The 72,089-nt window shown below is 34.7% G+C and overlaps 5 protein-coding genes and 1 long non-coding RNA gene across 24 annotated transcripts; 2 read left to right on the plus strand and 4 right to left on the minus strand.

The window, feature by feature from the left end:
- Window positions 1-16,211: 16,211 nt before the first annotated feature.
- On the plus strand, window positions 16,212-16,949 carry LOC136070756 (leucine-rich repeat extensin-like protein 3). The gene has a single exon (XM_065781140.1). It carries the CDS (start codon window positions 16,212-16,214, stop codon window positions 16,947-16,949), a length of 738 nt encoding a protein of 245 aa, XP_065637212.1.
- Window positions 16,935-24,094, plus strand: LOC112033298 (protein PAF1 homolog). The gene is made up of 12 exons (XM_024066079.2): window positions 16,935-18,670; window positions 19,371-19,439; window positions 21,010-21,117; window positions 21,209-21,389; window positions 21,476-21,552; window positions 21,650-21,769; window positions 22,156-22,261; window positions 22,839-22,919; window positions 23,049-23,117; window positions 23,204-23,275; window positions 23,376-23,519; window positions 23,606-24,094. Exons 1-12 carry the CDS (start codon window positions 17,610-17,612, stop codon window positions 23,747-23,749), a joined length of 2,232 nt encoding a protein of 743 aa, XP_023921847.2. The 5' UTR covers window positions 16,935-17,609; the 3' UTR covers window positions 23,750-24,094.
- A 4,203-nt stretch (window positions 24,095-28,297) lies between these two features.
- On the minus strand, window positions 28,298-43,244 carry LOC112033301 (MMS19 nucleotide excision repair protein homolog). Of its 4 annotated transcripts, none has more exons than XM_024066084.2 (20): window positions 43,050-43,244; window positions 41,960-42,022; window positions 41,805-41,859; window positions 41,055-41,152; window positions 38,253-38,411; window positions 38,063-38,122; window positions 37,106-37,294; window positions 36,960-37,013; window positions 34,947-35,033; window positions 34,134-34,842; window positions 33,399-33,778; window positions 32,991-33,064; window positions 32,382-32,481; window positions 31,314-32,206; window positions 30,480-30,555; window positions 30,258-30,369; window positions 30,024-30,100; window positions 29,327-29,407; window positions 28,805-28,884; window positions 28,298-28,675 (listed from the first exon to the last, which is right to left on the minus strand). In XM_024066084.2, the coding sequence occupies exons 1-20, from the start codon at window positions 43,119-43,121 to the stop codon at window positions 28,642-28,644; spliced, it is 3,453 nt and encodes a 1,150-aa protein (XP_023921852.1). In that variant the 5' UTR covers window positions 43,122-43,244; the 3' UTR covers window positions 28,298-28,641. The 4 variants fall into 4 exon arrangements, with proteins under 4 accessions (XP_023921852.1, XP_065637191.1, XP_023921851.1 ...); XM_065781119.1 differs by having other exon boundaries at window positions 33,399-33,676; window positions 41,960-42,055; XM_024066083.2 differs by having other exon boundaries at window positions 41,960-42,055.
- A 1,019-nt stretch (window positions 43,245-44,263) lies between these two features.
- On the minus strand, window positions 44,264-54,174 carry LOC112033293 (putative disease resistance protein RGA3). Of its 16 annotated transcripts, none has more exons than XM_065781130.1 (14): window positions 50,592-54,174; window positions 50,306-50,461; window positions 49,631-49,735; window positions 49,299-49,521; window positions 48,957-49,132; window positions 47,870-48,074; window positions 47,724-47,774; window positions 47,174-47,539; window positions 47,005-47,091; window positions 46,521-46,643; window positions 45,848-46,052; window positions 45,702-45,752; window positions 45,166-45,534; window positions 44,264-45,076 (listed from the first exon to the last, which is right to left on the minus strand). In XM_065781130.1, the coding sequence occupies exon 1, from the start codon at window positions 54,056-54,058 to the stop codon at window positions 50,843-50,845; it is 3,216 nt and encodes a 1,071-aa protein (XP_065637202.1). In that variant the 5' UTR covers window positions 54,059-54,174; the 3' UTR covers window positions 44,264-45,076; window positions 45,166-45,534; window positions 45,702-45,752; window positions 45,848-46,052; window positions 46,521-46,643; window positions 47,005-47,091; window positions 47,174-47,539; window positions 47,724-47,774; window positions 47,870-48,074; window positions 48,957-49,132; window positions 49,299-49,521; window positions 49,631-49,735; window positions 50,306-50,461; window positions 50,592-50,842. The 16 variants fall into 16 exon arrangements, with proteins under 16 accessions (XP_065637202.1, XP_065637200.1, XP_065637199.1 ...); XM_065781128.1 differs by having other exon boundaries at window positions 47,174-47,550; XM_065781127.1 differs by having other exon boundaries at window positions 47,174-47,565.
- A 4,339-nt stretch (window positions 54,175-58,513) lies between these two features.
- On the minus strand, window positions 58,514-59,460 carry LOC112033291 (uncharacterized). Its single transcript, XR_002885192.2, has 3 exons — window positions 59,334-59,460; window positions 59,103-59,222; window positions 58,514-58,994 (listed from the first exon to the last, which is right to left on the minus strand). It is a non-coding gene; the product is annotated as an uncharacterized LOC112033291 (long non-coding RNA).
- A 6,116-nt stretch (window positions 59,461-65,576) lies between these two features.
- On the minus strand, window positions 65,577-70,472 carry LOC112033300 (uncharacterized). Its single transcript, XM_065781142.1, has 6 exons — window positions 70,091-70,472; window positions 67,866-67,976; window positions 67,490-67,780; window positions 67,140-67,250; window positions 66,109-67,054; window positions 65,577-66,022 (listed from the first exon to the last, which is right to left on the minus strand). The coding sequence occupies exons 1-6, from the start codon at window positions 70,331-70,333 to the stop codon at window positions 65,787-65,789; spliced, it is 1,938 nt and encodes a 645-aa protein (XP_065637214.1). The 5' UTR covers window positions 70,334-70,472; the 3' UTR covers window positions 65,577-65,786.
- Window positions 70,473-72,089: the final 1,617 nt, after the last annotated feature.

Consider the following 72,089-nt stretch of genomic DNA (forward strand, 5'->3'; position numbering starts at 1 on the left):
ATCACTAACATCAGTAAATTTTCTTGAGCCAGATTTTATCTGTCTCAATCCAATAAGTGAAAATGTCGACAATAACAATTGAATTCAGCCGAACAAAGCATTTTCCAAATAACTGTAAGATTTTGGTGAATTTTCTTTCTAACAATTGCTTTAACAAAGCCACATCTTTTTTACATACATAAGAGAAAATGTGATCTGTGACATATGTTGCTGCAAGTCTTAATAGAACCTATCCTACGCTATTACCACCAATCCAATGATCAAGACCTAAGACTTTTTCTTTAGGCTGAAAGTAACAGACAAAAGCCAATGCAAATTTAAATTCATATGAGCAATTCAAAAGAGAAATGTAAATTTTTTATAGGATTCAGTAGTGTGTCATCACTAGCCTGCTGCTTTTGCTGATAATTTTGTATCCTTACAAATTTGTATTTCATTTGCAAGCATGAGATTGATCATTGTCCAGGGTGGGATTCTTGTCAACATAGGAGATAATGATACGAAAAAAGAATCGCACTCTATGCCAGGTATAGAGAACACTAACATATTCTGATCCACTTGACTCACCCAAACCCCCTCAGCTTTTTCAACTCTTTTAACAAAGTAGTAGATGTGACCACCCATTTGCAAAAGAAAATGTAAGATAGAGGGACAGCGAATTGTTAAATGTTTCTTTCTCACTCATCTCACTTGTGATGTGTGTGGCAAAGGAATAAAGGGGATGTGGGGGTACATGAAAATGACCACTTCCCTGCAAGGTAAGTTCTTTTGTCAATCATTGGTGGGATTTTTTTTCCTCTCCTAATTAGTTTTATTATTTTCCTTTTTTGGTCACTCTATGATTCTCTCATTCTTGGTGTACGTGGTTTATCATAATTATTCTCCACCCATCAAATCTACCACTGCAACCAAAATTTTTCATGTTTTATAATAACTTTGCGGGAAAAAGAAGAAAAACAAGAACACGTATAAATCCGGTACAATAGAAATATATAGAATAAAGCTAAACTAAGATATAAATATTGGACACACTCAATAAATGACCTTTATTTGCGAACCTTCTTCACCTTTTTCTTTCTTTTCGAAGAGTTCATTTGGGAGAGATTGTTGATTAATGTGTGGTGTTGCATGCTTAATATCCACGCTTTGTGACTAGATAAAGGTCCTATTCATGCTTAGTGATTAGGTGATTAAGTTAATCTTTACAGTCATATTCCAGCATGGTTTTCAATTTTCTGAAAGAAATTATCACATCTGAGATAATTTTAATTAATCTCATATAGGAGAGAAATGTTTAGTTGCTGGGATTGATTTAAAGGGAAGTACTTGTAAAAGTCCTGTTTTTTTTGTTAACCATTTGTTTGTTTATAAAATCATTAAGAGCCACTTTCAAATGCCTTAATGTACCTTTCGCTTAAAAAGAATAGGCTAAAACTCAAAATTCACCACAACTACAGATCTCAGCCTATAGCCGCGTTTAAAAAAACGCAGCGATAGGCCTGTTGGACCTATAGTCACGGTGAATAAGCCGCGCATGTAAACACAACTATAGAAAACACAGCTATAGACCAAATGGGGCTATAGCCGCGTTTTTAGGGTCTATAGCCGCTTATATAACTATAGTCCTCGTTTTTTGTAGTGCCTCTAAGTTTCACATTTTTCTCATTTCAGTCCTCTAAATTTGAATTCATTCATTTTAACCCTCTAAGTTTTATAACTCCTCAATTCAGTCATTCGTTAACCTGACATCCATTATTGCCATTTAGCACCCCCTTCCTCCCACCCCCTACCCCACCCAAAACAACATTTTGGCATTAATTTAATATTTATTTCTTAATTTTAAAAAACCCATAAATTAAAAGAACCATCATCCCTAACTATATTTGAAGAAGAAGAAGAAAAAAAAAAAAAAAAAAACCCCACCCACAAAATCAAATCCCTAATTCAATAGTTTGAGAGAAATTGAGAGATCGAGAGGCCGGAGAAGGAGAGCAAGAGTTTACTAAACTTACCCAAAGGTGTATTGGCTAGAGCCAAGTACAACTCCCGGATTGAAGCCGCTAAGTGAATCTCCTAGAGTTGAGCCACCAAAAACATCTCTCTCTCTCTCTCTCTCTCTCTCTCTCTCTCTCTCTCTCTCTCTCTCTCTCTCTCTCTCTCTCTCTCTCAATTATTGGGTTCGAATATTGATTTTGGTAGATGGGGTTTCTATTTCATTTCTTCAGATGAGGAAGACATTGTTTGGTTCTTTTAAGTTTTAATTTATGGTTTTTTTTTTAATTAAGAAATACATGTTATATTAAATATTAAAATATGGATAATATATATATATATATATATTTATTTATTTATTTAAATAAGCCCAAAATGACATTGTTTTAGGAGCTTTAACAGCGGCAATGGATGACAAATTAACAGAAGACTGAATTAAGAAGTTTTAAAACTTAGAGGACTGAAATAAACGAATGGAAACTTAAACGACTGAAATGATAAGTTGTGAAACTAAATAGTGAATTTGCATTTTGGCCAAAAGAATATCTTTAATCAGTATATATACTTGTAAGATATACTGTTAATATAAGTGAATATTATTAGGAAGTCATTATATCATGAATATCTTAATCATAGTGGAAAAAATTAATCACGGCAACCATTGATGTGATTAGTTCTATTTTTTTTTTTTTTTTGGACTTTAATAATGTTGATTTGTTAGATCCCATAATGTCAAGTTATTAATTAATCAAATTATGGACATCTTTTCAGAGGAGTGAACAAGACATTATGTTGTGCAAATAAAATAAATGGTAGCAAAAAGATAACACAATTAATATGGTCCTGTAGAGGAAACCAATGGAACAAACCATTCCACAATAAAAATTATTGGGTTGAACTATAGTTTTAAGAGTTGAAGTATAATTCTAAGCCACATATCCAATCAATTGTCATTTGTATCCGGAAATTTGGGAACAGTCAAACATAGGAAAAAGTTAAGCCAATATTCCAGGAAAAAATTATCACGGCGCCATTGCAAGGGAAATTGATACAAGAAAATAATGAGCATTTCCAATAAATAATAACAATAACCTAAAATGGATAATTCTCTTGTTTTTATGATATATCACCCAATTCCAACTCGATTTTTGCCCATGGACAGTCAAATTGAACGAAATATATATATATATATATATATATATATGAAGAGCACTGAATGATCAAATTACTAACAAAAATGAAGCAAGATCACTACGAATACATAATCAAACATCAATTCCAAATAAATAAATAAATAAATAAATAAGAAGGCCAAAATAAAAATAATTCCAAACTTTAAAGTTTAAAGTGCACTTTAGCCTAATTATTATATTAAAAAAAACATATAATGAAAAATACATGTGACGTGGATATTATTTTTTATTTTTAGAAGAACGTGGATAATAATTCATCAAATTACTTTGTAACGAGAAGGAGAAGGAAGAGGAGGAAGCTATCCTTCAAAAGTTAAAATCGGTTTGAAAGAAAATCTTGTCTTTATTTTTTACTTGAAGAGGCGGGCTTTATTTACTTATTGAAAAACAAACACACCACAAAGCCAGCTATAAAATGACTACAATAGGACTCCAACGAAACTGACACATGAAATTCTTGTCCGATTTGATGGGCCAGGGTCTGGACTAGGGTTTAATAATTGTGGCATGCACTTTGTCTCATTGGACTAGGTTTCTTGAACAAGGCTTCTTGTGAGATTTGCTGGAAAGGATTGGCCTTACAATGCATGAATGCATTGAATGGGCAATCAATTGAGAATTTTAGATGGACCTAGGTTTAATAATTGTGGCATGCACTTTGTCTCATTGGACTAGGTTTCTTGAACAAGGCTTCTTGTGAGATTTGCTGGAAAGGATTGGCCTTACAATGCATGAATGCATTGAATGGGCAATCAATTGAGAATTTTAGATGGACCTTCTTTGACCTTTGGAAAAAGATTGGCAATGGTTGTAGACGTAAATGAAATGTGTATTTGTCATGTGCATTACACATGATATAAACATATATCATGTTTCTATTATTAATTCTAAGTTTGTAGTTAAAATTTGTAACCTTTTTAATGGTTTTTTTTTTTTTTTTGCTAGCAGTTGGCCTATGGGCCACGACATAGAAAATATTGATATGGATCTTTTCACAATATAAGAATCAGCTCAATGGGCCAAAATGTTTGTAGCAGAAAATGAAATGTGTATTTGTTATGTTGCAACTTGCATGTGCATTGCACATGAACTCATGTACGGGAATACACGTTATTTTCTTATTATTAGTTCCAAATTTGTAGCTAAAATTCATGCTAGGCCTTTTTATGGCATTTTGTTTTTCTCTTTTGCTAGGGTTGGCCTACGGGCCATGGCATAAAAAAAATGTTGATATGGATCTTTCAACACTATAAGAATCAGCCCAATGGGCCAAAATTTGGGCTACAACATACAAAAGCTTTATACCTACAATAAAACTGTGGGCTTGGGCTTTGATATAGGTGTAAAGCTTTATGGGCCTTAAAAGCATATAAATAAAAATATCTAAAAAATAATTTTATTTTCTAATAAAATATAGTTATATAAGGCTTAAAAAGAAGGACTATCTGCCGTAAGGTGCTTCAGTGCACTACTCTCATGTCATTGAAAAGAAATATATACTTCAAATTAACTAATAATTCTTATAGTAAGTGCATATTGCTACCGTTTGTAAAATGACTTATTTCTTTAGTTAGGTCACGTATAACTTTACCAATTTTTTTTTTTAAACACGCTATATTTGTATCGAACGTTTTTGTTAAACAAGATAAACCGATCAAAAGAAGTTGTCTTAAATATAAATATATATATATATATATATATACTAATTAAACTAGAAAAGTTTGAAAGTCATTCCTTAATTATTATAGGGGGTGAAAGACCAGCATTGTGTATTGGGCCTGGAAGCCTAACATTGTGTATTGGGCTTGGGGCCCCTTTTTTGGGTTGAGGTATGTCCAAAGAGGAGAAAATGATTGAGAATGATTCTAAATGGGAGAAATATATCTAAAAATGATCGAGGAGGGCAGGCCGAAGAGATCATCAACAAGCCGAAAAGCGTATTCTCTTCGGATATAAAGAGTCTCGATCAAGCAAGTACCTGGGAGGTTCAAGTGATCTTCTTGACAATTCCAATGATAAGGATAAGCTCTAGGCATGTCTGAGGATGATAAGAACGGAGAAATATCTAAAGGAAAAAGCTGCTACCACCGTGTTTAATGCACTGCAGCAACTTTTCTGGCCGCATTTATGTGGAGAAGACATGTCTTAAATATAAATATATATATATATATATATATACTAATTAAACTAGAAAAGTTTGAAAGTCATTCCTTAATTATTATAGGGGGTGAAAGACCAGCATTGTGTATTGGGCCTGGAAGCCTAACATTGTGTATTGGGCTTGGGGCCCCTTTTTTGGGTTGAGGTATGTCCAAAGAGGAGAAAATGATTGAGAATGATTCTAAATGGGAGAAATATATCTAAAAATGATCGAGGAGGGCAGGCCGAAGAGATCATCAACAAGCCGAAAAGCGTATTCTCTTCGGATATAAAGAGTCTCGATCAAGCAAGTACCTGGGAGGTTCAAGTGATCTTCTTGACAATTCCAATGATAAGGATAAGCTCTAGGCATGTCTGAGGATGATAAGAACGGAGAAATATCTAAAGGAAAAAGCTGCTACCACCGTGTTTAATGCACTGCAGCAACTTTTCTGGCCGCATTTATGTGGAGAAGACCCTTGAACAGTACAACTTCAACTACCAACACTCTTGGAGAACTAAAGAAGATACCTGATGTGACATGTACTCAAGTGATTGCTTGAATGAAAAACAAGTGTATGATGAAGATGGTTTAGAAGAAGGCTATATAAATGAGAAAAGTCTCTAAAGAAGGCAGGAGACAAAGATTTAACTGTAGTTCTAAGAATTGTATTTACTATTCAATCAATAATATACCTCTTTGGACATCAATATTTTTAGTTGTTAAGTGCGTTTTTATGTTAGCCCATCCCTGAATATCATAGTTAATAGTTGCTAAATTCATAACTAGCCCAGCTCTTTCACCCACTCTCTACAAATTCATTGTTTTGAGCTTGGGTTACAAATCCTGACCTTACAATTACCTTTTACCACTAGGTCATTACGATAATGGAATTCTGTTGATGATCTTATTATTATTATTATTATTATTTTTTTTTTTTTTGTCTTCAATGCACATGTAATCCTCTAATACATAAGAAGTTAGACCCAAGGTAGTTTGGGGAGCCTAGTCTAAAATTAGTGCCAATAGGTCATTCTTTGGGCGTTACAATTGCATTTTCTCCCTAAGTAATGAAATAACATTATAAGAGCATCCACACCAGCTCGTGTAAATTTATCATTTATTTTACACGAAAAAAGCTACTTTTTATATTTTACACATCTATTTTTACAAAACACCCACATCAGTTCATCTATTATACACTACATTTTATATAAATAATATTTTTATATTCTTTTTTTAATATTATTTTACCTACCCGTTTCTTTTTCCAATACCTCCTTTTCTTTCTTCTTTCTTTCTTTTTCCTTATCTCTACCGTTTCCCCTTTCTTTTCTTCCTCTTCTTTCTTCTTCTTTCTCTCACGGTCAAAACCCATAAGCACTAGAGCAAGAACTCCATCAACACCACAGCCATCACAAGCACCACAACGCCTCTCCAATCCACCGATCTTCGTCAACCCAGAAGCACCATCACAAGGCTCCATCAACGCCGATCTCCGTCAACCCAGATGCACCATCACAAGCCTCCATCAACGCCAATCTCCGCCAACCCAGATGCACCATCACAAGCCTCCATCAATGCCGATCTCCATCAACCCATAAGTAAGACCCATACCCACAACCAGATCAAGCATGACCAGATCAGGCAAGACCCATACCCACGACCAGATCAGGCAAGACACATACTCACGAGCTTCGATCAGGCGAGACCCATGAGCTCCGATCGTTCCAGTCAAGCACCGATCGTTCCGATAAGTGCCAATCTCTCTTTGTTGTTTGTCCATTTTGGTTTGTTTGTGTGTGGGTGTGTTTGTGTATCTCTATGTTTTTTTTTCTCTGATCAAGTGTATCTCTGTGTTGATTTTGGGTTAATTTTCAGTTGATTTTGGTTAATACTCTAGGCTGGTAGCGCTAGGTTTGGTGGTTATTCTGGCGCGTTGGGTGGTTATACTGTACAATGATAATATTATTTTAATGTATACATGAGCTATAGTACCCGTGTAAATATACACAGGTACTGTAGCTCATGGAAATATATACACGGTTTTACACTCACTAATGTGGGTGTTTTTTTTGCTTTATGCGGGTACTATAGCTCATGGAAATATATACACGGTTTTACACAGTTTTACATCCACTGATGTGGGTGTTTTTTTGCTCAAAATGTGTAAAATTTGCACTATAGTTCTATTTTAGAAGACTTTAGCCGAGCAGATATGAATGCTCTAAGTGTTTAGATAATGTAAAACGAGATTTTTTCCTTATAAAATAAGTAAACAATAATTTATAATGTTCTTAATATAAAGGAGAGTAAAAATAACAATGCTTAAGACTTATCTTGTATTTTGTTGAGGCTCCTTCTGCTATGAAAAAGCAATGTAAAGTTCAACAACAAAGGAAAGTTTAGTAAACTATGGTGTTGTCATAATCTATTGCCATGGTATTTTGCCACAGTAAGTTGTCGTAGTGGAAGGCATTTAGGAGTGTCAGACATGATAAAGAAGTCGACAGCGTTATATGAGTCATCTGGTGGTATTATGTGGGACATTTTGCAATGTATGGGCTTGTGAGCACACTTATTCTCACTAATTTACATAGAGGAAATCTACAGTAAAACATTCAAGTTAGTTGGACCCATAAACTTGGCAAGTAGAAGCTTCTGTTGGGGTTCCAAGAAAGTAAAATATTGCAGATGATAATATGATGAAGTAAGAGAAGAATTTGTCTGGGCGAGAGAGAGTGAGAGTCGGTGTGTGCATGCTTGGTAGGGGTTTTTTTAGAAGCTAAGTGAATGAGATTTAGAAGGAGAAGATATGAATAAAATACATTGATGTCTTTGAAAGCCCCCTCATGTTTTGCCTTTTATTCTCCTTTTATACTAGATATGGTTTGGTTTATGCAAAATAGAGATGTCTTTGGTCTGCTAAATAAACCATGGTGTTCTGTCTTAAATATGAAGGGATTTAAGGGTCTTTACATTAGGAAGAAAGTTGTGGCAGACTTTACTTAGTTGGAAAATTATAAGGTGAAAGTAACACTTAGACTTCAGCTACAAAGGGAAAATGTTTTCTTAAAAAGTCAAAGAGTATATAGGGGCAATTAGTGTAGTGGATTACAACTTTCATTAGATCATAAATTGTATTGACAGGAATAATTGAGAGGAAATAACGAGGAATAATGATGTACACGGTCGAATTGAGTCAAACTCTTGGTTCATGAGCTTCAAGCTAACATCACTAACAAAGGGAATAACTACGCATACTGATACAGCCACTCACCAAAAATCACTCCCACTTCTCCCCTCACTGAAAATTTGAGCTTATCCATGAGCTTGGGCCATGAGTTAGAAATATTAGATGTTAGCTTAGTGGGTACGATTCCCTTGTATGTTGATAGCTATATGATAAGGGTTACATTTTTTGCAGTCGACTATGGGTATTGAGTCTTCAAGCCTTAATATATAATATGCTAGAAAAAGAGGTCCCAACAATTTCTTTTTGACTTACATGGATTTAATATTAGATCTTTCATTTGATAAAAAAAAAATTACTAACTGAATTAATTAGAATTTTTTTATGAGATAGTTAGAATTCACATCCTACTTTGTTACACCATTTTTTTTAATAACTAAAATCAAATTTATATTCTATCATTCATTACAATAAGCAGTGAAAAAAATATAATCATATATAGTTTATTTGATTAAAAAATACCCAAAAAAAAAAAAAAACACAAACAAAAACAAAAAAGCGAAATTACAATTCCAAAAAAATAAATAAATAAATAAATAAAAAGGCCAAAATAAAAATAATTCCAAACTTTAAAGTTTAAAGTGCACTTTAGCCTAATTATTATATTAAAAAAAACATATAATGAAAAATACATGTGACGTGGATATTATTTTTTATTTTTAGAAGAACGTGGATAATAATTCATCAAATTACTTTGTAGCGAGAAGAAGAAGGAAGAGGAGGAAGCTATCCTTCAAAAGTTAAAATCGGTTTGAAAGAAAATCTTGTCTTTATTTTTTACTTGAAGAGGCAGGCTTTATTTATTTATTGAAAAACAAACACACCACAAAGCCAGCTATAAAATGACTACAATAGGACTCCAACGAAACTGACACATGAAATTCTTGTCCGATTTGATGGGCCAGGGTCTGGACTAGGGTTTAATAATTGTGGCATGCACTTTGTCTCATTGGACTAGGTTTCTTGAACAAGGCTTCTTGTGAGATTTGCTGGAAACGATTGGCCTTACAATGCATGAAAGCATTGAATGGGCAATCAATTGAGAATTTTAGATGGACCTTCTTTGACCTTTGGAAAAAGATTGGCAATCGTTGTAGCCGTAAATGAAATGTGTATTTGTCATGTGCATTACATATGATATAAACATATATCATGTTTCTATTATTAATTCCAAGTTTGTAGCTAAAATTTGTAACCTTTTTAATGGGTTTTTTTTTTTTTGCTAGCAGCTGGCCTATGGGCCACGGCATAGAAAATATTGATATGGATCTTCTCACAATATAAGAATCAGCTCAATGGGCCAAAATGTTTGCAGCAGAAAATGAAATGTGTATTTGTTATGTTGCAACTTGCATGTGCATTGCACATGAACTCATGTACGGGAATACATGTTATTTTCTTATTATTAGTTCCAAATTTGTAGCTAAAATTCATGCTTGGCCTTTTTATGGCATTTTGTTTTTTCTCTTTGGCTAGGGTTGGCCTACGGGCCATGGCATAAAAAATGTTGATATGGATCTTTCAACACTATAAGAATCAGCCCAATGGGCCAAAATTTGGGCTACAACATACAAAAGCTTTATATCTACAATAAAACTGTGGGCTTGGGCTTTGATATAGGTGTAAAGCTTTATGGGCCTTAAAAGCATATAAATAAAAATATCTAAAAAATAATTTTATTTTCTAATAAAATATAGTTATATAAGGCTTAAAAAGAAGGACTATCTGCCGTAAGGTGCTTCAGTGCACTACTCTCATGTCATTGAAAAGAAGTATATACTTCAAATTAACTAATAATTCTTATAGTAAGTGCATATTGCTACCGTTTGTAAAATGACTTATTTCTTTAGTTAGGTCACGTATAACTTTACCAAATTTTTTTTTTTTTAAACACGCTATATTTGTATTGAACGTTTTTGTTAAACAAGATAAGCCAATCAAAAGAAGTTGTCTTAAATATATATATATACTAATTAAACTAGAAAAGTTTGAAAGTCATTCCTTAAGTATTACCTTTTACCACTAGGTCATTACGGTAATGGAATTCTGTTGATGATCTTATTATTATTATTATTATTATTTTATTTTATTTTATTTTATTTTGTCTTCAATGCACATGTAATCCTCTAATACATAAGAAGTTAGACCCAAGGCAGTTTGGGGAGCCTAGTCTAAAATTAGTGCCAATAGGTCATTCTTTGGGCGTTACAATTGCATTTTCTCCCTAAGTAATGAAATAACATTATAAGTGTTTGAATAATGTAAAACGAGATTTTTTCCTTATAAAATAAGTAAACAATAATTTATAATGTTCATAATATAAAGGAGAGTAAAAATAACAATGCTTAAGACTTATCTTGTATTTTGTCGAGGCTCCTTTTGATATGAAAAAGCAATGTAAAGTTTAGTAAACTATGGTGTTGTCATAGTCTATTGCCATGGTATTTTGCCACAGTAAGTTGTCGTAGTGGAAGGTGTCGAGGTAAAAGCCCAGAGTTATGTAATGGGCCTAAGACTTTAATCGAAGACTAGGGCGTGTCAAAAGAGGAGAAAGTGATTGAGAAAGGACCCAAGTGGGCAAAATATACCTGAAAATGAGTGAAGAGTATAGTCCGAAGAGAGCGTCAGTGATCTGAAAAGTATGATCTTCTCAGATACGGTAATTCTCGGTCAAGCAAGTACCTGGGTGGTTCAAGTGGCCTTCCTAACGATTCCAATAATAAGGATAAACTTCAAGTATGTATGGAGATGATAAGAACGGATAAATGTCTGGAGGAAAAACTGCTACCATCACATTAAATGCACTGCAGCAACTTTTCTAACCGCATTAATGTAAAGAAGACTTCTGAACAGTGTGCTCTCAACCACTACCACTCACAGAGAACCAAAGAAGAGGTCTGATGGGATATATACTCAAGTAGATGCTCAGATGACTAACGAGTGTACGATCAAGATGATCCAAAATGCACTATATTATGTGAAAGATCCCCCATAAGAAGAGGAGGAAAAAAAAAAAAAAAAAGAGAAACTGTAGTACAAAAGATTATTAGAGTTCAAAAATAAGATTATAATTTATGAACTATCTCTTCGGACGTTTATTCAGTCAGGCTTTATGAGTGCCTTTATGTTTATTATCTTTGAATCTCATGCTAACCGTTGTTTAATTCCTATCCAGCCCAGCTTTTTCACCAATTCTCTACAAATTCATTGTTTTAGGTTCATTGGGCTCAGACTCCATATCTTTTGGGCTTGAGCTACAAAAATTGACCCTACAGAAGGCATTTAGGAGTGTCAGACATGATAAAGAAGTTGACAGCGTTATATGAGTCATCTGGTGGTATTATGTGGGACATTTTGCAATGTATGGGCTTGTGAGCACACTTATTCTCACTAATTTACATAGAGGAAATCTACAGTAAAACATTCAAGTTAGTTGGACCCATAAACTTGGCAAGTAGAAGCTTCTGTTGGGGTTCCAAGAAAGTAAAATATTGCAGATGATAATATGATGAAGTAAGAGAAGAATTTGTCTGGGCGAGAGAGAGTGAGAGTCGGTGTGTGCATGCTTGGTAGGGGGTTTTTTAGAAGCTAAGTGAATGAGATTTAGAAGGAGAAGATATGAATAAAATACATTGATGTCTTTGAAAGCCCCCTCATGTTTTGCCTTTTATTCTCCTTTTATACTAGATATGGTTTGGTTTATGCAAAATAGAGATGTCTTTGGTCTGCTGAATAAACCATGGTTTTCTGTCTTAAATATGAAGGGATTTAGGGGTCTTTACATTAGGAAGAAAGTTGTGGCAGACTTCACTTAGTTGGAAAATTATAAGGTGAAAGTAACACTTGACTTCAGCTACAAAGGGAAGATATTTTCTTAAAAAGTCAAAGAGTATATAGGGGCAATTAGTGTAGTGGATTACAACTTTCATTGGATCATAAATTGTATTGACAGGGATAATTGAGAGGAAATAACGAGGAATAATGATGTACACGGTCGAATTGAGTCAAACTCTTGGTTCATGAGCTTCAAGCTAACATCACTAACTAAGGGAATAACTACGCATACAGCCACTCACCAAAAATCACTCCCACTTCTCTCCTCACTGAAAATTTGAGCTTATCCATGAGCTTGGGCCATGAGTTAGAAATATTTTATGTTAGCTTAGTGGGTGCGATTCCCTTTTATGCTGGTAGCTATATGATAAGGGTAATATTTTTTGCAGTCGACTATGGGTATTGAGTCTTCAAGCCTTAGTATATAATATGCTAGAAAAAGAGGTCACAACAATTTCTTGTTGACTTACATGGATTTAATATTAGATCTTTCATTTGATAAAAATAAATTACTAACTGAATTAATTAGAATTTTTTTATGAGATAGTTAGAATTCACATCCTACTTTGTTACACCATTTTTTTTAATAACTAAAATCAAATTTATATTCTATCATTCATGACAATAAGCAATGAAAAAATATAATCATATATAGTTTATTTGATTAAAAAATACCACAAACAAAAACAAAAACAAAAACAAAAAAGCGAAATTTTTTTAAGTAATCAAAATAAGTCAATAATTATTTCAACAATCACAATACATATTTGCTATGCCCTTTTTTTTTTTTTTTTTTTTTTAAATTTTATGAATAGGAAAACTTTATTAGCAATAGACAAACAAATTACAAAAGACCAGAATTTTTTTTTTTTTTGGTAGAAACAAAAGACCAGAATTCTTAATAAGAGCAACCTCCAAATAAGGACATAACGCCAAAGGACCCCACACAACTACAATTGAAAGACCACTTTGTAAATCAATGATCTGCAACATTTGCATCTGTGGAGACTCAACCAAAAAAATAAATTTTGAAAATGAGAGACATTAAGAGGGTATTTGGTGAGTGTTTTTAAATAACAATTTTCAGTCTTTAAATAATATTTCACGAATTTTCACATACTTTTTCATCCACATGTATTTTCACAAAAGTTTTTAAACAATAATTTTTAGTTTTTAAACAATTTTCAGTTATTATTTGCTTTGTGTTGGGTTTGAATTCATTTTTTACACTTAAATCTTGTACTCATTTTTTTGTTTCCAACTCTTATTTTTTTTGGGCATTAATATTCTGTTAATTGTGTTCTCTAAATTTTTTCTAACAACCCCCAACGAATACAAGTATAGAGGAAGCCTTTAGCAGTTACCATACTCGCTAGAAATCACTTACCTCCTACAAACTAGACACAATCAAGGCAGATATGCCTGAAAACAAATAACACAGCGATGGATCCACCATTAGATTTCAGCAAACTCGCCTCCTAGAAACCTCAAATCCACCATCAAATGTCCCTTAAAACAAACAACCACCATGACCATTTCAACAAATCAATCCACAAACAAACCCAAAAGCAAACACCACACAGAAGGAATCAACTAGCAGTGAGCATTGACAATGGGTCCAATCGGACTTCGCTTAAGAAAAAAGTGAGATCCAGAGAGAGAGAGAGTTTTTGATGAGACAACTCATGAAATTGGTTTTTTTTTTTTTTTTTAATAACAACAATGTCACTGTATCCATTTTTACAATAATGAAAACGCCCAAAATATTTAGTCAGTTTTTGAATTCAAATTTGATTTTGTGGATATTGAAAATAAAAACTGAGTATAAATAATGTAACCAAACTTTTTTTTTTTTGGGGGTGAAAGATCCCCCCAAAAAAAAAAAAAACTGAAAAGAAAATAGTAAAAGCATTATATTTTTCCTAAAACCAAACAACCTTTAAAGGTTCTCCAAGGTACACTAGAACCTGAAAAAGCAAATTTAGCTACAAGCCTACAAGGCTATTGCATATAACGTGTTACAACTTACAATCTTTCACCTTTTATGTAATCAACAATTTAATTTGAAAATAATTGTAAATTTTGCACCTATTATCTAAACTAGAGTTCGAATGAGTTGCACTGTATTATCTAAAAAATTTATGGTGTAAATTTTTTCCATTCTCACACGGTCTCTGGTGGATGGTTAACCATTAAATTAAATATTTTTTTTTGACACTACTTAAATGTTAAGATTGGAGATGGTAAAGTAACAAAAATTAAAGCGATTACACAATTTCGAAGTATAAGGTGTATATTATATTATAATTTATAATATCACCTAATGTAAGATGATGATTGTAATTAAATAAAGTCTTTTTTTTTCCCTCTTAAAAAATTCCTTTTAACAAATTTACCCTCATTTTTTAGACAAGCACCACTCAATAGAATTCCTCTACGTACTTATCTAAATCTAATATATATAAAAGAAAAAGTAATAAAATTAGAGACACAAAAAAAAAATTTTAAAAACAAATTAACAGTGTTTTTAAATTAACTTATCACCTTACACATGAATTCATCACAATAAACAATTTAATTTAATTATAAAAAATTAACATGATGGGTTAATTTGGAAATATTACAAAATTATTATAAATTTTTGTCAAGAAAAAAAAATCAGTAATTAATTTGGTATTTTGTTTTTGAAAAAATTTCTTATTTCAACAACATTTCACAAAAAAATCAATGATAAATTCTAATTAAAACTAATAATAACTTATTTTTTACTTAAAATTTGTTGTGATACTTATCTACTTTTATTTTTATTTATATTTTATTTTTGAGGAATCAAATTAGTTTGCTCTTTGGTGCTTTATGAAAAACAAAAACAAAAGAAAAAAGAAAAAGAAAAACAAGCATGACGTAAAAGGAATAATATAGAGTAAGGCAGTGTGTGTTTGGGCGTGTCCTTTCTCACTGTATTAACCTTAATTTTTTTAGCTGTGATTTTTTGTTTCCGACACTCTCTCCGGTCACTCTATACGCAAACACAAAACACACACACTCTCTCTCTCTCTGTATCTGTGTGTGTAGTCAGTGTATATATACATTCTACCAATTCACTGGTTTCGAAGGGTTCATCTTCACTGCTCAAATTTAGGGTTTCACTCCCATTATATCAAAATAGGTAATTTCCCAATTGGATTTGGGCTATCAATTTTTGTGGTTTTTCTCTCTCCTAGGGTTTTGCTTTTTCACTCAGTTCCGACTTCGAATTGGAGAACTTTGTAACTCTAATTTTTCAAATTTTGTTCTCATCCTAGGGTTAAAATTATCAAAGCTCTTCTTTTTAAATTTTTTTTTTTGGGTTTTCCCCTTTTATCTGTGATTCTAGAATCTGCAATTCGGTTTTAGGGCTTTGATTAAGCTCTGTTCGTTCCCAAATCTTCAAAATTTCCGATTTTTTTTTTCCTCTGGGCCTTTTCAATAATCGGAGATTGGAACCCAGAATCGGAAATCCAATTTTGAAAATCTCCTAGGGTTCTTGCTGTGTGTTCATTCTGAAATTGAAGAAAATTTTGGAGCTTCAGAGCTCTCTATCTCTCTCTGTTCTAGGGTTTTGATCAGTTTTTACAACTAAACCAAAGAAAACCCAAGGTTGGGAATTGAATTCTCTCTCTGTCTCATATTGTGGTTGCTTATTTGAAATTATAAAAGATTTGGTTTTAGGGTTTTGATTGAATTTTGAAGCTAATCCAAAGAGAACCCAGAATTGGGAATTTGAATTTTCACTCTGTGATCTCTCTCAAAATTGGCCATGGCCTCGTACAGGCCATTCCCTCCACAAACCTCATTTGCACCACCACCAAATCAAAACCCACTTGCACCACCACCTCAACCGCCACCACAACCACACCCACCTCAGCAGAGAGCTCAATACAATCAGAACTGGGTTGGATATAGTGCTCCTGATACCTCTATTGCCTCAGCTCCTCCTCCTCCTCCTCCACCACCATCTTCCTCTTCTGCTGCTTCTTCTTCATATCCTCAAAACTTCAACAATCCTCAATTGCATCCCACTTCCAATTATCACCACCACCCCCATCAACAACAACAGCAACAGCAACAACATTATGGCCCACCAAGGACTCAACCTCCACCACCCCCTCCTCATCAGCAGTACCCGTATCAACCGCCACCACCACCTCCTCCGGAGTCTTCTTATGCTCCTCCACCGCCGCCCCCGACACAGAATTCAATGAGTTTACAGCCCCCACAAGCTCCCATGTATTACCCTTCTAATCAGTTTAATCAGTATAGTCATCAGCCAATGCAACCAATGCAGCAGCCCCCACCTCCCCCGCCACCCCCGCCTTCGTCTCCACCTCCGAGTTCTTCAATTCCACCACCGCCACCTCCGAGTTCACCCCCACCTCCAGCTCCAGCTCCTCCGCATAATAGGGAATCACATGAGCGTGATAGAGGAGCTTCCAAGGAGGTTTATGCTTCTGCAAGGGGTGATCCTGGGGTTTCAATCTTCACTGCTCAAATTTAGGGTTTCACTCCCATTATATCAAAATAGGTAATTTCCCAATTGGATTTGGGCTATCAATTTTTGTGGTTTTTCTCTCTCCTAGGGTTTTGCTTTTTCACTCAGTTCCGACTTCGAATTGGAGAACTTTGTAACTCTAATTTTTCAAATTTTGTTCTCATCCTAGGGTTAAAATTATCAAAGCTCTTCTTTTTATTTATTTACTTTTTTTTTTTGGGTTTTCCCCTTTTATCTGTGATTCTAGAATCTGCAATTCGGTTTAAGGGCCTTGATTAAGCTCTGTTCGTTCCCAAATCTTCAAAATTTTCGATTTTTTTTTTTCTTCCTCTGGGCCTTTTCAATAATCAGAGATTGGAACCCAGAATCGGAAATCCAATTTTGAAAATCTCCTAGGGTTCTTGCTGTGCGTGTGTTCATTCTGAAATTGAAGAAAATTTTGGAGTTTCTATCTCTCTCTGTTCTAGGGTTTTGATCACTTTTTACGACTAAACCAAGAAAACCCAAGGTTGGGAATTGAATTCTCTCTGTGTCTCATATTGTGGTTGCTTATTTGAAATCATAAAGATTTGGTTTTAGGGTTTTGATTGATTTTTGAAGCTAATCCAAGAGAACCCAGACTTGGGAATTTGAATTTTCACTCGGTGATCTCTCTCAAAATTGGCCATGGCCTCGTACAGGCCATTCCCTCCACAAACCTCATTTGCACCACCACCAAATCAAAACCCACTTGCACCACCACCACAACCGCCACCACAACCACACCCACCTCAACAGAGAGCTCAATACAATCAGAACTGGGTTGGATATAGTGCTCCTGATACCTCTATTGCCTCAGCTCCTCCTCCTCCTCCTCCTCCACCATCTTCCTCTTCTGCTGCTTCTTCTTCATATCCTCAAAGCTTCAACAATCCTCAATTGCATCCCACTTCCAATTATCACCACCACCCCCATCAACAACAACAACAGCAACAGCAACAACATTATGGCCCACCAAGGACCCAACCTCCACCACCCCCTCCTCATCAGCAGTACCCGTATCAACCGCCACCACCGCCTCCCCCGGAGTCTTCTTATGCTCCTCCACCGCCGCCCCCGACACAGAATTCAATGAGTTTACAGCCCCCACAAGCTCCCATGTATTACCCTTCTAATCAGTTTAATCAGTATAGTCATCAGCCAATGCAACCAATGCAGCAGCCCCCACCTCCCCCGCCACCCCCGCCTTCGTCTCCACCTCCGAGTTCTTCAATTCCACCACCGCCACCTCCGAGTTCACCCCCACCTCCAGCTCCAGCTCCTCCGCATAATAGGGAATCACATGAGCGTGATAGAGGAGCTTCCAAGGAGGTTTATGCTTCTGCAAGGGGTGATCCTGGGGTTTCAAATCATGGGGTTCCTTCTAAACAGCAGCATAAGCCACCTGTTCCTCCGATGATGGTGAAGAAATCAAATGGGCCTACGGGGAGGGTGGAGACGGAGGAAGATAGGAGGTTGAGGAAGAAGAGGGAGTTTGATAAGCAAAGGCAAGAAGAGAAGCAAAGGCAGCAGTTGAAGGAGTCCCAGAACACTGTTCTGCAAAAGACCCAGATGCTGTCTTCTGCTGCAAAGGGGCACGGGTCGATTGTTGGGTCACGGATGGGGGAGAGGAGAGCTACTCCATTCTTGAGTGGTGAAAGGATTGAGAATAGATTGAAGAAACCAACAACATTCTTGTGCAAGTTGAAGTGAGTATATTGATGATGATCCTTGGTTTCACATTTGCTTATTTGTTTCTTAGCACGTTTTACCTCTCATTTATTAACAAAAGTAATTTTGGACTAGCCAATGAGCTTTCCTTAGATGGTACTTCCTCCTCTCACAAGTATGAGTGGAGGGGGAGGACGTGGGTTCAAAACCTATTGAGTGTGTTGAAATTACCAATAAAAAAAATTGTAATATTGGACTAGGATTGAAACTGCACCTAGATAGCTGAAAAGTTCTCATGTACTTAAGCGTAAGTTTTAATCTAATTATAGTGGTTTGCCTAGGATTGTGTCTGAAATGTTTTCTTTTTTGGAGGCTCTGGACTTAAAATTCATGACTCTGATCATCCTCTATTTAGCAGTACCTTTTTTATTTGGGTATTATTGGGACAAAGAGGGAGCACCAAATGCAAGAGTTCATCAAGAATATGTAAGAGGGCAGATGGGGGGTGAATATATGAAAAAAAAAAAGTATGGATTTTTCATTTGATTTCTTCTTATGAATGCTCTATTGTACTAGAATGGGATATTTGCGTACACTTGTGCTAATGCATTAATAGATGCTAGTGATCTTTTGGTCAGAGTTGATACTTCTGAATCTTCACATGTGACAGTATCACATTTTTCATTTCCTTTACTGACATGCTCTTTATGTGCAATATTACTTGTGTGCTTCTTGAAGGTTTCGGAATGAACTCCCAGATCCAAGTGCACAACCAAAGCTTGTGGCTCCAAAGAAAGATAAAGAACAGTACGTCTCTCTTTCTCTCTCTAATTCTTGGTTTTTTAAAAACTGATGGATGTATCCTGCAGTGTATGTTCTGTGTTGTGGACATACTTATAAACTTGCCAGAATCAAAGGTTGAGTCATGGCCTTCATTATTTCCATCTTTAGATTCTAGTAGGCATTATATGCCTCTGCTAGTGAGCACTCCAGCTGCTTAGGTTATGCTTGTTAGGTGTTGCTGGGATGACAAGTAATATTATTGCAGAATTATAAATTTTACGTTTACTTTATTTAATTTACAATCTCTTTTATTTTATTCTGAGGCTGAGTCATCCAGTATGTAGTTTATGTGAGCAAGAAGAATATCTTCCTGGGTTGTTTGGTAGCGGCCATGATTCTGATGTTTTTGTGCTACTTGTCATGTTGGAACTGGTGGTAAAAAGCGATGGAGAGGTGTAACGAAAGGATAAGAGAAAAGAAAATAGAAGAAGAGTGATAATCTAGTGAGGCATGAATTTTACATCTGGGGGAGTATATGGAAAACTATAAAGGAGTTATTTTGTCTTAGTCTTGGTGGCACACATAACTTACATCTAATGGAATAGCCCTCTTGATGTTCTGAAGAGTGTCTAGAAGCTATAGGAAATGAAGGATGGCATTGCAAATGGACTGTCAAGGCTCAAGATAATCTGAAGGCAGTGCCACTTATTCTTGAATTCTCCAAGATTGCAACCCTCAATTAAGTGATGGTGTTGAAGGAAATATAAATAGCTCTTAGTCAGACGTATCAGAGGTTCCCAGGGAAAAATGTTTTAGGCTGAGGTTCATTCATGTAGGTTTATTAATTTGTCTCCATTAACTATGGCTTGAGAGCAAAAAAGAATTACCTTCCAATCATGCTGTCCTAAAGACTGCACCTGAAGGTTCTGTAGAAAGACTGGGCAACTGCTTTGGCATCAGTGCTAGTAAACACACCAGCACTACTTTTCCTCCTCATCAGTGCCAAGCAACCAACAAGTGCATCACGTAAAGCTTTCCAATCTGCCTGATATAAATATGAGATCATCTATGATACTTTAATATCACAGAACAGATATAATTCAAAGAAGAGAATGTGGGAGCTCTGAAGGGAGTCAATAATTGTCATCTGATGAAACACCTGTAAATTTAATGATCCACTATTCCTGATATAAATATGACATCATCTATTATAGACTCTTTTCCAGATTAGGTTCTATGGTTTGGTAGTTTCCAGACAAACTGATAAGAAACAACTGTAAACTAGTAAGCCATAAAAAAAAAGTCTATAATTGTCATCTGAGGGAAAAACACACTCATGTGTGTGAACCCTGGGCACATGAAATTTGGTTAGATGGGACATCTTTTGTTACTCCTCCAGTATAAGTTGCTATATAAGTTCAATATTATTGAAACTGGTCTGCAGAATTTGATTGGGAATCTGATTTTCTAAGGGATTTTTCCATTAAGCATTTGGGGTATCATTATTTTTCTTTGTTTTGTTCATATGTTCAAAGAATCATGATGTAAATCCATTGCCTGAATATTGTGGTCATTTTTATGGTCTATTTTGCAGATATACAAAGTATACCATCACTTCCTTGGAGAAAACCTACAAGCCTAAACTTTTTGTGGAGCCGGATTTGGGAATACCTCTTGACCTTCTTGACCTCAGTGTATACAAGTATTGTCTCTCGATAGCTTAAATTTTTTGGGGACCTCAGCATTTCTATAGCATAACAATGCTGATCATCTCTTTGTACTTGTTTAATCAGCCCTCCCAGTGTTAGACCGATACTTGATCCAGAAGATGAGGAATTGTTGCGTGATGATGTTTCAGTGACCCCTGTAAAGAATAACGGCATAAGAAGGAAAGATAGGCCGACTGATAAAGGTGTTGCCTGGCTGGTCAAAACACAATATATATCTCCTCTTAGCACGGAGTCAACCAAGCAGGTAGTTGAATACTTACACTATACTCTTGAAGAACTATTTACCCAGGTTCAATGTCATAGCTAAGCTAACTATGTTGGTTTTTTCAGTCTTTAACTGAGAAACAAGCAAAGGAACTGAGAGAAATGAAGGGAGGCCGTAACCTTTTGGAGAACCTTAACAACAGGTTTTGTTTTATTATATCTTTAGGCTGGGAATATACTATTTGATAGCTGTTCATTTTCTTATACTGATAGACATTAATATTTCTTTTTGGTTTTCAGAGAAAGACAAATCAAGGAAATAGAAGCATCATTTGAGGCTTGCAAGTCACGTCCAGTTCATGCAAGTAATAAAGATTTATATCCTGTTGAGGTTCTGCCTTTGTTGCCTGATTTTGATCGGTATGGATTTTAAATGCTATTACATACTTTTTTGTTCAGTAAATGTGATGCTGTATCACATCGCTGTATCAAATCTCACACACAAGACCTTTCAGTCAATGTCAATAGATTGAAAAGGAATGGAGCATCAGATTGTTGTTTCTAGGTTTATTTCCGTCTATGCATAAGTTGATGACTCTGAACTATTTATCAAAAAAAAAAAAAAAAAAAAGAAGAGTTGATGACTCTGAACTGGTCTAATATTAAGCCAGCTCTAAGATTACGTGTTCATTGATAGGTATAGATAATTATGTGGTGTTGACACAATGATTCATTTGGTATTAATTATATTGCATTCTACTATATTCATATAAATGTTTGCGTTGTATGTGATGCAATGGTAATAGGTCTGAAGAACGATTTGTTATTGCGGCATTTGATAGTGCTCCTACGGCTGATTCAGAAATCCACAGCAAGTTGGACCCAACTGTTCGTGATGCCTTTGAATCACAGGTGAGTTAAGTGAGTTATGTTACAGAAATGCAAGAAAATGGTAGGCCATCATTAGGTTCAGATATTGACAAACAATTGAGACAATATGATCATAGCTTCTGATATTGACTGACAATTGACACTATCAGTATTTATTACCTTCTGAAATTTTAAACCAATTATAGGATTTCTAGTCACTTAAAGAGTGGCAATAAAAAGTCATGTAATCAAGGAAAGAAATAGAATGCAAAGCAACTAGTTAATAGGTAAAATCAAGTTCATAGATTAATAAGATAAAGAGGTTTGACAAGCCAAAAAGAAAAGGAAAAAATTATAATATACTTGGAGCATAGCTGAAATGTAGTGCTATCTTTTACCAGTTTACATAGATCTAGATTTTTTTGGACTGCTCTGGGTCAACATTACATTTGTGACACTGTAAGTTTCCTCAATATATGATAATATGAAGTCGCTATTTAATTAAAAGGTTGAATTTATACTAATCTAATTTAGAGTATTTTCAGTAATATTTCTATTATCTGATCTCTGGCTAGCGATGTGTATGAGTCAAATCTCATCTACCATGAACCTTTTTCAGGCCATTATGAAAAGTTATGTGCCAACAGGCTCAGATACAGACAAATCATTTTTGGCCTACATGGTTCCTTCTCCAGATGAGGTAGATATTGCCTTATTTTACCTTTGAAATATGTTGTACTTAAAGTAGGTGGTTCTGCCATTTTTATTGCTTATGTTTTATCATGCAGCTTTGTTATTTAATTCGTTTGTATATGTTTTATGGTCACAGTTATCCAAGGATATGTATGATGAACACGAAGATATCTCATTCTCTTGGGTTCGCGAGTACCATTATGAGGTATGTGCCTATATCTTTGACATGTTACACCAGCAAGCTGGAATTTAACTTCTTACTGATTTTTTTTTTATTTCACTCGTCAATAGTTTCGTCTTGATGATGTGGAGGACCCCACAACATACCTTGTGTCATTTGATGAAGCAGAAGCACGCTATTTGGTATCCACTTCAACCTTGATTTATACTTTTACATTCATGTGTGTGTGTGCACTAGTTTGTGTGTTAGTCAGCAACTTTTACACATTGTTGTTTAATGCAGCCTCTTCCAACAAAACTCGTTTTAAGAAAAAAGAGGGCAAAAGAGGGAAGATCTAATGACGAGGTTGAGCATTTTCCCATACCATCTAAAGTGACTGTGAGGCGGAGACCAACTGTTTCTGCAGTTGAATTGAGAGATTCAGAGGTATGACCATGGAGCCATCTATTGACTTAATCTAGTGAGTTTTGGATTTTAGTTCTTAGATACCATTGATTTGATTATGCTTCCAGGTTTATTCCCATTCAAAGGGGAGTTTTTCAAATTCTAAGAGGGGAGGGTTAGACATTGAAGATGGTCTTGGAAGACCACAGAAGGTTGCCCGACATCAGGACATAGATCAATATAGCGAAGCTGAAGATGAGATGTCTGATTGATTTCTTTTGATCCAAATTCTGCTGCCTTCAAGGGATGTTTCCCAAATTTATAGCAGCTAGAGTGGTGGCAGATTGGTTGTGTACTAGCATGCTAGATGCTGTGGAGTAGTGAGGTAAAATAGTTATATAGCTTCTATTTGTATGTTAATTCCAACCTCCAACCATCTACCTATTTATATTTTCAGATTGTAGCTGGTTCTAGTTGATACAGGTTTTTCCTCTAATATATCATGCGAGGAAAAATGACAAATAGATACTGTAAAAAGAAGTGAGACAGAATAGCGTGTTCATCAAAATCATTGAAACAGTTAGTTCTTTCCTGCAATGATAGTTGTTCTTTCTTTACCTTCTGCTTCAGTATAAATGTTTGGTGTAGTAATTCAGCCATTATACAATTTTTTTGTCTCCATTCATGTTGAGTGTAGATTTTGTGCTCATTACCCTATTGACTATTGTTCTTTATCTCCCTTTCTTGATTGGACTCTTTTTCTAGATTTAAATTACTAGAATTACTGTATTAAAGCCACAAATATTGGGCATATAATCTGTGATACAAAAATAATTTTGGTATCCTGAATGGTAGAAACTAGACAAGGAAATCTACATTATATTGTCAATAATCATGTTACAAATTCAAAGTTGTATGCCGCCCTTTTGATGTGGCAATACAACCTACGTGTGCATGAAATGGTGTTGAAGACTTTGAAGCTAAAGAATGACATGAACAAACTTAAAGTCATTATGAATGTCATGATGGGCACCCATCCAATGAACAAACTTATTACACATTGATTGTAGGTTTGTTTAACCGACCAAATATTCGAATTGGCTTTGTTAAGACGTTCGAACATATTACTTGGCTGATTAAGTTGAATCAAATCAAGTACTATATAATGTATTCCTATTGCTTTATTCAAGTACTATACAACTCTAGATGGCCAATAGGGCTGTGCCTGGCTAGGTATTCCATTGAGCCAACCAACTGAGCCTAAAAGCATTAGGATTCAACTGAGGGAACATGCATTTACTAGTCATACTGGGCTCAGTTTATTAGACACAATCAAATTTCAGACCAGGCCCGGACTTGATGAGTTTTCAGCTTTACCCCTTCTTTTTAGCTAAATTTTTTTTATATATTCCACCAAAAAAAAAATCTTCTGCATCTTATATTGGCTTGAAGGGATTAGATTTCAAAAAAAGAAAAGAAAAAAGATAATAATAATAAAGAACATAGATAGAACCTTCTGATTTATGTTTGAAGTAAAATATTTTAAAAGTTCTCAGTCATACTGAGAATATAATGTACCAGGCTGGCCCAACAATCTTAGGCCAGAATCACCATGGCTGGGTTCGAACCAAAAGCACAACATTAATGTCAGCTAAGCCCAGCCCATGGACACTGCTGCTAGTTTGAATTGGATCGGCATGTGATTAATGATTTTGACATGGAATTCTGAAGGCCCGTATCACTTGAAGTCCTATTGTTGTATCTGACACTTAAAATTATTAAACTTTGCTTTCTGTTTTTTGAAAACACATTACTACTAACATATCGATTTTTATAGTCTTCAACAACAATAATACCAATAGTCTCTTCTGTCTAAAGGTAGCTAGTTTGTTGAATCTATCAAGAAAACCCACGCATGCACAAACGGGTAGAAACTAGTAAGCCCTATAAACTTTACACACTGGAGAATATCATGTGAAGGGGAGGGGAATCGGTTCGAGCAGTAGTGTAGGATTTCTAACCATTATTATTATTTCATTTAAAAAAAAAAAAAAAAAGACTCTAGCCGCCGTTTATTGTTTGGAATTTCATATGGAAATGATCATTGGAGATTATCCAAACTCAAATTATTCTTAAAATGCTGATCCTTTCGACAAAGAGTCTTTGTAGATTGATAAAAGAATTTCTTGGCTTAAGAAATTTCTAAAGTTGAAATAAGATATTAATTCTTTTTCTTTCCTCTCAATGTCTCTCTCTCTTTTCACAAAATTGCATAATCCCCTCTCTGGGGTGAATTTGGGTTTTAAAAATATAAACTTGACTCCCCACGTAATCTCGACTAACTTAAAACCAAAACTAGCACAAATTACAATACAAAAGAAGCCCAATGTTGCTCCAATGGTAACGACAACAACAATAAACCATAGAGTCCAATGGTTGAGGAAATTACAAATATAAATCCTTTTGACATGTACTACTACAATGAATTTAGTCTTCCTCATCTCTTTCTTTGCAAATTTGGGGTTTTGAAGGTTATGTCACACACACATCCATACATCCATTCTTGTTCAATACTTCCATACTTTCACAAAAAGTACACTTTTTTTATTCAAATATTCATTAAAGTTTGATTCTTTTGTGGGTTTTTATCTGGTTCTAAATGAGCTATGAAATTTATTTAATTTATCTCAAAGCATTCGTATAGGATAATTGTTGCTTAAGTGTTTGATGAAGTTTCCCAAAGAAGCTTGGGATAAAAAATACACACACACACACACACACACAAATATATATATATATATATAAGTAGCTTGGGATAAAAAAAAAAACATGGTTGACTTTGGGTTAATCTAGAGCTACAATATGAGAGAGTTTAGGCTATAATGAGTTTTTTAAGCATTGGGGTTTAAGTGCATCTCCCCCCCCCCCCCCCCTCTCTCTCTCTCTCTCTCACACACACACACACACAAATGTTGTCCCACAATCAAGAGGAAGACACAATTGACATACAAAACACAATCCTTTTCTCATAAAACTATTAAAATCAACAAAATTTAAAAGAAAGAAAGAAAGAAGTGCAATGCCAATCTGAGCTCCACATGCACTTGGCAATGGGAAGGTAGACCCAAGACAAAAATGCTCTTCACAAAAAATCATAGATGCGCAAAGAGTAAGCAACCCCTCATAGATTTTCACGCAATCTCTAATTCTCACACACAAACCCTCACTCTCTCTCCATTGAATCACTTGAGAAACTCATTGCCACCCTTGCTTTGTTTATCTCTCTCTTGGTACTTCAATTTTGTCGCCCTTGTGTTTTGGGACAAGCTGTGGGTTGGTTTGTGGGTGAATTTTGCTGGTGGGTTTTAAGATGGGTTTGTCTAGGGGTTTGTCCATGATTTGTTGTCTTTTATTTTGAGAGTAAATTGAAGGTGAAATGGGTGGAGGGTGTGAGTATTGATAAATAAATATTTAAAGGAAGATTAAAGAAGGAATAAAAAATAAATAAAGAAAAAAAATTATTTTAAAAGGAATAGAGAAATAATAGAGTTTGTTAAAAAGTGTATTTAAAAAAGTAAGTAGATTTTTTTTTTTTTAAATAAATAAAATCAACCTTTTCTCTTCAATTTGGATGAGAAAATGCCTCTAATTTTTGGAGCTACTCTTTGCCACCCTTTGCTGTTTTTGAAAAAATTTCCCCCCAAAATGACCATTTTCTTCTAATGGTTTGCTTGCAACTATAAAAGTAATGTTACATGCACAAAAAATTGACAACATTTTTCATATCAATTGAGTCGGCAAGTCTTTGTTGATTCTCATCTAGGCTTACCACTAACATCATTTATTTACTTACCATTAACAATCTAACACATCAACATGTCTTTGTGTCCGTAGGCTTTGTCACTATAGAACATAATATTTTTTTTTTTTTAATAAATACCAACTTGGAGGGTGGGGGGGGGGGGGGTGTTCCTAATGTGAGTGTTTAAAGCCCTTTGAGTATCTAACTATTTCTTTGGGTACGTGAAATCTCCTCTTTCTACACACAACAAATAATTACAATGACAAATTCCTTAGTGGTACGTCTGGATGACAGGATTTAAGCATGTGAATTTGGATTTGAGTAATTAAAATCCAAATACTTTGTTTGGATACTTAAAAAAGTCTAGGATTTGGATTTGACAAATCCACCAAAGATTTTAAAACCTTTAAAATTCTAGAATTTGAAATGATATATATAATTAATGGATTTGAAATCATGGCATTTCAATTATATTTATTTAGAATCCAAATTCAACTTTCCAAACGCAACCTAGTGGTTTTCCTAAGATGCTGACAATGTGTTTTGAATCCGAGACCTCAAGAATCTCACGAGGCCTTAGGAGCCATTAGACTAATACCTTGGGTTATTAACACCTACCAATTCAGTTTTGATAAGGGCAGACTTGTTAGCATTTGGAGATCTTTCCTACAAGCTCTAAATCTTTGCTGTCTCTACTGTTTGCTGTTACCTTTCTTGTGCCACGAGGTTATAGAGGCTATTATTTGGACATTGTCACGACATAACCCCTTCCCATCATTGGAATGTACGTTACCAAAGCCTATTCTGGTCTGCGGTATAGAATGAAGTTATATCATGGAATCAACTCTGATCATCAAACTATAACCCTAGCCTATTCCCCTTTTGGGCAGAACGAAAAGCCTTCATATCTGAGATACATTATGAAGATAGAGCTGCTTCTTGAAAAAATTATGTCCTGCTGATTTGTCAATAATGTTTCTGAATTCCTGTTGTCAATGGCTTAAAAAGGAAACGTTAGTGCAATGAATGTTTGCCTTTTCTTTCTATGGAAAATCAAATTACTTTACACCAACTTCTTAATTACAGCAAAAATTTCATGTCCAATCTACACTCTGCAGGTAGTATAGTAGTCTACTAATTGATGATAAAAGACTAATCACATTCTTAATAGCAACAAAATTTCTCGTCCAACTTGGATTATCTACACTCTACAGATAATATAGACTATTGATTAATGTCTGAAGGCTAAACCTAAAGTTTCATACACTATGCTGACTAGGCAGGTTATAGGACCAAAAAACAAAACAATAAAAGATTGTCCAGCAAGCAGCACCCAGCTTCGGAAAATCTCTGCTGCGTCATTCAGAAATGAAGACTTCTTGATGCAATTGATGCCCTAATAAATTATCAAGAGAAATTAATTGAAATAAACATAAAATTAACCCCCCCTACCACTGGGCAGGAGAAAGAAAACCTACACATGTAAAATAACATTAAAGGTAAGTAGGATAGATCAAGGACTGACCATGCCTGTCGGCATCTGACAGCTTCCTGCCGAACAGCCCTCCTGGAATCATCAAGAGCCTTTGATATAGCTTGTAGTACCTGAAAATGACAGCATCACACAGACACAGTCAAGACATGTAGATTTGATGATAAGTTGAAGCATTTCTTTGTTTTGTTTTGTTCTTTGGATAAGGATATGATTCATTTGCATAAAGGTGCCAAAAAGTACACACAAGGTAAACCAGAAAATAGTTTCTTTTTGATAATTTGATGGTTGGGGGAGGGGAGATTTTTTAAACTACACATCTTTGTTGGAAACATCAGGAAGTGCCAATTGAGCTACAAGAGTCTTGGCCATCAAAAAATTGTTTCTTATTAAAGAATTAAAGAGGGAAAAGAAAGAATGAAAGATATGTTGGTACAAAATGAGCTCCAGTGAAGCATTGTTGTAAATGCCCATGTGATTATTCTTATGGATAATAGCAATGACTCTTTTGACAAGTGAAAATAGCAATGGCGCTTATTTTAAGTTTTTACTAACCTGTATTCTCATGGGATAGATCCTTGCATGTGGCAGCTCGGACATGGCAACTAGACATTGAATGGCTGTCTCTCGAACAAGCTGAACACAGAAAAAGAAAAATTAAACACCAATAATTTCAATTAGGCTCCACTAGCAATATATTATAAAGCTCTATACGCATAGGTATTTAAAAAAAACTACTTGTAAGTCATAACAATGTAATGCTTAAAAACATGAGGTCATTTCTGAAGTATAATTATCTGTGATCAATAACCATATAACCTAGTCACACTTCTCCTTTGAACGTGGAGGTCAGTGGTCCAACCCATCATGGCTGAAAAAAAAAAGTAAAATAGTAATTCATTTGACAACTAGCAACAAAAAGGTATAAGTCGATCTTATGTAGCATCTGAAGATTGTCAAAGAAACATTTGCATACTAATTTGTACTGAAATTGGAATCAAAACACATTTGAACCATCAAGACCGCCCCCCCTCCTTCTCTTCCCTCCCTCCCAAATTCTCTCCCCTTCTCTACAGAGCAGCAGGCAGGGATAAAGTACAAAGCAAAGAGGAAAGAAGCTGATGTTTGAGTTAAAAAAAAAAAAATCTTATAAAGGAATAGTGTCAATTTAAATAAATGTAACAATGAACTCTAAGGGATAAGTCAGCATTGAAGTAAATTTGATTTTCTTTTGAAGAAAAAAATCTGGTACCATCATATGAGGGTAGGCAATGAGTCCAGTGAGGCAATTAATGACAAGATGAGCATTATCAACTACAGCTTCTTGCCCTGCAAGTAAAAACAGAAAATAGATCATTTACTACCAGAACTGGGTGAGCAGTCATAGTAAAACACAGATCATAATCTAATAAGTACTCTATAAAAGTGAGATGCAATGCGATGTTTTTCATAAGTCAGACAAATAGAAATTTACATTTAGCATTACCATCTTTATCTGTCAATATCCCAGATAAGACTAGCAGGAGACTGTACAATGTATCTTTATCCTGAGCATCCTTGTTCAACGTGGATAAGCAATCCAGAAGAATAGGTATGAGCTGCAAAATTTGTGTGGTATCTTATTAATTAGTTGCTTGATGTAGACCAAGATAAGAACAAGGGGAAAAAAAAACTAATCACTGAAAGTACAGAGATATTTGACACTAACCTTCTTGGCTTCGCCCAGAACAGCAACTAATGGAGTTTCAGATATTATATGTGCAAATGCCCGGTACAGCATAGATCTGAAATTGCAGAGCAGTTAAGAGGATACATGATAAAAGAATGTTTCCAAATATGCCTTTCATTCTACCATTAAGTGGTCAAAGACCCATTCTTCAAGGTGAGCTAGCAGGTAAGTCAATTACATGCTTTGCAGATTCAAGCAAACTATTATGTAAAAGGGTTTCTCATGAATTGCTAGACAAATGGTTCCCTATTGACTTCATACCCAATTCCAGCAACAAGACAATTTTGAAACTAGAAGGCAGACAATTAGTAAGGAACAATCTCAGGCAATAGAAATCTCAAGTAAAACACAAATATGCTGTTGTAAAAGAAAATTGTTCAAGTCTGAACACCAATTCACTCAAGCTTTGAGGATACAAGGTAGAATGTAGCAATGCAAGTCAGTCCTCTGTAGATTAAATTACTACAAGTTTGCAATGACCTAAGTGCTTACTGGCATCTTACAGATGAGAAGCATTAAAGAAAATGGAAATATGTTGACATATTATGATAAGACACAACACCAGATAATAGGCAGGAAGACAGAGCTAAGCTAAAAACCATATGAATTGTGGGGATGTTTTTAAATCATTTTTGAATTCATTTTAGGAAGTTCAGTGTTCTGAATTTCATTTGAAAAATGGCTAAAATCATTAAATCAACATGTGTATATTATAAGATGAACAATGCATAATTACATAGACAAGGTACACAGCATCTGATGCACACCATAGAAAGCAAAGTGCAATTAGTTCTGAGTAAGAATATTTGGTACCTAGAAAGTAATGAATCACTTTTCATTATCAAAGGTTGCAAAATAGGCATCATGGTGGAGAAAAAACGTTGCTTATAGAGTGGTCGTATTATTGCATGGAACTTCCGATTCAAACAAACTTCAGAATCACTCATAAGAATACGAAATGCATCTGCCGCACTTTTCATCACAGAAGCACGCAAATCCTGCTCACAACTGTTCTCTAGTGAATGCTGACTTAATGGTAAGGCATTGCCATTTGACAATAAACACTCCAGAAAAATCATAGTTACATCTTTAACTTTATCGTGACCCCGCAAAAGCAAACCTTTTCCAATCCATGATAGTCCAGTAATGGCAAGTTTCTGGGGCAATTTATTGTTCACAACAGCTTGGCATAAATCAGTGTGACCCATCTCACTTCCATTAACACTACATCTCAGCAAAGCACCATTATCTTGATGGGTCCATAATTTTAATTGAAAAATGATATCCAGTGCTTCTTCCAAGGTACAGTCACTTGAAATCTCAGATCCAGTGGAACTTTTACCAAATTTGTTAACGATAGAACCCAATGCCTGAGCTGCTGGAACATGACCCTTAAGAAGAGTTGTTATGAATAAATTCAATATTACTTTTACATTTGGAATGTGTGTTTGCGGACGAACTGCTATGACTACAGATGCAAATAGTGAAAGAATCCATTCATTTCTACACAACAGATTGTCCATCTTCTGAGTGAGCTGTAGACCTTCCAGTTGGAATGGAATGGTGAGGGCCATGGATTCCTTTAGTGGAAAAGAAGTGCTTGATGAAAGTACATTGTAAGCTTTTTGGATTATTTCGTTCTGGCTTTCCTCAGAACAAAATGCAACAGCATGCTTCATTGCAGTCATCATTGCATCAAGAAGCTCCTAAAGTAGAAGAAATACATCATTTCCACTTCCAGAATAGAAATTATTTAATCATTATCGTTAACCCCCGAAGCCCAACCACTGATGTCAAATGTACTTAGAAGTTTTCAGGACATCACTGTCAACATCATTAATAATAATAAAGATTATGAAATGAAATAGCAGATCTAGTTACCTTTTCTGGGACACTAAAATCAACACAACTTTCAATTTGCTTCCAAATATTAATAGGAAATCGCAACAAAACTTCCTCAAAAACTCCATTGTCATGGATCCTGCAAATGGTCCAACAAAGGGTTTCATGTCATCAGCAGGAAATCACACCAAATGGCACCAAGAATGTCAGCAGATGAACGTTAAAATGGGAACAAAATGGTGCTAATGATGCAAGTACATGGTGACATAATTTTTCCTCCCATCTTCCCTACTTCGGTTTGAGGGTTCTGAAAACATTCGTGAACTCACTACAAATATCTTTAGAAATGAATCTCTTGTTATATGTTTATTTGTAAATATGAAAATAACTGAACCACAGATCAAAGGTCGAAGTGAAGCAGGGTCTTGGTGGCAGTGGAGGTCTTTATTATCTTAAGAGAGGAGGGGAGGGCCGAATCTTACATTTTGAAAGGAAGACAAAAAAGAAAAAGAAAGATGTCCTAAACATAGCAAGTATATCACATATTGCAATAATTGACTTCAAATCCAATTCATGCAAATCATTCAAGAAAAAAAGTACAATGAACTGAAGATAACGAAAGCAAACATTCAGAGTAGAACTTTATACCATGGAAGCAATTTATTAGAGTAGCATTCCAAAAGCCAAATTGTGATTTTGGCTGACTTTAAATTTCCATGGACCTACACGGATGAGATACAATGTTGAAGTGCCATTAGCTCAAGAAAATAAATGAATTTAAAATTTGAATGTGAACAAGAAAGTAAAGAAAAGATCATTAATGTCTTCAATCCCAAATTTGGTGTAGATACAGACCACTGTTTTTGCTTGCAGAATTCTCAACAGATACACCAACTAAATAAACACACTTCAAATAAGTTAACACCACAAAAGGATGACACAAAGATGCAAACCTTTTACTCAAAGGACATCCCATGACCTAGTTTCTTTAGTCCCAAATAGAAGAGTCAAATTATTTATAAAAAAAAAGTTAGATGAGTTCAGTGTTATACATACATAAATCTCAGATAAATTGGCAAATAAAGCCTCTTCAAACCCTTGGATAATGTGCAGCATATAATTCAGTCCACTTGTGCCAATGCCTGATATTGCTTCCAGTTTGAGGGGGAAAGGCATGGTGACATCATCAAGAGACACCAGTGAAACAATCTTTTCAACCACAATTGGCATATAGCTTAAAATTTTCTCAGACTCATTATTTCTATCAATAAATGAGCCAATATTCATCAATGCCTTTAATGCCAATCTCCATAATAATGTCTTCTTGAAATTCACTGTGATAATTGACATGAATGTGATTAAAATATTCTCGAATTCAGATATTGGTACTGGAGAAACATCTCCAGGGAAAGTAGCTAGAATCTGTAAACCCTTCACTGCATATAAGTCCAAAATAAATGATCAATATTGTCAGGTTTTACAAATAATTTATTCTCATTAGAAAAAAAAAAAGAAAGAAAAGGAATAGTGATAACTAATTTAAAAAGCAAACAATGGCAAGATAGAAAGATAAACTTGAATAGCAAAGCTTTCAAAATGACAGATTTTGCACATGATAACATGTGTAATTAGATTTTTTTTTTTTCCTTTTTTGGTAAGTGATTACATGTGTAATTAGTATTGCTCATCATATTATATGCTTAATTAAAAAAGGTCTATCCTTAAGATTTTTTATGGAAAAAATTAACAAAATCTATATATCCTATGGTATTGTAAGATAAGAGCGTTCACCTCCAAAATAAATATCTGCATCATGAGTACTTGTCACCAAGGTAGAACAAAAGGCCTTAGTTACTAAATTTGAAAAGCTATGAAGCATGCAGTAGCTTGTCTCATATGTAGAAACTGATTTACAAGCAATTTGTGTGGAGCCAGCAATCAAATCTCTGCATGCTGCAAGAAGTTCGACAGAGAGATAAAGAGCTCCAAAATTTAGTCTTTTGGAGATTAAATAATTGTCCTTCGGTGAGTGATCTCCAGATAAATTTTTTTCAGAAAGCCCCAGAATTTCCATCAAGCGGGGGAAGAAGCTTTCGAAAATCATATTACAGCAAGCAACGGAGGTCTTGGTAGAAATAGACAGGATACAACCAGCTGCAAATAATTTAAGCTTGCCTTGCAAGGGAATATCATTATAACTCTCATAAGTAGGGACAGTGTTCAAAATTATATTTATGTCCTCATCTTCAACAATCAAACTTAAAAAAAGACCATTGTTTTGCATAATAACCTGCTGCAGAAGCGTTAAAGCTTCTTTTGCAATTTCATTCTCCTGAAAAACAAGTCCATCTAGAGATTCTGAAGTAAAGGATAAAGTAGGCTCTTGCAGTGAAGTATATAATGCATCTTTAATTGACAACCAAATAGCTCTGGCATGTTTTGCCATTCTCTCTGGTCCATAATTCGATGTGCAACTGCTGAGATACTTCAGTGAATCGAGCTGTGAGCATATAAGTTGGGGCTCAATCAATTAAACAGCATGATAGTACAGATTGCTGCATTACAAACATTAACAGAGTGAAACTACATTGAATTAGCACCAACCTTTGCTGATGGTAGAGAAGAAGAAAGCTTCTCAAGAAGCAATGGAATGGCAAATGGCTCAAACAGAGGTGTGGAGGAAAATGCCAACTACAGAAGAATGAGGTACATACAGTTACTTTGCAAGTAAAGATCACATATCAAACTAGTGTTTGTATGCAAATAACCCGGTAAAATAGTACTGATAAGTAAATCTATTTGCCTTCCTTTTTAAGATTCATATTATCATAGGAAATTCACTTAAGTGATGCATTTAACTTTACTATCATACAATAAAAAATTTGCATATACCTATTTCTCACCTCACATCACATGATCAATTTTATTTTGGTAAGTGAGAAAGATGTATATTCACAAAAATGCAAAATGCAAAATAGCACAAAGCATATCAAAAAGTACAAAAAAGAAGAGAAAAGCAAAAACATAAAAGAAGCACTAATTACAAAGAAAGAGAGAGCTAAGGAACAAAAGGAGAGAATCACTAGATGCGAGTCCCCGAGCCCTAGACCAATCAAAAGTCTGCCGATTGTGTTCCCTCCAAATACACCACATCAAACACAACGAAACTAAATTCCAAATGCGAATGAATGCTTCCCCCACCAGTTCCACCAACTAAATAGAAAATCTGTCACCGAACGTGAGGGAACTCACAAAATCCCAAAAGTTCTAAAGACAAAGCTCCACAGCTGATAAGCCTTTCCATAGTGTAACAACAAATGATTCACTATCTCCCCACAGCAACGACACATAATGCACCAGTCAACAAAATCAAAACCCCTAACCCGCAAGTTATCTCCCGTAAGAATTTTATCCCATGAGGTTGTCCAAACAAAGAAAGAGATACGCCGGGGTGCCTTAACCTTCTAAATACCTTTCCATGGAAAAACAACGGAGGAAGAACCATGTAACTTATGATAAAACAAATGGATATAAAAATCCCCGTTCTTCGTTAACTTCCATCTCATACAATCACCATCAATCATTGAAGGTAAATTGGACGCCAAGAATTGAAAGAATACATCCACCCCATCCACCTCATCACATGATCAATTTAATACTGTTAAATTTTTAATTAACACTTTCTGCATGCATTTAAATGAATTATCAATTATGACTGCTGGCAGTAGCCTGAATGAAGATATGTTGCAATAGATAGGCAGACAGCCAGCACAAATCTCCTCCCCTTGATCATTGAAAAGATTACAAGAACAGTAATTGGTAGTGAAACCAGTTAATGTGTGCAAAAAGCCCAAGGAATGAACCAGTGCAGATGAGAAGTATTATTCAAGTTTGTTGCATAGCATGGAGAAAAGGCCAAAAAGGGATCGGCAGAGATGAGGAGAAAAAACATCATAACATGACATATTGCTCTCGATACAGAATTGAAACTACCAACCCCAAAAAGTTCGGACTTGGGACAAGGGCTTAAGCTTGGTCATAATTAAATTAACCAACAACTGAAAAACCATGATTTAAAAACAAAAACAAAACTAGTGTGAATTTCACAGAACATTATTCATATACTTTTCAATATAATCTTTTATTACACATAACAACCCAGGTTCAGGCTGCCCCTTCAGAAGGAGGAGAAGAAATAAGAGGGCAAGGAAGTTGTAAAGAATTAACCTCTCATATAGCTAAAAACATCTTCCTAGACCCAAAATCCTTAATTAAAACATTTTAAAGACTAACTTAATCAACCCATTCACAGGTTTCTTTTGTTACTTAAGCACATCCAGCTAGATCCTTAAACAATATGTAAGGCAAATCGTAGACCATAATCAATTGATGAAATATGCATAAACCTCTAGTAGAAATCAATCAGACCTGTGTTTCCAGTAACCCTTGCACCACCTTTTTCTTTTGGGGGGTGGGGGGGTGGGAAGAAGAGAGTAGGGGAGGGGGGGAGATGTTTTACAATAAATCATCATGAAACTCTACATTATAGCACATATTAATTCAGGCATCAGACTAAGTACAATATACTCTAAAAAGTCCAATGTAAGCACCACATACCATTAGTGCCTGAGAGAGGTCATCCCTTTTGATACCAAGATCCTCACCCCTTGGCTGTATAATGCAAAGAAAGAAACCATTTTCACATATCAATGACAGGAAAGAGCATGTGAAACAATAAAACCACTGGTGTGCATTCAGCTTACATGTGTAAAATGAATAGGAAAGTAACAGCTCAAAATTTCAAAAAGATCCCCAGCAAAACTTGCAAATGGACCAGATGTATCTGGAAACAGTTGCACCAGAACTTCAACAATATGAAACGTAAGCATCAAGCATTGAGGATCCTTTTCTGAATCAACAGCTTCACAAATTCCATAGATAAGCTCATCACCCTAGATGACAAAGAACAGCCTAATTAATAAAAACATACAAAAAGGATGAAGTATGTTAAAGTAAGAGACACCATTGGACGACTATGATATCTCTAATGGAGGGTTTGGTGGCGCATTTGTGTATGCTTGTGCGTGTGTCTGAGAGTGAGAGAGAGAGAGAGAGAGAGAGAGAGAGAGAGAGAGAGAGAGAGAGAGATTATAGAGCTCAAGTTGCGCACAGAGCATGAAGCACAGTTGTGGCAAGGAGAAACAAATAAATGAATAATGCCAGAAGCAACCCCGTTTTGGGATAATCTAAATGACTTTAATATGGCATGACTAACAACCAGCTTACAGTTTTGGGATACAAACTTCATTTGAACTCAGTCTTAATATAAAAAAACCATTGCCAAAAGTAGACATGTTTAATTCTAGATTTTACATTAGTCATATAAATAAAGTATCTCTGTGAGTGCAGTGTAGATGCATATGGAAACTAACAGCGATCAAATGGTGGGTCCAGAGGGTATTTCTTGTGGAGAAAGGGGGCAAGTCTATAGTCGTCATGTTGAACAAAGTAACCCCCATGGTTTGTTATTGACCATAAAAATTCCTTCTCAAACTCAACAGCTTTTATCTTAGCCTTAAGTTAATTTTCTAAGACACTCAATTAAACAGGTTTCAGGAGAAAGCATCGGACCTCTTTCTATAGTAATAGATATGAAAATAATTTATTACTACAAAAAGAGGACAAGAAAAGTAGAATAAAAACAAGACTGGAAATGATACCATTGGAGTAACTGTATTGGGGTAGCGTTCTAACAGGCACTCCAGAAGTTCAAAGCAAAGCTGCAAGAACATTTTTATGGTAAAGTCAAAAACTTTGAAATTGTAATAAGGCGTTGTATTGGTAGGTATCTGGTGTAGATTTATTAATTTGTCTCCATATACTATGCCTTGAGAGAAAAAAAAGAATTACCTTCCTATCATGCTGTCCTAAAGACTGCACCTGTAAGTTCTGTAAAAAAGACTCTGCAACTGCTTTGGCATCAGTGCTAGTAATCACACCAGCACTACTTTTCCTCCTCATCAGTGCCAAGCAACCAACAAGTGCACCACGTAAAGCTTTCCAATCTGCCTGATATAAATATGATATCATCTATTATACTATAATATTACAGAACAGATATAATTCAAAGAAGACAATGAGAAAGTTCTGAAGGAAGTCAATAATTGTCATCTGAGGAAACACCTGTAAATTTAATGATCCTATTTTCCTGATATAAATATGATATCATCAATTATAGACTCTTTTCCAGATTAGGTTCTATGGTTTGGTAGTTTCCGGACAAACTGATAAGAAGCAACTGTAAACTAGTAAACCATGAGTAAAAAAGGCTATAATTTTCATCTGAGGGAAATTACATTAAAATCTCAAAAAATCTATATATCATATGAGGTAAAACTAAAATTCCATATATTAAGAGAGATAAAAATTAACAAAAAAGAATCTCAAGTGCAGAATGACATGTAAACAAAACCCTTGGCCTTAAACCGATATAAACAGCTCTGGAATACCAAACCAGAGAGAGAGAGAGAGAGAGAGAGAGATGAGTAAATCTGTCTTTGGAATTGTTATTATATAAATCATTAAATGCAACCACCTGAACATGTAACATGACCTCCTCCTGGAGAAAAATGCACCATATCCATATGATGACGTTTGTATGTGTAAATTATTCATACATACATTCACATGAATGCATAAATTAATTAATATGAAAATTCAACAGGACATACATAAATACTTATATACATAAATACATATGAAGATGTTTATGTGTCCAAACATATTCATACATACATTCACATGAATGCAAACTATTAATTTCAACGGTACAAAAACTTTTTAAGATAATGAGCCCGACATTAGGGCTTGAACCTAGGGGTTTTTTTTATTTATTTTTTTTTTTTTATGAATAACCTTGAACAAGATTGAAGCTGTTCATGACCAACTATGTTTTTTCAGAGTAGATGAGACTCACTTTTAAGGGCACATCCTGATCTGTTAAGCCATACACATGTAGGAGATGAGTACCTATTAAGTACTACTGACAGTTCTTATCATGTATTGTCAAACTGAAAAGGAACAAAAGAAAGAAATTAAGAAAAGAGACTCCACTTGAATTCCCCTTGACAAAACGATCCAAGAACCAATATATTTTAAAAGAATAGCTATATGCTACTCTATCAATACACATGGGGAAAAATGCCAAAAAGGAACCTATACAATTTCCAAAGTACATATCCACAAATATAGCACATCGACTTTATAAGAACTTGTCATTGTTGGAAGCCCCAAACACAATCCAAAAACACCACAGCTAAAAAATAGGAAATAATATGAAGGTGATTAACCAAATTCAATCTCCCTTCACACATCTCTATATATTGAGAGAGTAGACCAGAGGTGTCCACTTGTCCTTATTTCCAGTATTATCCCTAATAATTAGTCTACACATTTTGTGGGTCAAAGTTTCAAACAGACACTTAGGGACAAAAAGGAAATTTTAACTACTCTAACTCTCACTAACCCACGTTCGAATCAAAACAATCCCACGCTTCCAATATTGTCAAAATAACCTATGTTTCTGATTTTTACTCAAAATCAAAACAAGCCAATAATTTTTTTTTAAATAATAATAATGCTCATCTTTATCCAGGGTGGTTACATTTTTCATTTGAATTCTAACATTGTAACAGTTCTCTAAAAAGATAACTTCCAAGCCTTACACATATTTCCATTCTAAAATTTAAAACTATATCACTTTTTATTATTATTATTTTTTTTATAGATGGACTCCATGTTTAAAACCCACAATTGGATATGATTTTTTTTTTCCTGATTTCAGTTTTTCCTTCCTCCCCAATCCTTCCTACTCTCATTTCTCTCCTCTAACTCCCCAAACCTCCCCACAAAAATTAAAGGTCTTTCTGATGGTGACACAACACCTCACATTTGAGAAAGGTACATTTCATTTGATATTGTTGTAGAGAAATACAAATGTTTTTTTTAATTGAAAAAAAAAGGAAGTGCCTCTGAACAAGCACGTAGCGCGTGTTCAGAGGCTAGTATAATATCCATTCTCTATCTCTATTTGTGCTATTTACATGATTAATCATGATGAAAACATATGCAACCTCTAAATCAAGATCAAGTCACAAACCTCCTCTCTTGGAAAGACCCTTCCCCATGCCATCAAATCATGAAAAGACAGGCTTCAAAATAGTAACCCATTTCAGCAAGAGGAAGAACAATTAAGGAGGCAACTACAAAACCACCTAAATCAAACCATGTTTGTGAAATTTTCCTGGATTCATGTACCCACAGAGAATGAATATAGAGGCCTTAAGCCTGAAGACGGACAAAAAGACTTCTAGTGTACAGTGTGCAAAGCAATCAAAGCATGATAGATTTATAGATTTTTGTGCAAAAATAAAATAAAAGCCTGATCTCCAATAAGAATTATTTTTGTAATTGACTCTTGATAAGAAAAAAAAAATTATTCACGTAATTATGAAAAATATATGACTTAAACGTGTAAAGTCGATGGAGCAGAATCTGTCCAAGGCTCTGGGCACATCATAAAACCACACAAACCAGGTAGAATTTAAAAAGGAAACAGAAGTCATAAACTTGAAAGAAAACAAAGATCACAATCAGAAATTATAAATTAAGATCTTTCATATATGATGCTGCAGAAAATAACTTCCTACTCACCAATCTGTCAGTGAAGAACCCTATCAAGCTATGTAATGTAGCATTGTCTAGTGGCTTTGTTGCAAGACATGTAAGCACTTCTGCAAGAAGAAGGATACCTGGAAAAGAATACCATGTCTCAAGAAATTTTCAGGAACTAATATCATTTTGGTTTAGGAATAAGAATACCTATCAAAAATCTAGAGTTATATTGTTAACTTATAAGGCCCACAAGACCCCCACCCTCCCCTCCCCCTCTACTTTTTCCAAGCCCATACCAACCAAAAGAGGGAAAAATACAAAACTTTACCATGCAGATATCTACAAGGGACCATCACAAAGTTTATAACTGACACACACACACACACACACATAAATTTTCCACGTAAAGAAGTTGATGGACATGTTAGGTCTCATCAAAGCACTGCATTGAATACATTTTTACACTTAAAGGTTTTAAGACATGAACATATCCAAGCATCAAAGCATCAGGTAAATCTCAACAAAGCAAGACACTAATAACATTTTTACATTTCATGGTTTTAAGATTTGAACATATCAAAGTTTGCTGGGTCAGGGGGTAACTCCCTAGCTCTGCCATTGTACAGTTGTATACTGAAAAATTCATGCAATCTACTCAAAAAGTGTAGCTGGCTAATAAAGTTTTGAGTATTTGAATTCAAGCTTTAGCTTGATTTATTTATATACTAATTACCAAAAAAAGAAAAACTACCATTCCATCCAACACCTCATAAGAGATGCTTAAAATACCTCTCGCACGAACGATGTTATCTGTAGTGGTCAAATACATCTGCATCTCCCTGACCTAAATTTTAGAAAATGATAAGAGACACAAGCCAAAAAGTAAATAGACCAACAAGAGAATAATACTAAATAAACACAAATATTATATAAGAGAGGCACACCAGTCCTTCCATAGTTAATACATCATTCTTCACAAGAGAAGCAATTTTGTCCAAGCTTGCAGCCTGTAGTGCACGCACATATTGAGTGAATTCAACCTATCTCACGACATAGAAAAACATAAATGAAATCCAACAAAAAAGTAGCATAACAATAAAACAACAAATTGAGTAATCAACAGAAATTGCTCATTTTGAATGAAGCAACTATCATAAAGCTACGTACAAATATTACTTGGATGGTCAATACACGCATGCACCCAGTGAATTCAAATCTTTCCCAGTTGAAATCAGAAAAAATAACAAGAGTAGGAAAAAAGCAAATGTTGAGCAAGACTACCATGATCACATCCCTTTTTTTTTTTTTTTTTCTTTTCTTTTTTTTTTTTTTTTTTTTGATAACATAGGGAAACTTTCTAAAGAAGAGCCCTTTGGACTTATCTCTAGCCAGTAAAACCTATAGGCAATTGCATGATCACGTCACGTCCCTTCTTGCTATTCCTCTCCCTTATTCCATATCTTTATAGCTTACATCCTAAATTGTCGCATACAATTCTAACTTATAATTTTATCTCTTTTGTGATCCGCCTAACCTCTGTTCTTCAATAGCCATGTAACAAATGGCATATTTTTCCTAAATTACATTAAATTTTGCATTTTCCAGGCAATGTACTCATGCTATCCAAGGCTTTAATTTCACACAAATAGTACTTATTCCAAAGAACAATATATGAAATATGGTGTCAAAATAAAAATTATATGGCCAAATAATCTCACACCCATCATTGTTTTTGCCATAACAACAATATAACAAAACAAATAATTCAATATTTAACGACCTAGAACTTAGTAATTGAATGTTCTTTTTTAACTTTTTTCCCAATAATTATTTGAATTGTGCTAGCCTGAGCAGAGGGTTCATACTGAATTAACACATAATTATGTGAATTAGTTCAAATTCGAAGGTTTTCTTTTTAAAATTTATTTTCTAGGCAACCAAACACGGCACGAAACGAGATTAATAGTAAAAGATAGTAATAAATTTAACAATGAAAGGTGACGAATTTGGAGCAGAAGAAAGCAAAGCGTGAACCTGCTGAGTCGGGGAACGAGACGAGTCGACGAAGGACTCAATGAGATGACTCAATTGACTCCGTTCTGCCATTCGAATACAGAAGATTTTAGGGTTTTAGGAGTTTCAGAGAGAGTGAGAGAGAGGGTTTTGGGAGTTTGAGGTAAACGCGCCTACAGAGTCTATTAAAGCAAACAAAAGGACCAAAAGTTAAAGAAAGAAACGGTATATATTTTGATTCTGTTTTTGTAGTATAATTTTGGTGTGCATGTTTTCATATATGCATTTAAAAAAAATATTATTTTTATTTTAATTTTTACACGTGAGTAATGATTAATACTGAAATTGTTTCGGTTGAAATTATGAAATTGTGTTTACAACTAATATTTTGTGTGTTATTCTCCCAAAAAAAAAAAAAAAACTAAACTATACTAAAATAATGTGTGTATGATGTGTGGAACAGAGCTTGGTTCTAATTACTAATATGAAAATGATATTTACAATTGTCATTTGTAAGGTACATAATTCACTTAATTGAATTAACCAAGTGAGTCATATATATTGCACATAACAGGACACTTGTCATTTTTCTCTTAGTAGTTACAGCCCAAGGATCCAAACATATTTAAAACCAAACAATTTCTTGTTTTGTGTTAGACATTATTTGAACCCCAATTCTTTAAATATATATTTTTTATAAAAAAAAAAAGAAAAAGAAAAAAAGAAAACCTATTCTAGTAAATTAGTAATGAGGCTCTTCTTCCCTCCTTTTTCGAATATTTATTTTATTAAAACTGCTATAAAAAATCGGAATATTTTTATTTTAGATGTGGGAAAGTAAGCTCAACATGTCAAGAAAAACTGGTTCTTGGGCTTAGGAAGCACATATATGTTTTTAAATTTTTTTTTGGGGGGATAATTCAATATGTGGAGGAGGAAATGTATGTTTTGAACACAATTAAGCTCTCATAGTAAATTTAGCCTATTGTTAAATTTGATGGCTATGATATAAAAAGAATAATAATGATGTGTCATTTTTTATATATAGCTACACGTTGTCAATGTGAGAAAGTCAGAGGGTAGAAAGTGTCCAAGTTGTGGATGAGATTGAGACTAGATTTGGAGTGAAACATATGTCATAGAAAACTAATACTCATGCACCTACCCCAAATAGTGACTAAAGGACTGAAGGACATAATTCTAGACATAACATGTAAAAAAATTAAGAAAACACGTCTCAAAGGGGAAGCTTATTCATATAAGAACAGTTCTGTGTACATAACCAGTTCTATACATAGTGCAAGGATGCACCTCGCATGACATCCCACAAAAGATGTGGCATGGAACTTTGCAATAGCCAATAGTTAAAACATAGTGTGCTGTTTCTGAATCACCATGAATGATAAATTTATTCAAACAATGAGATAAAAACAATTCCAACACAATACTAACAGAATAAGCTAACACCATTGCAGACTTCTAGCCAATCCTTCTTTTCATAACCCAACGAGCTCTCACAATCTAACAAAACATCTTCAGAAGACTAATATAAACCAAAAACAGTAGGGCTGTTCAGCTTTTCCATTACAAAAATTGAAATTTGTGCATAGTCCTTGGGCTGTCCCACTGGTGCTCATATATGCTGTAGTTACTCTCTGGACACATGATTAGTGAATATGACGCCACCAAGAGATACATGCATCATAGGTGGCACTGATATATAAACCAATTATAGAGCCTCGAAATACGACCAACATACAACATGATCCACCATTTACAATCAAAATTAAAGAAAAAAAGATGTGCTTTCCAGCTCAAATCACACTCATTTAACTTCCATCATCACAATAGGGCTTATCCAGTTCTGAGCAGTATATTGCAGCACAGACGCATTATAACAAAGCTAAGGAGTGGATGCTACTTCAAACTTTGTCCACAACTCTTTCTTTAGAGTATTCTCATCCAGATGTTTGCCTCTGTGAATCACACTTTTAGGTTCCTTCCACATTGAGTGTTGTCTATTAATGGTAAATTGCCACCAAGGTGTTCTGTAGAAAGAGAGAAACTTATATTTTTTAATGGGAAGAACAGAAAATCTAAAAAAAAAAACAAAAAACAAAAACAAAAAAAACCATACCTTGTTTACAATATTTGCTACTTTGTAGAAGGCCACATTGGATATTGTCTTCCTTTGGTGAAGACAAGTTTATTTGCTGATTGGAAATGTGTCGTTATAGGCATCTGCCAGCCATCAGCTACATTGTTCATTGATTTCTCATCAAGTGACTCTAGTAAGACACAAGTTTTAGGAGGGCACATGAACCAACCTGGTGATGCTTCTAACTTTTGCTTTCTTGTTCCAGGTTTACAAGACTGCTGAATCCCAAGAGCTCCAGAAGCCTCGAAGTGAGACCCTCAGAAGCATCACTGGCAGAGGATGTGGAAAGTGGGGAACTACTGCAATGAAACTGGAAATGGAGCGGCCTTATACCTACCCTGTAATTGCCTTTATGAAAGGACTCAGATATAGGTTCAAACAAAACACAAGACTTGGGAGGTAACATTTCAAGCATTGATTTTTTTTTTCTTTCCAAAACACAACTGAAGATACAAATACAGATTCAAACTGTAAAGTTTTAATCATTTCAACGGCAGCAGAATAAGAAGGCTTACTTGGAGTTGGTGTTATAAGAATTCTTTCAAGTAAATCATCATTTATATCTTCTGAAATAGTACCAAAAGAATTAATGATGGGCCCTGATGTTTGGGCAATAATGTTTTTGATGTGGGGAGAATTGTGAGCAGAAAAAGTTGTCTACCTCTCTCAATAGTGCAGTCAGCACACCATAATACAAGGGGAGGAGAAATCATGAATTGAACTTATTTTGTCGTGGGCTGTCAACAGCATCGCTTTCAACTTCATTAGTCGAAACTACTATTATATTTGCATCAGCCAGCTAACTGATTCTCACTCTACAGGATTAGAGAGCAGCTTCTGAAATCTGGAGAACCATGGCTGCATATCTAAGAAAATGATAATCCATATCAAGGGGGGAAAAATTATGCAAGTGTGATCTGACATATGTAGGAATATGGATTAACCTTTGAAGAGGAGAGTAGTTTAGACAAGAAATATGTGAATGATTCAATCTCTTTTATCCTTTGTTTGCACAACAAGCTATATAATTAGCAATAAATCAAAAAAACAGTTGTATTTTTATACTTTATTAACAATCATGTGCTTAAAAATATTTTATCTAATATGGTTTTAGAGGCCTCCAAAATATGACATCATAGATAATCGGTCCTCTATCCAGCATTCACATAATATCTAAATTTTCTGTTTATCTTTTTGCTGTGAAGGTTTTGCACTAATGATTAATATTAAATGGTGCATGGAAATTTAGGAAAAACAGATAAAAAAATGTCAGGATAGAATTCTAACCCCAGTCTCTATATATGACATGACATTAGCATTGGATGGTAACAAACCTTGTGTGAGTCTGCAGCTAGCATCTTGAAGAGCCAGAATAGACTCAATGTAATTCTGTAAGAAACCTGTTCCTGTAGTGGTCTCTGCATGAAGAGCCACCTCCAAGTGGTAAAGACAATCGGCTGAAGAAATTGGAACCATTTTTAATCAAAATACAGGTAAATAAGTGATCAGCCTACTAGCACAAATGCCCTGTCATATTAACTATAAGACCTAGCTTTCATGTACGTTCACATGCATCTACTAATCTAATAATGGGATCCATTACACACAAACAGACCCACATGAGCAACGAAATTTACAATCAAAATTAAAGAAAAAAGATGTTTTTTCCAGCTCAAATCACATTCATTTAACTTCCATCATCACAGGAGGCCATATCCAGTTCTGAGCAGTATATTGCCACAGAGGCATTATAACAAAGCTAACGAGTGGATACTGCTTCAATCTTTGTCCACAAATCTTACTTTAGAGTATTCTCACCCGGATGTTTGCCTCTGTGAATCATGCTTTCGGGTTCCTTCCACATTTGAGTGTTTTCCATAAATGCTAAATTGCCACAAAGGAGTTCTGTAGATTGAGAGAAACTTCTATTTTTTAACTGGAAGAACAGAAAGTTTAAAACAAAAAACAAAAACGAACAAAACAATACCTTGGTTACAATACTTGCTACTTTGTAGAAGGTCACATTGGATATTATCTTCCTTTGGAAAAGACAAGTTTTTTTTACTGATTGAAAAGGCATTGTCATAGGCATCTGCCAGCCATCAGCTACATTGTTCAATGATATCTTATCGAGTGGCTCCAGATAGACACAAGTTTTTGGAGGGCACATAAACCAACCCGATGATGCTTTTACCTTTCACTTTCCAATTCCTGGTTTATAAGCCTGTTGAATCCCAAAGAGCTCCTAATGCTTCAAAGTGAGACCCTCAGAAGCATCACTGCCAGAGGATGTGGAAAGCGGTGAACTACTGCAATGAATTCCAACAAGAAATGGAGCAGCCTTTTACGTACCCTGTAATTGCCCTTATGATGAAAGGACTCAGATATAGGTTCAAACAATACACAAGACTTAGGAGGTGACATTTTCAAGCATTGATTTATTATTATTATTATTATTATTTAAAACACAACTGAAAATATAAATTCCAACTATAAAGTTTTAACCATTTCAATGGCAGCAGAATGAGAAGGCTTACTTGGAGTTGGCTTTGTAAGAACTCTTTCAAGTAAAACATCATTTATATCTTCTGAAGTTGTACCAAAGGAATTAATGATGAGCCCTAATATTTGGGCAATAATATTTTTGATGCGGGGAGAGTAGTGAGCAAAAACAAATGTCTACCTCTCTCAATAGTGCAGTCAGCAAATCATAATACAGGGGGAGGAGATTATGAAAACAACTTATTTTGTTTTGGGCCGTCAACAGCATCGCTTTCAACTTCATTAGTCGGAGCAACTATTATACTTGTATCAGTTTGCCAGCTGATCCTCAGACTCTACAGGATTGAAGAACACCTTTTGAAATCTGGAGAACCATGGCTGCATATCTAAGAAAATAATAATTCATATCAAGGGGGGAATAAGTATGGAAGTGTGATCTACTGACATATGTAGGATTATGGATTAACCTTTGAAGAGGAAAGCAGTTCAGGCAAGAAATATGTGAATGATTCAATTTCTTTTCTCCTTTGTTTGCACAAGATCATTTGATGCAGGACAACCAGAAAAAAATTAAACAACGGGAAAATAAATGAATATGACCTAAGAGTCAGCACTTAGGCCTATCTTGGAGTCAACACTAAACGGGGAAACCACTAGAAGATAGCACCTATGGTGGACTTGGAGTCAGCACCAAACCAAAGAGAGACCAAACAACCATTTTTTTCATTCATCAAAATATCAATTATTTTCATAAAGAGTACAATAGGTTGCTTATAAAGGATTGTTAAGCCCTAGTTCTAATTGGCCTAGGAAACCCTAGTTGCCTTATTATGAACATAACCTTGTTTACAAATTAAAATACTAATAGCTTAATAAGTTACTAGGACTTAAAACATAAAAATACAATTGACTTGCAAACATAAATAATGCTAAATTAAAATATTTTTGCGTCTCTTGCATCATTATTAATCTATCATTTCATAAATCAATTCCTGTATAATTAGCAACAAGTCCAAGAAAACCTCATTCAAAAAGGAATTCTATCTAAGAGAAGCAATGAGAACAACATAACTAAATGGTCATTTTCTTGCAATTAACAGCTAATGTTGTCCAAACATAAAATAGTTTAATGATAAATGGCTCAACATGGTAAAGCAGTAGAAATACACACACACACACATTGCTACTGCAGAAAGGTATTGACAGTTCTCCAAAACTAGAAAGCAGCCGATTAAAGCATGTGCAAAATGTCTAAATAATAAACTCACCCGCAAAACATACCACAAAACTGTGACTATTCAAATGGATGAGTACATCTGTCTTTCTCTTTCTCTTAAAAAAGTCATTGGTTCCTACACTTTCTTGGCAACCAAGCAGAACCTGGATCATCCAAAAGTCAACATCTCAAAAAGCCCAAACTCACTCACTGACACTCACATAAATCCTGTCAAATCAAATAGTGAAGAATCAGAAATGAGTAAGTTTATTGACATTGTCAACATATAAAGCAAATTAAAACTGTTTGCCACATTTTCATTTTTCTTGTACAAAACCCAAGAAACAAACAGGCATATCTCTCTATTTTGTGTCACTGCGAGTGTTAGTTATACCTGGTGCAAGAGAGAGAGGAGATTGGACCAAAGGAGAAAAAGGTAATCAAGCATATCGTCTTTACACCACTTATGAGATCTCTTCTTCAAATTCACAGCTTCAAGAACCTTCCACCATTGTTGAATATGTCTCTCAATGCCTTTCTTCTAGACTTCGATTTCATTTCATTTTTCATTGGTCTGATAAGAAATTCACATGCCTTGGGGCTTAAACTCATAAGACCTGTAAGTATTGTAACATTGAAGTTTGATGATTAATTAGCAACTTCATTTTCAAGTCCTCAATGATCGAGGATGCATTAGTTTGCAGTTTGGTTAAGTGCCTAGCTCACCTTTCATGTGTTATACCATATGCAAGCTTTGCTGTCATTATGATATGATACAGGAATTTCTTCTATAGGCCTACGTCAACGTATGCTCACGCCTTGAATATTTTCCTGATCACAAATAATGCTTCACTTGATACTGGAATTTGATGATTGTTATAAATAAGAACAAACAAAATACGATAGGAAAAATACACATTATGACGAGATTAATGCATACTATGTAACATGAAGCATACAACATAGGTGGGACAAAAACCGGATTCACATGTTTTTTGTTTTTTATTTCTAAGAAATTGTATAGTGAATAAAAAACCGTCATCCTAATTGATAGCCTCAGCACGACTTATTTTATATAGGAGGTAATACTAGATTTACACAGTTTGTTCATAGTAATATTGCATTGTTATTTTTTACTTTTATTTTTTTTATGAATGAAGGTTATATTAACAAGGAACAGAGTAACAAAGCATACCTAGTACATTGAAAGAGACACGAAAATATCATTGAGAGAGTAATGTAATACCATTATACCACACTCCCATAGTAACATAAGAAAGAAATTTATTTACCAATATTGTTATTTAGTTATTATTTTTTTAGGAAATTTTGAAGGAAAAATAGAATATTTTTAATAGATATAAAAGAAAAAGATGAAGAAGACAAGGTGGAAGAAGTTACCCGAGAATTAATTTTCCCTTGATTGATCATCCTGTCCCACTTATTAATGATGATAAATGTTGGGCAATTGGTCTCCTATCTCCCTTTGGCAACGTTGACTGAGATTTGGACTGTTCTGGATATGCAATTGCTTCAATGTAGCTGTAGGAAGGAAGTCTGGCAGCGAAATTGAACTATTTGTCAGATTTAGGTCACAAATCTGACAAATTTATCTACGAATATTGTTTATTTTTTGTGGAAAAAGAAAGAAAGAAAGATACGAAGAAGACAAAGTGAAAGAAGTTACCTTAACTGAATGGATGGGACTTGCAGCGCCCCCAATCGAACTGAGATTTAATTTTGCATTGGACGACCATCTCTTCGCACAGATCTATAATGAATGCTGATGTTGGGTATGTGAGAAATCTTGGGCCATTGATCTCCTATCTCTGTTTTGCAACATTCACGGAGAATTCGACTCAAACCGATATCCAGATGCTTCAATGGAGTTGTAGGAAGGAAGTCTGGCAGCGACTTCAGCTTGGGGCAAAACAAAATTCACAAATACTGAAGACGTGGCATAATAGTGATAGTAACACCACTTTCTTGTGCTTCTTCTTCTCTCATTGTTCCTCCAATCCCATCCCATTCTTCCCACTCTTTCATATCCGAAAATTGAAGAGACTTTAAATTAGGGAATAAGACAAGTGAAGAAGAAGAAAATGATGATGTCGATCCCTTCTCGTCGTCTATCTTGTTGTTGTTGTTGTTGTTGTTGGATTCTTCTTCTATTCCCAAAAATTCAACGCCCACCTTTTTCACTCTATGGGCATGCCCCCATATCTTTAATGATTCGAGGAACAGCAGCTTCCCCAAAGGGGGCAAATGCTCTACGTCGTTATTCAAATAGAGATAAAGTGCTTTCAATCCGGGTAAATTGTATGCCAACGTCATCCAATTGGAAATTCCACAATCGACCCTCAATTCCTTTAACGAAGTTTTCTCGAGGAAGTTGGGCAGTGCCTTTAGCTTTGGGCTCTGGAAAATATCCAAAATCTGAAGACGTGGCATTATACTTGTTAAAACAGAATCACCACTTTCTCCTTCTTCTTCTCTCCTTTCTCCCATCCCATCCCATTCTTCCCACTCTTTCATACTCAAAAATTGGAGAGACTTTAAATTAGGGAATAAGACAAGTGATGATGTTGATCCGTTCTTCCCATTGGCTTCTTCTATTCCCAAAAATTCAACACCCACCTTTTTCACACTCTTCGCACCCCTTAAATTTAATGTTTCGAGGAACTCCAGCTTCCCCAGAGGAGGCAATTGCTCTAAATTGGGCCACTTGAAAAGCTCAAGCCTTTTCAAATGGGACAAAGACTTCATCCAATTAGGATACACTCTACCCATGCAGTCATCAATCTTTAAAATTTCCAAGTTTGGATGTGGCTCTAAGGCTTTAAGAACGATTTCATCATTCCTTACACTTTCAATCTCCTCATCTTCCCGGCCAAACGAAAGCTCTAACTCACGGAGATTTTTCTTATTAAGCCGTGCATTCTCAGCCTCTTGTACATCTGTTACGTTTTTCAAGCCTTCTATCGTAAGATACCCTTTAAGGTGGTTCAGATTCTTCAATTCTCCAAGTTTACATCCTTTACTATCATCTATACCACCTATTATGAATTTCTCCAATGTTCTAAGAGAACTCAATCTTCCAATCCCTTTTGGAAAGAATTCGGTCGATCTACGATAATAGTTAATAAGAAGATGTCTTAATTTAATTAGTTTACCCATTCCTTGGGGTAATTTTGTAATTCTGCTACAGTATCTAATATCCAAAGTTTGTAAATTACATAAATTACACATTGTTTCAGGTAATTCTTCAATTTTATCATTGTTTGATAGATCGAGCAATCTTAAATGTATAAATTTTTCCACTTCATTTGGAAGTTTCTTAACATTAGTATCTTTCAAAGTCAATACCCGTAGGCATGTCAAATGCTTAGATAAATCGAGTGGGAAGATAGCCGCCTGCCGCGGTAAAGTGAAAAAGAGAGTGCGTACATTTTTTGCATTATACATAGACATAGGAAACTGTGTTTTCTCCATTAATTTAAATCTCAAATGGTGAGCACTTTTACAATTTGTCCCCAACTCTTTGTCCCCATCAATTGTGACATATTCATTATTTGTCCTTGATTGAGCAAAGTCGTGTACTATATCATGCATTTTGCAGCTTATTATCTTATCATTATCTTTATCTCTCTCAAAATCTTGGAAGAAAGAGTGCATGACTAATCTTTCAAAATACTTTTCTCCTACAATTTCCATCTCTATATTTGGTTTTATGCCAAGATACCCTTGTGCCATCCATAAGTAGATCAACTCATTTCTATAAAACCGACAATCCTTTGGGAAGAGAGCACAATATAAGAAACAAGATTTTATTGCTGATGGTTGTTCATTATAACTCAATAATAAGGGTCCTAAAATACCTTCTTGAACATTTTCTAAGTTCCACAAATTATTCTCCAAAATATCCTCCCATTCTTGTCTAGTTGTCTTGTTTTGCATGAGACTTCCTAGAATCTTTGCAGCAAGTGGCAAACCTTTACACTTATTAGCTAGTTTTTCAGCAAGGTCTGTCAATTGCTTACATTGATTTTCATTTTTATCAGCAAATGCTATTTTATTGAACATTGACAAGCAATCTTCCATAGATAATAATTCTAATCTAATGGTTTGGTCACTGTGTACCGTACTCGCGACTCTCACATTACGTGCGGTGACTAGAATGCTACTACCTTGGGCTCCATTTTTTAGTGCAAGGCTCAATGGCTCCCAATCATTAATAAAATTTTCAGTCCACATGTCATCTAAGACAAGTAAGAACTTCTTGCCCTCAATCAATTCCCTAATTTTTGAATGTAGCCCTTCCAATTCATTGAAGTTATTGGAACCACCTCCTTTTTTTTCTATTGCTTCAATGATTGCTTTGGCAACCCGGTATGGGTTGAAAGGATGGGAAACACAAACCCACATTGTTTTTTCAAAATGTGTCTGCACCTCAGGATCATTGTAGGCTAGTTGGGCAAGGGTGGTTTTCCCAATACCACCCATGCCTACTATTGAGATGACATAAGGATTTCTTTTAATTTCACGACCCTTGCCCAACAGGTTGCTCACTAGATCATCCCTATGATCTTTACGGCCTATAATATGAGACACATCAACAAAGGAAGTAGTTCTCGGTCGCTCAACTACTTCATTGCTAATCGACCCAAGCTGAAACCCATACGCAACTCTCCCTTTGGCAATCTCATCTAATTTTTCATTCAGTTTTTTAATCTTGTGAGCAATGCCACGACGATGAACAAGCTCCTTAAGTTTAACGAAAAGCCCAGAAAGACAGGAGATGCAGGACCATACCTTAGCAGTTGCTGTGGTAGTTTCAGCTTCTTCTTCTTCCTCCTGAATCTTGGATTTGATCATTGCAGTTTCCAGCTCATCCAGTACATTGTCTATGTCATAGGCTGCTTCTTTGAGCTTATCTAACCAACGTTTCACAGCTGCCTCCACTTGTCTTTTCTCAGCATCCTCGAGCACTGCCTGGATGTCACCAAGAGTGCTCTCAAGCTTTTGGACTTCTTTGTCTAAAAACAGGAACGACTTCAGCTCTGGCCATGCCCCGTCAGCAATAAGTGAACCCGACTTTTCCAAGAGGCCAGTAACTAGAGCCTCCATGAGGCCAGTGACTATAGCCTCAGCCATGCTTGGAGATTGAAAAAAACAAGAAACAAGAAGTGGAAATGGAAATTGATAGACAAAAGGAGCAAATGAAATAGCTAGCAATGCAGAGGTTTGCTTGTGTATCCGTTGTCCTCTTTTCAGCATTTATATTCAGGGTTTTGTTACTTTCTGGTCCTAACCAACAGTCCAATAGATTACTCATCTAACGGTCCTAACCAACATTCCTATAGACACTCAGCATTGTGGCATCCACTTTAATAAATAGAATGGCTTTCCCACCGGCTTCTGTTGTCCTAGTCTTTAGCATTTATATTCAGAGTTTTGTTACCTAACGGTCCTAACCAATATTCCAATTGACTACTCACCTATATGGCATCCACTCTGTTACCTAATAGCTTTTTCACATAGTTTGTTACGTGAGTTAAAATTACGTTTTCAATTTATAAAAACACACAATGCCCTCTAATAAGTAACATAAACTATATTTTAAAAAATTTAGAGTAAATTATGTTTTTGGTCTATAACCTTTTGGTTGTGTTTCTAATTTGTTTGTTTGTTTTTTTTTTTTTTTTTTTTATGCTTCTTTGAGCTTATCTAACCAACGTTTCACAGCTGCCTCCACTTGTCTTTTCTCAGCATCCTCGAGCACTGCCTGGATGTCACCAAGAGTGCTCTCAAGCTTTTGGACTTCTTTGTCTAAAAACAGGAACGACTTCAGCTCTGGCCATGCCCCGTCAGCAATAAGTGAACCCGACTTTTCCAAGAGGCCAGTAACTAGAGCCTCCATGAGGCCAGTGACTATAGCCTCAGCCATGCTTGGAGATTGAAAAAAACAAGAAACAAGAAGTGGAAATGGAAATTGATAGACAAAAGGAGCAAATGAAATAGCTAGCAATGCAGAGGTTTGCTTGTGTATCCGTTGTCCTCTTTTCAGCATTTATATTCAGGGTTTTGTTACTTTCTGGTCCTAACCAACAGTCCAATAGATTACTCATCTAACGGTCCTAACCAACATTCCTATAGACACTCAGCATTGTGGCATCCACTTTAATAAATAGAATGGCTTTCCCACCGGCTTCTGTTGTCCTAGTCTTTAGCATTTATATTCAGAGTTTTGTTACCTAACGGTCCTAACCAATATTCCAATTGACTACTCACCTATATGGCATCCACTCTGTTACCTAATAGCTTTTTCACATAGTTTGTTACGTGAGTTAAAATTACGTTTTCAATTTATAAAAACACACAATGCCCTCTAATAAGTAACATAAACTATATTTTAAAAAATTTAGAGTAAATTATGTTTTTGGTCTATAACCTTTTGGTTGTGTTTCTAATTTGTTTGTTTGTTTTTTTTTTTTTTTTTTTTAAAAAAAAATATATGCTAATGTGTCAATGCACGTGTCCATTTATGTGGCATCCAAACCATATCAACATTTTCCATCAATCACTTAATGATAGAAATTATTTTGACACAATACCAAAAGATTGGGGACCAAACTTGCACATTTAAAAGATTAGAAACCAAATTGACACAAAGGGTAAAGGTTATCAACCAAATCAGTAATTTACCCCTTTCTTTTTTTACCCAATTTCCTTTTATATTATCAACAAAATGTGCATATATGCATTTAGATGTGCTTTTATATATACTAGTCGCTAATTCATGTGATGCACGGGAAAATTACTGAAAATGAAATATAATAAATGCAAAGCAGTTATGCAAAATTCCATTTAAATTAAAAGACAAATATTAGTAAATGTCATTATCCTTAGTTGTTTTGTGTTGTATCTAGAGTTTCATATCTAAGTTACTACAATACTACTTGCAGCCACTAAAGCTCACAATATAAGTATATTATATAAGGCCAAAACTTATATTATCTTCAAGCTCCCCTTAACCTTATAGAGTCCCTAACAAAATTTCTTTTGTATCGAATTTGATTTCAGAGGACTTATTCAAAATTATTTGAATTAAACCTCACAAATTAGAAGAAAAAAAAAAACATTACAACATCGTAGCTAATTAATATACAAATAAACTACCAATTTAACATGATAAATTACTATTAGTAATTTAGAAAGCAAAAATTAACAAAATTAAAGTTGTTACCCACTTAACCTAAAAATTTTCATATTCTAAAGTTGTCAAACAACTATTGATATAAAATATTCTGTAATTACTTCAATACCGCAAGTTGTTCATGCTGTAAAAAATTTGAGAGAATAACATAACAAGCATCTTAAACTCTTTCTTGCTTGGATCCTACAAAACAATATATATATATATATATATATATAACTCTTTCTTGCTTGGATCCTACAAAACAATATAAAAAATGTCTTTAAAGAGACAACCAATTATGATAGTGTTGGAGGCAAAGTAAAAGATTAAAAAAAAAAAAAAAAAAAAAATTGAAGAAGCAAGCGGTTTGGCTAGCATACCAGCTAGTTAATTTATATCAAAAGACATAAAAATCTTACAATCAAATAGAATCCAAAAGTAAATAAATACATGTGGTACAATCAGATAAATAAAAGGTTTGTCAAGATGATCAAGTTTGGCAATGAAGAAGACGCAACAGCTATTGATGAGGGTAATCTCTATCTTAAACTTGTGATAATGATGAAGATGCAACAACTACTAATTATGCAGATCTAGCTTAATCTTATTTTGATTCAACTACAACAAAAATGATGATAATTACCATAAAAAGATTATATAAAAAAACAGTCTTTTATGATATAGCTAAGAGTACAATCAAAGCTAATAGAAGGAATTTTAAATCGATTTCAATGATGAAGGAGGGATTCACTTAAATGAGGAGAAGTATTGTGTTCTAAGTATAGTATTGAATTTTAAACTTTATAATTCAATTTGCTAAGGTATTTTAGTAGTTAGCAAATTGAATTTCTTTAGGCACAGATTACATCATTTAATTGAATTTCTGCAGACACGATAGTACTAAAACTCCATCATTCAATTTTCTAACTACTAAAAATCTATCACACGGATACTACAAAAACTCTATAACACGGATTACACAATATAAACCAATAATGTTACTGTCTCAAACATTAAAAAAAAAAAAAAAATCAATTTTAAACATAGAAACAAACAATCATCTATCAATACAAATACCCAACCTAAATACATATAAACTCATATATGACCCACAACACAAAAGAGGTAGTAACAAAATTAAAAAAGAAAAAAAAATCAATAAAAAAGAAAAAACACTATTAATCTAATCCTTACATTGAACTATTAGAGGTCAAGAGCAACTGAGATTTAGAGATACCTAAACTGAATCATCCAGCTTTTTATTATTAATATAGTGTGAGGAGAGGAAGAGATGAAGGAGTTAGAAAGCCAAAGTCTAGTGTTAGGAAGCTGAAGGGTTGCTGTTTGAGATTATAACCATTGAACACAAAGGGTTGCTATTTAAAATTGTAACCGTGGAAGACAAAGGGTTGGGAATTATTTTCTTTTTATTAGTATTTTTAAATTTAAGAAAACTTATTTTAAATTGTAGGACAAATTCAGGAAAAATAATTATAATGACATGGCAGCTGATGTGGCTCAACCTAAGCATAGCAACATTAAATGCTATGCTTCAGCTTTTAGTAATGTATAGATTTTTTAATTCAATAATTATAACATAGGTGAAATTTGAACCCTAATTCTCTTAATTAAAAAAAGAGAGACTATTCCAATGATGCTCTTCCTTCCTTCGTTGATTATTTATTTATTGAAACTAATAGTAAAATGGGAAATTGTTGTTGCAAACTATGTGAAGTGCACACATTGTACAAACAACACTTGAAAATTGTGTGTTCAAAACCCAATTTTAATTATAAATTTGAAATGGTGAAATCTTGTCTTGAAAATACGACATCATAATTTAACTGGATTTGTGTTTTGAACCCGTGATTGCAACTAACATAACACACACACCGGTGTGTAATTAACAACACTCCATAAAGTACAGAATTTTTTATTTTAGGTGTGAGACTGACCAAGGTCAACAAAAAATGTCAAGTAAAATTGGTTTTTTATTTATATTTTTCTATTGATAAATTGATATTTGGAGAGAATAGATTTGAATCCTTAACGTCTCTATTGAAAATATCAAGAAATACTAATTGAGTTACAAGGCTCTTGATCGCATGTATGCATATGCCTTTTGTTTGCACCACTTTCATTCCAAAAGTTGTGGATATTATGGTTGAATATCATAAAAGTGAAAATTCTTATTCAATGCTCATTATGCACGTAATCCGTACACACTCCTTTGAAAATACGATTTCACAATTTTAATACGGAATGTGTGCATTGGTGAGTTTGTGTAATCATTGCTCCAGTTGGTTGTTTCGGTTTTTCACTACAAATAATGCAATTTGTATTTGTGTATAATTCATTAGCTGTCGCATTGGTGCTCACTGCTCAAATGTGTAGTTACTCTTCAGATATGCTTTTTAAATTGAAATGATTGCCAATAGATATTCCAAAAGATGTTACAAATCTGATGGAACACATGTATTATATCAATAAATAAATAAAATTATGATCAGTGCAAAAAAGCACCACCAAGAGATTCAGGCATCCTAGGCGTGGTACTGGTACATTTATAAACCAATTACGGAGCCCCTATATACTTCTAACATACAACATGATCCACAATTTACAATCGGAATTAAAGGAAACAAGATGTGCTTTCCCGTTGAAATCCACATTCATTTAACTTCTCTTATCACAAGAGACTCATCCAGTTCTGAGCAGTATTTGGTAGCAGTGGCATTATGATGAAGTCAATGGGTGGATGCTGCCTCAAATCTTGTCCACTACTCTTTATTTAGAGCATTCTCAATGGACGTTTGCCTCTGTGGATCACGCTTTCAAGTACCTTCCACTTTGGAGTGCTGTCTATAAATGCTAAATTGCCACTACGGTGTTCTGTAGAAAGAGAGAAACTTCTATTTTGTATATAATGTTCAACATGCTGAGTTAACGGAAAGAACAGACTTAAAAACAGAAAACAAAAACAAGACATAATAACAATACCTTGGCTACAAGATTTGCTGTTTTGCTGAAGGCCACATTGGACATTGTCTTCCTTTGAAAAAGACAAGTTTATTTTTTTGATTGAAAACATGAGTTGTAATAGCATCTGGTAGCCATTAGCTGCATTGTTCAATGATTTCTCATTATCACTCATAGTCATAAGGTGGCTCTAGTAAGACATTAGTTTTAGGAGAGGAAATGAACCAACATGGGGATGCTTCTAAGTTCTACCTTTTGCTTTCCAGTTCCTGGTATATAAGCCTGTAGAACCCCCACGAGCTCCATATACTTCAAAGTGAGATCCTCAGAATAGCATCACTGCCAGTGGATGTGAAAAGTGATGAACTACGGCAATGAATTCCAACAGGAAATNTTTCTTTCCTTATAAAATATTAAATGAAAAATTATATAATAAGTATATGAGAGTAAATTTACACAAATTATTTTATACTCTCTCATTTTTCTTCCCAACTAATCAACATAATTTTTCACTCTTCCACTTTTCTATCATCCATTCAAATACATATAAAATTCAAATCTTTTATAAATCTCACTTTTTTCATCCCCACCAAACCAAGCCTTAACTCCTAAGGAGATATTTTAGGGTTTGTTTGAGATCCGCTTATTTTGCTAAAACTGAAATTTTTTTGCTGAAAATACAGTAGATGAAGGTAAAAGTTAGCTGAAACAGTATAGTGGGACATATGAATAGTATCAAAAAGTGCAGTGGAACCCATGAATAATAGTAAAAATAAGCTGAATAGTAAAATAAATTGGTAAAAGGGTCATACTAACGAGTGCCCTTAGGGCACTCATTAATAATTCATTTTAAGAAAGTTTTAATACCACTTTTATGGGAAATGAAAAAAACTGTCAAAATATTAATTACATTTTTTTCATTTTCCATAAAAAATTTCTTTAAATGGATTATTAACCAGTGCCCTAAAGGCACTTGTTAACATTTCCCCTGATAAAATTAGGGTTTGTTTGGGATTTGCTTATTTTGCTAAAACTGAAAAATTTTTGCTAAAAGTACAGTAGATAAATGTAAAAATTAGCTGAAATAATATAGTAAAGCCCATAAATAATACCAAACTGATCCCAAACAGATACTTAATTCTTTTTTTGTTTTTTTGTTTTGTTTTTTTGTTGTTGTTAATGAAGTGAGATATTTTAATCCTATATCACATCGTGGATCTCAATAGAATCCACTAGGTCCACTTAAACACCAGATAAACCTATCTAAGAAATTATTTTAAATTATTATCTCCATTCTCCAAAGTATGGCCGAGGCTCTAGTTTCTATTCTGTTGGAGCAGTTGGCTTCAGTCACTGTTCAGGAGGCAAAACAAGGTATAAGTTTGGTTGTTGGTGTTGATGAAGAAGTCCGAAAGCTTGAAGACAATCTCCGAATCATCCCGGCGGTGCTTGAAAATGCTGAGAAAAGACAAGTGACCGATGCAGCTGTGAAGCTTTGGTTGGAAAAATTCAAAGACACATCCTACAATATGGACGACGTGTTGGATGAGTGGAACACTGCATTGATCAAACAAAGGATCCAGGAAGAAGAAAAAGAAGAAGAAATAGCTGAAAACGCTCATGTTCTGAAGAAGGTACGCTTCTCTATCCCCTCCATTCCATCATGGTTCAGTAGAGTTATAAAACTTGGTCTGCGTTGTGACATTGCTCACAAGATAAAAGAACTGAATGGAACGTTCGATGAGATTGCCAAAAAGAGAGTTGCATATGAGTTTGAGTTGACTAGGGGCAGTGAAGTAGTTGAGCGACCAACAACTACCTCATTTGTTGATGTGTTTGATAATATGTGGTCGTGACAAGGATAGGAATGATCTAGTGAGCAACCTATTGGATAAGGATAGTGGACAAGAAAGAAACCCCATTGTAATTTCCTTAGTAGGTATGGGTGGAATTGGGGAAACAGCACTAGCCCATCTAGCTTACAATGATCATGAGGTACAAGCCCATTTTGAGGAAATAATGTGGGTTTGTGTTTCTAAATTTGTGTCTTTCAGTTTTGTTTTGAAAAAAAATGATTTTTCATGCTTGAAAATGTCACCTCCAAAATCTTGTGTATTGTTTAAAGTTCGAACCTATATTACAGTCTCATAAAGGCAATTACAGGGTTCATATAAGGCCGCTTCATTTCCTGTTGGAATTCATTGCCGTAGTTCATCACTTTTCACATCCACTGGCAGTGATGCTATTCTGAGGATCTCACTTTGAAGTATATGGAGCTCGTGGGGGTTCTACAGGCTTATATACCAGGAACTGGAAAGCAAAAGGTAGAACTTAGAAGCATCCCCATGTTGGTTCATTTCCTCTCCTAAAACTAATGTCTTACTAGAGCCACCTTATGACTATGAGTGATAATGAGAAATCATTGAACAATGCAGCTAATGGCTACCAGATGCTATTACAACTCATGTTTTCAATCAAAAAAATAAACTTGTCTTTTTCAAAGGAAGACAATGTCCAATGTGGCCTTCAGCAAAACAGCAAATCTTGTAGCCAAGGTATTGTTATTATGTCTTGTTTTTGTTTTCTGTTTTTAAGTCTGTTCTTTCCGTTAACTCAGCATGTTGAACTATATATATATATATATATATATATAGAATCCTGCCGCCTCACATCTTTTCCTAGGATTATTTGGATACCTAATTCAACTTTAATTATAACTCTTGAAGAGCACTACTATTTCATAATTCTAATTGAACTAGGAGAGTTCAACTTCACATGGCTTGAAAAGTCGATGTGGGCTAGACATTGGTGTCCACGTGCACCCAACAATCTCCTCCTCCAGCCCACTGATGGGAGGAGATCTTTATTCTATCTCTTCAATTCAATTTCATACTAGTCAAGCCAACACAAGGCTTGACCTTTTTCATTATCTTCACTAGCACTGAGAACACTTCTTCAATGTCAATACCTTTCATTCTCAAAGAATTCATCTCATCTTGGATTTCCTTAATCCAATCCCTTGTCTCCCCCTCATCAGAAGCCCAATTATTCTTGAAGCTAACAGTATGATGTTTTCCAGTAGCCCTCTTCTCATGAGGTTCAACAATCTATAGTGCAGGATATTGCTCCCCCTGCTCAAGACCTCTAGGATCCTTCACTTCATTGTCATCCCATGTAGCCTTAGCATCTTCATATTCTTCATCACCTACCACTTCCTCTTCTGAAGCACTATTAGGCAATGAGAATTTCACCATCTTGGTTTCAACACCATTAATCCCAACACTCATCTTTGGAGTCTTCTCAAAATTTTTAATCTCATTAAACTTCTTCTTACAGGTCTTCACATGAGTCCTGTACAAACTACAACATGCATGTCCTCTTGCAACAACCAATGGCCCCTTGGTAAGTTTCCATCTTCCATTACCAAGGTAGTTACAATAACCTGCTCGATCCATAGCCAATGTAGAAAACGCATTCATCCTTAAATTTGGAACATGTCACACATCCTTTAACATCATAGTGCTACCAACATTGGTTTCAATGCACACATCACCGATTTCCACAATTTTTGAATAACTAGAATTACCCATCTTCAGTGTACCAAAGTCTCCTGCTTTATACGTGGTAAACAACTCCTTCGTAGAGATAATATGGTAGGGGGTTGCAGAATCAACAACCCACTCAACATCACTATTAGTAATATGCTCTCACTTTTGCTCCTCAATAGAGAGCACCATAACATCCTCATCAATCATAGCAGCTGTAGTATTTTTCTCACTATCATTTTTTTCATATTTTCCTTTATTTTATTCCTTATTCTAATGCCAACAATCTCTTCTTAAGCGACCATTTTTCCCATAATGGAAGCATTCTTTAGTTTCCTTGAACTGAGATCTATCTCTTGATTGTGACCTACCATTGAATTTTCTATCATTAAGTCCTCTGCTTCTACCTCTACTCTTATTCTCCATGACAAAAGCTTGATTTTGTGCATTGTCTATATTTGCATCTTTCCTGCGAACCTCTTCACTTAAAATAAAATCTCGAATATCATCATATTTGAGTTTGCTTTTCCCTGCAGAATTACTCATCGTCATTCTCATGGCTTCCCAACTGTTTGGTAAAGAAGCCCAAAGTATCAATGCACGAACCTCATCATCAAATTCAATTCCCACAGTGGATAATTGATTAGTGAGTATTGAACTCATTCAGATGTTGCGCTACAGGAGTGCCTTCTGCCTTTTTCAGATTAAATAACTTCTTCATCAGATACACCTTGTTGTTAGTCGACAGCTTTTCATATATACTAGACAAAGCCTTTATCAAATCCACTGTGGTCTTTTCTTTCACAACATTGTACGCAACTGATCTTGACAGAGTTAATCGAATAACTCCCAATACCTGTCTATCAAGAAGGTTCCAGTCTTCATCCTTCATAGTTTCAGGTTTCATCCCCAAAAGAGGCAAATGCAATTTTTTCCCATAGAGATAATCTTCAATCTATATCCTCCAATATGCAAAATCTGTTCCATCAAATTTCTCAATTCTTGAAACCTTGCCTTCTTCTTCAACTATCGCTTCCACTCTAACCTTAGCTCTGATACCACTTGTTGGGTCCCAAATAATATTATCACAAATATTAGCAATCCAAAATAATAATCACACACAAGAACACAAAATTTACGTGGATAACCCTTTCTCTTTGAAGGGAAAAAACTACGGAACAAACTCCGAATAATTTCACTATTATCAAATTAATTACAATAATTCTTGTGTATGCTTCACGACTAAAGAAAAAAAAATCTCTCTTATTTTTCTTTGCTCTCACACATACAAATTATTTTTCTCAAAGGCGGCAATCATTTTTCTTTTCTTTTTCACTATGCCGCACCCCCTTCTTTTTCACTGTGCGGCACCTACCTTCTCAATTTCATCAAACACATACTGTATATATATATATATATTTATATATATAGAATTCTGCCGCCTCACATCTTTTCCTAGGATTATTTGGATACCTAACTCAACTTTAATTATAATTCTTGAAGAGCACTACTATTTCATAATTCTAATTGAACTAGGAGGGTTCAACTTCACATGGCTTGAAAAGTCGGTGTGGGCTGGACATTGGTGTCCACGTGCACCCAACAGAATGAAAGTGAGAATGCTAGCTAGCAGCTGTGCTTCTTCTACTTTTGTCCTGTTTTTGAAAGGAAATGGAAATGAATCATATTCTGGGCTTCTTAAACGATTAATATTTTTCTTCTCAAAAAAAAAAAAAAAAAAAAAATTCCTTGGATTGGTTTATCTGGTGTTAAAGTGGACATAGAAGTTAGAAGTGGATTCTCCAAAAAGAAAAAGAAAAAGAAGAAGTGGACTTAGTGGATGCAAATCATGAAATTGAGATCCACGATGTGATATAGGATTAAAATATCTCAAAAAAGTGAGAGTAAAAAAATATTTAATTTTCTTTCCTACTTTTTGAATGGAAGTATAAAAGTAGGGGGTCAACAAAAAAAAACCTTTTATTTAGTTGAAAAGAAATATTAGAAGATAAACAATATAATTTGTATAAATTTCTTTTCGTACATTTATTATATAATTTTTCTTTTAATATTTTATAAGGAAAAAAAGTATTGTTGGGATTTATAAAAAAAAAAAAAAAAAATTGTTGATTTAAAAAAAAAAAGAAAAAAAATCCTAACATGGTATCACCACAACAATTGAAGGTAGGGCTAAACTCGGTTTGTTTGATGCAATTTTCCCAAAAGTCACACCGCACCTCACCTTAATAGATTAATTATTGTGTGGTGCAGTTTGGTTTGGTTGGTTTTCATATGTATTTTAGTATATTAAATATAAAATAAAACTTATATATTAATAGGTGCAATATGATTTTTTGTGATATTTTAAAAACAGAATTGAAAACTACATCACACCAGTTTTTGCACCTCCACCACGATTAGCAGTGCAATAACCATATTTTGTGATCGGTTTAAATGTAGTCAGAGAGTTTTTTGCATGGTTTGAAAACTTGGACCAAACAAAGAATTAGAAAAGGGAATGGTTCCTGATTTTGTAGCCCAACAAGTGACATTATAAATAAATAATTAATTAATAATTTCAAAATTTTAATTATATAATTAAAAATATTTAGTTACAAATATATACATAATAATGTATAATGTGAGTGTGTGTTACATCTAATAAAGTGCAATTCTTATATTACTACACGTGATTCATGTTTAAATTAACTACAAAAGCATGTTTCCATCTAAACATAAATGAACTAAAGGTTACACAGGCAAACCTATATAACTAATTATTATTAGAACTCACAGTCATTTGTTTGTTTGTTTGTTTGTTTTTTTTTTTTTTTTTTTTTTTTTAATGAGAATCATAGTCATTTGTTGGAGTTGCAAGCATGCTCACAAATGCAGTTACTCTTCAGATATTGTTTTGAATTCAGATTATATCTGATACACATTCCATACAAATTAGAAGCAAAATATGTATTATCGAAAAATTGATCAGCGAACAAAAGCGCCTGTGCCACCAAAGGATACATGTGTCATAGGTGGTAGAAAACTAATGACCGAGCCCCTAAATAGTTCTTCTGTTCTAGCATACAACATGAACCACCATTTACATATCAAAAAATAAATGAAAAAAATATATATTTGCTGGCTCAAACCCACAATCATTTTAACTTTCCTCATCACAAGAGGCCTCGTCGAGTAAGTCAAGAAATCCTTTAGAAGCAGTATTTTCAGGCACAGAGGCATTAAAACGAAGCCCATGAGTGGATGCTGCTTCAAACCTTGTCCACAACTCTTTCTTTAAAGTATTCTCACCGGGACGTTTGCCTCGGTGGATTGTGCTTTCAGGTTCCTTCCACATTGGAGTGCTGTCTATGGATGCTAAATTGCCACCAAGAGGTTCTGTGGAAAGGGAGAAACTTAATAAGTAAATATCACATTTGAAATGCTGCATTAACCAAAAGAAGAGAAAAATTATAAAGCAATACCTTGGTTACAAGATTTGCTGGTTTGCTGAACACCACATTGGACATTGTCTTGCTTTGCAAATGGCAAGTTCTTTTGCTGATTGAAAACATGAGATGAAGGCATCTGGCAGACATCAGCTGCATCATTTAATGATTTCTCATCAGGTGGCTGAAGTAAGACGCAAGTTTTAGGAGGTGACACAAACCAGCCTGGCGATGCTTCTGCCTTTTTCTTTCCAATCCCAGGTTTATAAGCCCCTTGAATTCCTAAGAGCTCTGGATACTTGAAAGCAAGACCCTCAGAAGAATCACTGCCAGAGGATTCGGAAAGTTGTGATCTACTGCAATTAATCCCAACAGGAAAAGGGGTAGCCTTACGAAACTTGTAATTGCCTTGATGAGAGATCTCAGATATAGGTTCAAGCAATACACAAGATTTTGGAGGTGACATTTTCGAGCATGGAGTCATAACGAGCATGGAGCACTCCTTTTTTGAAAAAATGGACGAAGGTGCAAATTCAGACTGTAAAGTTTTTCCCAATTTGGTGGCAGCAGAATCAGAAGGCTTACTTGTAGTTGGCCTTATGGGAACACTTTCAAGTAAATCATCATTTACATCTTCTAAAAGAGTACAAAAAGTTGGCAGCTCAGAAGTAGTATTGGAAGTATTCCTTTCAAATACTGATTTAGATGGGCCCTGACATTTGGATGATAATGTTTTTGATATAGGAAGAGGTGTGAGCAAAAACAGCTGTCTACCTCTCTCAACAGTGCAGTCAGCACGCCATGATACAAGGGGAGAAGGAGAGATTAATGAATCCAACTTGGTTTCTTCTGGACTGTCAACAGCATCACTTTCAACGTCATTAGTCGAAGAAACTATTTTACTTTCCCCAGTCTGTCCCAACTGATTTTCAGACTCTGCCAAAGGACTGGAGAGCACATTCTGAAATCTGGGAAGCCATGGCTACATTTGGAGAAATGAAAACTCATATCAGAAATAGAATGTATGGAAATGGAAGTGTGATATACTGATAGAAGGTAGGATTAACCTTTAAAGAAGAAAGCATTTCAGACAAGAAATGCGTGAAAGATTCAATTTCTATTCTCCCCTGTTTGCTCGTTGACTTCAGTTTAAATGCTTGCACAACAAGTTCATCAATCTGCCATCATGCATAATTTAGCAACCAAAAAAAGGTCTCAGAAAAAAAGAACCCCATGTAAGAGAAGCAAGGACAACACAACAATAATGATCAATCACAGAAAAATAAAAGCTAATGGTGTATAGGCATAAACTAGTTTAATGATAACAAGTGGCTCAGCATAGTGAAAGCAGTACAAATATACAAATTCATACCTTCTGGAGAAAAGTTTTGAAACTTCTTCAAAACTAGAAATCCGCCAATTGAAGTATAAGCAAGATGTGTAAATAAATCAATTCACCAGCATAANTAGGAAGAGGTGTGAGCAAAAACAGCTGTCTACCTCTCTCAACAGTGCAGTCAGCACGCCATGATACAAGGGGAGAAGGAGAGATTAATGAATCCAACTTGGTTTCTTCTGGACTGTCAACAGCATCACTTTCAACGTCATTAGTCGAAGAAACTATTTTACTTTCCCCAGTCTGTCCCAACTGATTTTCAGACTCTGCCAAAGGACTGGAGAGCACATTCTGAAATCTGGGAAGCCATGGCTACATTTGGAGAAATGAAAACTCATATCAGAAATAGAATGTATGGAAATGGAAGTGTGATATACTGATAGAAGGTAGGATTAACCTTTAAAGAAGAAAGCATTTCAGACAAGAAATGCGTGAAAGATTCAATTTCTATTCTCCCCTGTTTGCTCGTTGACTTCAGTTTAAATGCTTGCACAACAAGTTCATCAATCTGCCATCATGCATAATTTAGCAACCAAAAAAAGGTCTCAGAAAAAAAGAACCCCATGTAAGAGAAGCAAGGACAACACAACAATAATGATCAATCACAGAAAAATAAAAGCTAATGGTGTATAGGCATAAACTAGTTTAATGATAACAAGTGGCTCAGCATAGTGAAAGCAGTACAAATATACAAATTCATACCTTCTGGAGAAAAGTTTTGAAACTTCTTCAAAACTAGAAATCCGCCAATTGAAGTATAAGCAAGATGTGTAAATAAATCAATTCACCAGCATAAGATACCACTAAACTGTAAGTAAATCTTTTTAAGAAGGTTCAACAAAAAAATCTTAAATAATATGCAAAGATCTGCTGGTTCACTCATTTATATTATAAAATTGATTAAACTTAAAGCTGGGACACACTCCAGTCTCAACATGCTGTTACTATTCAGTTATGATATATATATATATATATACATATATATAAGAAGGCCCCTCCTCAAATACATGTTATCCTCAGTTCAACTAGGTAAGAAAAAACAGTTACTATCTTAACCAGTTCTCCAAGGTCAATATATATTGGTATATGAAAGTTTGAACCTAAACCACCACAAACATATTCTCACAACATTCCCACTTTTTAAACGACAACATCTTTGGCAATGCCACATGTTGATGACATAGTTGCTAAAACCCAAGTTCTAATAAAAATATAAATCCAAACTAAAGAAGTCTAGCACAAAAGTTTCACCAAAATGTAAATTCAGTACAGTGAATAATGTGCACATCTGTGTCCGACAGGTGCCCTTCCCACAATAATAGTTTGCTTTTAAAATGAAGAAATGTTGCAAGACAGAAACAAGGGAAGCTTGTCAAAGAATGACCAATTTAAGATTCAATTTGTCATTATGCACACAACCTTCCAGGTTTATCGCATCTTATTCTATAAATTATAATGCTATAGTTCCCAATGTCATATTAAAACAAAAATTAGGGATATCTAACAAGAAAGGTGAACATTCATACCAAAATTCTCAAACGAGAACCCCCCCCCGCCCCCCACAAAAAAAGGAAGCAAAAGTATATTTCTAATCACAAGCACAAACATGTGGGTTCCAAATCCAATTAGTTCAATTGGTGAAGTTTCTTGTTGTCAAATTAGAGATTTTTATTCTTGCTTACACCAAAAATCAACTGGTGTCTTGGCCCCATGATAAAGAGTAATCATCATAGAGCGGAATATGTTTAAATATTATCATATCTAAAAATTTAAAGTAAATAAATAAATAAATACAAGCACAAACACAAACCATGGCCTAAATTTATAAGTAGATGATGAAAAAATAGAGATTTTTTCCAATCAAACAAACATTGATTATAAAAACTTCATATTGCATACTCCAATTTCAAAAAACCTGCCCATTTTGTTCACTTAAAAAATATATTCCCAAAAAAATACCAAGCAACTCAAATCCAATTAAACAGAAGAGTGAGGCAGCCAAGTAAACATTCTCAACTTTTTACATATTCAAACCACAGAAGAATTATATAACAGTACAACACAAAATGAAAAAAAATATGAAATTGAAACCAATATAAAACTATAACAACTGTCTAAGACTAACAAATTATAAAATAACTGATATTCCATTGAGAACATAGAGATAAAAATTGTGCCTTGAATCATTTCCTAAATTAAAAATCTTCTATACATTTCGAAAATCAAAACCAAATCACAATAAGAACAAGATTTATCAAACTATAAGATCCAAGTACGTACAACTACAACACTGTGCAATCTGTAATTTGAAATGCACTCAGTAAATTTCTCTTTCAATTTGAAGCAAAGTATTCAAAAACACAAATATAGCCTCTCACACTTTCCGAGCAACCAAACAAACACAAAAGCTGACAGAGAGAGAGAGAGAGAGACTCAAGCACAAATCCGATCAAACTGGCAAAAGCCGAATGAAACAAAGACTGAGCAAATTTTTCATCGAGATTGTAAAATACATACAGCAAGATGCAATCCTTGTTTTTCGAAATCATTTTCTCGAGAAACAAACAGATCGTAAGGAGAGAGAGAGAGAGAGAGAGAGAGAGAGAGAGAGAGAGTAGTTACCTGATGGATGAGAGAGGAGAGATCGGACTGGACGAGCAGAAGGTGGTCGAGCGATCCATCTTCATCTTCTTCTTCTTCTTCCACTCCCTTACACCGATCCTCTTCTTTCTCTGAAAATCTGAGATCCTTCTTCATATCCAAGGGTTTAGAGAAAGTTCCACCATTATTATACTTCTTGTTGGATACGTCTCTCAATGGCTTCCTTACCGTCTTCGATTTCGATTTCGCTTCGTTCTTTAACATCTCTCTCTCTCTGAGAAACGTTGGGGCTCTCCTCTCGCTGTGTGTTTGAATTTATTGAGAAAGGCGGGCTATTTTTATTTTGTGTGGTTTTTTCATTATTATTCTGGAGCGTAGTAGTAAGTCACAACTCGGAGTTGCACTCGCCCGAGTTTGCTGAGGCAAAATTGGATAGGCATGCGCCCAACCAAACATTTTGGACACAATCACACTCACACTCACACTCACACTTGTCTTTTTTTTTTTTTTTGGAAGAACTTTGTTAATTTTAGTAGGTAAATTTTTTTTTTTGGAGTAAAAATAGATAAACTTTTGTACCGTAACAAATAGATCGTGTAACTTTTATTTTAGTTAATTTATATCTAATTTTGATGTCGCGGAAGCCTGAAGAGAAGCACATACGATGCTTTCTTGATGGACAGAAACTAAACTGTTAGTTTCTGGTAGTAAACCTCGAATCCACGAGGGGTTTCCCTGAATCCACAAGGAGATAAAACTGGAATCCACCAGAAGAAAATTTGACAAAAGTCTGTGTTTATTGATAATAGTCTGTTTTGCCTCTGACGGCTACAAAACATATAAATACTAAGCAAAAACGTTTAAAACCCTAATTCGCACTAATTAAGCGATTAGGTGACAAAATTACCGAATTTTACCAAAAATGGCAAAATTGAGTTAAGCGCAGAATCATAAACTATTGACCTTAAGGGTCGTCCCAAAACAGACGGGACCTTATTCTGACTTTTAAACTAAAAGTTATTAAGGAAAAACAAATTTTACTATAAATAGCAAAAACACTGTTATCGGGGCCTTAATGAAGGAATTCGCCTAAATTTTGGCGACGTTCATGGCTCATGAATCTGGATCAGAACGTCGTTTCCCTTCAACCTGCCAAATTTCATGCAATTCCGACACTGTTACCCCGATGGCCCCTACTGGTACCTCCTTGTGATCTTGCGTTGTGACTTCCTGCGCCCCTGCTGCTCGAGGAAGGCATGTGCTGTCTGTTCTACATCAAATTTATTATGTAAGTGTTGGTATTGTAAGCAATAGACCTCCTAAAAATATAACACCTTCATTTTAATTTTATTTATTTATTTATAATGATTTGGTGCGAAAACAAGTTAAATTGCAGGAAAAAATTTAAAGAGTTAAGGGGGTCTTATTGTTACAATATCAAAGTTAATGTACTAAATTAACGAAACATAAGTGTATCTATTTATTACAATGCCAAAGTTTATGACAAAGGGTGTGTGTGGTTTGGTTAAATCAATTTTTTTTCAAATTTGAAACCAAGCCGATTGGTATCAATTTCCCCATAATCTAACCAATGCACACAGTCAAAGGTCAGTTTTTCGACCTACGGTGGTGCAATTTATATGATCGGTTTAATTGGTTTGAAAATTTGAAAAATATCTATAAAAAAAAATTGGGTCTCTCAAGCCCAATATCTATACATCAATATGTTCAAAACTTCAAGCAAATAAGAACTTCTATTTATTTAGCAGACTGTCCAATTACATGGGCAAGCTTAAACTCTAATTATCTAGCTAGCAACCTGTTAGATGTCCAATTGTCCATCTATCAAGTATTCCTAAAAGAAAATGTCCAATTATCCATACACAACCATACATCATACATAAAAAATCATATTCATACATGGTGAATGAAATAAGTTCCACATATTTCATAAACTTGTTCATAAATAAACAGATAAAACCTGTTCAAGTATTAATACATAAAAAATTTTAAATCCATT

The sequence above is a fragment of the Quercus suber genome, unplaced genomic scaffold (assembly GCF_002906115.3).
Source record: "Quercus suber isolate HL8 unplaced genomic scaffold, Cork oak 2.0 scaffold_257, whole genome shotgun sequence".
Classification (NCBI taxonomy): Eukaryota; Viridiplantae; Streptophyta; class Magnoliopsida; order Fagales; family Fagaceae; genus Quercus; species Quercus suber.

What these genes read in the sequence shown, in the direction of transcription:
- LOC112033298 (XM_024066079.2), top strand. Translation starts at nt 17,610, where the DNA reads ATGGCCTCGTACAGGCCATTCCCTCCACAAACCTCATTTGCACCACCA. An exon ending in AAGCAGAAGCACGCTATTTG is followed by an intron (nt 23,276 to 23,375) that starts GTATCCACTTCA and finishes TGTTTAATGCAG; the next exon opens with CCTCTTCCAACAAAACTCGT. An exon ending in TTGAATTGAGAGATTCAGAG is followed by an intron (nt 23,520 to 23,605) that starts GTATGACCATGG and finishes TTATGCTTCCAG; the next exon opens with GTTTATTCCCATTCAAAGGG.
- LOC136070756 (XM_065781140.1), top strand. Translation starts at nt 16,212, where the DNA reads ATGGCCTCGTACAGGCCATTCCCTCCACAAACCTCATTTGCACCACCA.
- LOC112033293 (XM_065781122.1), bottom strand. Translation starts at nt 54,058, where the DNA reads ATGGCTGAGGCTATAGTCACTGGCCTCATGGAGGCTCTAGTTACTGGC.
- LOC112033301 (XM_024066083.2), bottom strand. Translation starts at nt 43,121, where the DNA reads ATGGCAGAACGGAGTCAATTGAGTCATCTCATTGAGTCCTTCGTCGAC. An exon ending in TTCTGGGCGAAGCCAAGAAG is followed by an intron (nt 30,370 to 30,479) that starts GTTAGTGTCAAA and finishes CAAATTTTGCAG; the next exon opens with CTCATACCTATTCTTCTGGA. An exon ending in TCTATCCCATGAGAATACAG is followed by an intron (nt 28,885 to 29,326) that starts GTTAGTAAAAAC and finishes TGTCATTTTCAG; the next exon opens with GTACTACAAGCTATATCAAA.